The sequence below is a fragment of the Alligator mississippiensis genome, chromosome 2, assembly GCF_030867095.1.
Source record: "Alligator mississippiensis isolate rAllMis1 chromosome 2, rAllMis1, whole genome shotgun sequence".
NCBI classification, from domain to species: domain Eukaryota; kingdom Metazoa; phylum Chordata; order Crocodylia; family Alligatoridae; genus Alligator; species Alligator mississippiensis.
In genome coordinates this window covers 178,705,753-178,777,571 of record NC_081825.1, presented here as the reverse complement: position 1 = coordinate 178,777,571, position 71,819 = coordinate 178,705,753, and the positions used below count along the sequence as shown (strand labels likewise).

Genomic DNA, 71,819 nt, shown 5'->3' with positions numbered 1-71,819 from the left:
ATGAGATTGTATCATTGAAAAGTTATGACTGTTCCCAGAAGGAGTATTTCTAGATCATATTAAGCAACATGTGTTCAGCTATTGTGGGACTGTTCCATGAAGATAACATGAGTTCAAGACTCTGGTACAGTACTGAGTCTGGGACCAACAATGAACAAGCTGTTCACACTACAATAGTAGTAAATGTTATTGTGAAACTACTTGGATCATGTTCTAAATTTGTTACTGCACAGCTCTGGCATGTACTATGTGTCCCTGCTCCAAGTCAAGGCCCTTAGTCTCATTATCATGCCTTTGGACATGACTGGAATGCACAGCTCCAGGATTTGTGGCTGCTGCCCAAAAGTGCATGCTAGCTGGGTGGGCTGGGCCGGACGGATTGCATTGGGCCCATTCTCCATGAGGGTTAGGTGGCTATGTGCAGCCACTGGGCTGTGTCCTGGCAGGCATGGCCCCATGGCTGCACATCGCTGCCTGACTCTCATGTAGAATGGACCCAGCCTGGCCTGGCCAGCTAGCGCGTGCCTTTGGACAGCAGCTGCAGGTCCCGGAGCTGTGCATCCTGGTCCTGTCCAAAGGCATGCTAGTGGGCTGTGCCAGGATGTGCCAGGCTCATTCTGCGCACACACACGGTGGGTCAGGCAGTGCTACCATGGGCACAACCTGGCTGGCATCACAGGAGGTGAGGGGGTGGCATGTGGCGGCCCCCCCTCAAACCCCACATCCCTCCCACACCCACCCACATACCCCACACCATCCCCACATCCCTCCACACCCCCCACATTCCCCCACCTGCCTCCTGCAAACCCTACACCACCCCACACCCACCCATAATTCCCCACATCCCCCCACACCCACCCACACCTCTTCTCACCCCATTCCTGCAAACCTCACACTCCCCCATCACACACCCAGCATGTCCAGCTGCCAGACAGGATGAGACCTGCTGGCAGGAGCTGTGGCATCATGGATAGCTGTCCCCACATCCTGGTTAGTGAAGGGGTCTGGAGGAACTCTAATTTTTTATGACAAGAAAGCCAAAAACAAACATCAAAGCATATAGATATTTAGAATGTATTTTATTATGATGGTAGAGACACTGGTAGGCTTCCAAATTGCTTTAAAATTGTAAATATATCAATAAAACATTGCCCAACTGATCTCTCTCTCTCTCTCTCTCTTGCTAGTGGTCTTTTGTTTTAGTTGTGGAAGAACATGGATTTTGGGGTATTTTAAAGAGGGAATTTGGGATTTATTTATCAGGGAATTTGCAGCATTTAAATAATGAACACCAGGATTCCTGCTAGTGAGGCAGGTGGCAGGACCCAGACAGAGGAGCCTGCTCAGGGCTGGCAGCTGGGGCCCAGCTGGAGGGCAAATGAGGTGGCTGACCTCCTGGTCATTTGGGGCCAGGAGGACATGCTTTGACAGTTCAAAGCAGGCCACCCACCACACTGAGAACATCTTCCAGGCAATAGCTGTCCAGACGGCAGGGCGAGGACACACATGGCAGCAGTGCTGCACAGAGGAAACTGTGCAGCTGTGGCCCACTGGCAGCTGGACCAGAAGTGCAGACTCCTGTGCTGTGGCTGTGCAGTCCCTGTCTGAGTCTGTCGGGTGCACTGCCTTGGGGATGCATATTGTCACAGGTGGCAGCAGGTCATATCCAGGTAGCAGCCCCACTGCCAGACTGCTGCAATAGATAGAAGGTGCAGGGAACTCTAGGTTAGGGCTGCTTCAGCAATCCAGCTGGCACAAGGGGCTTATGTCCCCAGGTACCAATTGGCCAGGCCCCAGAAGCTCCAGAGAGCAAGTAGCCCTGAACTGCTTTCCAGGGAAGCTTTTTATGCTGCTGGGGCCAGCACAGATGCTGGCCTGAAGCTCTAGCTCACCCTGGCTGCAGATCCAGGAGGAGCTGGGAAGGGTCATTTTGCCCCAAGTGGCATAACTTGCTCCATACCAAAGTGCATGTTGAGGCACATGCACTGTGGCAAAAATCCCAGGCACAAATTTATGCTGCTCCTATTTGAGCTGCTGCAAATGCATGCGCCAGCATGTGTGGATGTGCCCTGAGAGCGCAACAGGCATGGCCCCCAAGGGCTGCCATGGTGCCCTCTAGTGGCCACATCAATCCAGTCAGGCCCTTGCTCTTGCCTCCCAAGATCTCACCCCACTTCCTTACCTGCCATGTCTTACTATTGAAAGTAATGAAGGAAGGCTGCCCGCAGAAGCTGGCAGCCTAGGTGCTCTCTTTCCCTTTCTTGATATTAATTTCCTGAGGCACTGCATGCCTTAAGGGATAAATTCATGGCCTCCTTCTACCCCTACAGTCACTCCCATGTCTTGCAGGTGTTACTCCATTACCAGTCAATCCCTTGTTAAGCCTCAGCTTTACTACCTTCAGCCTCAGGGTGACTCTGGATGTTGACTGACAGCTGAGACCCGCTGTTTCTGGCCTGGCCTTTCAAGTCTCAGCCTTCACTGTCTTTCTAGTCTCCAGGCCCCTTGGGCCTATCTTTCCCAGTTTCATCCCCCCTGGTATCTGCCCAGTGCAAGGCTGCTCTTGGCTTAGCCCAGTCCCCCCAAGCATCTTGGGACCAGGCTAAAGCATCTCCCAGTTCTGCCTCCCTCTACATCATTTGGGCTTCAGTCTCATACAACCCAACTGGCTCCCAACCATAGATGGTCACTATGCTGAGTGATCCTATAGTACCCCGGTGGCCTTCAATATGCCCCTTATAGCCACATCAAGCCCTCTGGTTATACAACAAACGTAAAAAACCTATAACAGCCAAACTAAAATGCATGCATACTACCTTCAAAAAGCCATCATTCCATAAACGATGACTCCCAGGGATAAACCTGTTTCACCCTTATGGGTAGCCTCATTGCACTGGGCACTGCTTCCTCATGGTCAGCTTCCTTGTGGGAGCTTCTTTTCCTGCAGCCTGCAGGGCCAAACTGACCATTCAGATTAAAGGATGGTGTTTATGTGCCTAGGAGTTCCCCCTCCTCTTTACCACCTGGCTTCCTCTCCATGGACAGGGGTGTTTAATCTTTTAATCAAGAGTAAGCTGGAACTGATGCCACTCCATACTTTTACAGTGACAGGAGCCCTGGCTCCCTGATGTGGGTTCCTTTTACAATTAAATCAAACTTCAAGTGTTCATACTGCATTTTTTTCAGGGACAACTGGAATCACATCTCTTTCCAAACATCATCTCCTGTCCCCAAGATCAACATCATGGAACTAGTATCCCTTTTACAGAGAGCTATAAGCTGTCACAAAATAGGTACTTCTCTTTTTCTTGTACTCTACCTTTTGACAGGTATTGACTTCTGACTTGCTATCAGACTGCTTCACGAATCCTCAGCTGAAGAGCTCTTAATTACTTGCCCCTAAGAACTCTGGTGGCACCAGCCACTGTTACAGAGCTGCAGAAAGTCATGCCTGTCATGTTGACGTGATAAAACACCTGCAGCACCTGAGAGGGTTGTTGAGAATTTGGGGACAATAGATTTATCCATTCTGAGTAAAATCTATTTCACAATACCTCAGCTCTGGAAAATACTTCTAAATGGCAGTAAATTAAATGATTATTAATTTTGTTATTAATTATTAGTCATTGGCTTGAAATATTTATAGTTAAACTATAAATAATGAAAACAAGATTCCAGTTAGGGTGCCAGCAAGTGTGGTGCTGTAACTAGGGAAATGATCATGTTTAGACATCTTAATGGAAAGAAGTAGCTGTAACAATGAAAAGACGTACCTTACCTTCCACACAGAAAATTAGAGTTACTTAGCAGAAGGTAACCATTAGGCCTGCGTGAAGCAGCTAGTATTCGCTTCGAATTCAGATTTGGCCAATATGGGAGACAGTGATTCGATTCAGTGATTTGAATCACTGTCCCGATTCGATTCGGCCGAATCTGATTTGGAGATTTGGCAGCAACATCCCCCGCCCTTTTCCCAGTCCAGCGATGGCCGCCTTGCCCGCCTCAGCTCCCAGCACTTGGGGAAAAAAAAGCCCCAGCTCAGCATGTGCTGCTGGGCAGGGGGTGATCCCCACTGTCCCATGCTGTATGGGGGCCTGTGCACGAGCCCCTGACTGCCCTCCCCCCCTGCTCCCCGAGACCCCTCATGGGTTCCCCACACAGGCCAGCTCCAGCCCTTTAAGAAAAAAAAACCTGAAGAAACCCTGGGGCTCACCGCTCCTGCTGGCAGGGGGCAATCCACACTGCCCCCCATTGCCCCGCACCACATGGGGGGCTTTGCAGGAGCACCCAAAGCCCTGAGGCTGCACCAGAAGCACTGAGTCCTGGGGCTTTTCTCTGCTTTTTTTTTTTCTGAAAGGGCCAGAGCCCTTGTAGGCAGGGCAGCCATGGGGGGGGGGGCCTGGGGAGCAGGGGGGGGTCTAGGGGTCTCATGCAGAGCACCCCATGCAGCATGGGGCAGTGGGAGGCAGTGGGGATCACCCCCCACCCAGCAGCACCCGGTGAGCACCAGGGCTTTTTTTTAAAGTACCGAGCTGGGGTGGGAGGGGGCAGCCACGAGTGGGCAGAGGTTGGAGGGGCTGGGGGAGTGGGTGGGGGTCAGTAGGGCTGGCAGGGGTCCCCCCATGGTCCCCTCCCTCCTCCCCCAGCCTTCCTCCCCTGCCCCTAATACTTACCAGCTCAGAGTGGCTGCAGCTCCCTGCTGCAGCCACCAAGGACTACCCGAGTCATCAGACCTTTAAGTTGGTCCCCTGATTTGATTCTGATTTGGAGATTTGGTCACCAAATTGGGCCGAATCTGCTTCAAATCAAATCACCACCCGAAGCTTTGCACAGCCCTAGTAACCATGGTGCAGAGCAGGGTTTCAGGACAGAGAGAAAAAGAAGAAATGAGGATAGAGAGAAAAAGAAGGCTTTGTGTTTATATTTTAGAGGGAAAACATAGTTTATTGTGAATATCTGAATACAGTTAAGATGATAATACATGTGAATCAAAGATTAAATTGCAATTGGGAGTCTCAGAGGTGTAGAAACTTTTAGAGGGACATAGAAGAGAAGAAACAGAGAGAGAAAGAGGGGGAGAGAGAGAGAAAGAGAGAGAGAGATTCAGATGAAAGATTTGCTTTCCTATTTCTTGCCTTTGCATAATTTTCCCTTTCCTTTTGTTCCACTTCCTTACTAAAACCTTCCTCCTGGCTATTGTAAAAGTTGGTAACTGGAGAGCGCTTCAGTACCACACTATATCAGTCTCAAGTAGGGTGCAATGCATATGAATGAAAAAAATCATTAATTTAATACATTTAATTTCTTACTATGTTAAAAAATGGATGAAGCACAAAACCTGTTTTTCAAAAATACATTTGTAATTCATTCTACAGCACATTTCTCTTTCCTGGCTGGACAACCGTCTGCCTATGTGTAAATAGCCCTATTGCTGTTGTAGCTGAGCACCTTATTTTTTTTAATGCTTTACTCTCAAAACATCCTGTCAGGTAGGAAATAGTATTCTTAATTTATAACTGAGGAACTGAGGCACAGAAGCCACATCCACACCACTTTCATATGACACTAGAGAGCACAGCCATGATACATGGCACACCCAGTACTCTTCTTAGGTGGCCAGGGTATGGGGATCTTCTCTCTGGGTCAGATCATGGCTCAAAAGCACATCAATGGTAGTCATGATTGCAGACTCATCCAAGGGTGTCAGGATCTCATAGTGGAGTGACAAGTAGCACTCGCAGTAGATTCTTACGTTGAGTGGCAACCTGGGCTTCCCCTTGTTAAAGCAGATGACTGTTCCCCAGCATTGCTATCTTCAGAAAATCCATATCCCTTCTGGCTGGGAGTGATGAGAGAGGCTGCTATCCAATCCCCAACAGCATGCTGTACTCCACTCCAGGGACTCTTCCCTGGGGCTACAAAAATGGGGGTCCCACAGGAAGGACTCCTGGATGCCAGCTGGAGGGAATCACTCCCACCATGCCCCTTCCAGAGTGGGAGGGGGACCCAGGACAGGAAAAGTGGTGCAAGGGATCTGGTGTCTCATAGTCTTGGAGGAGCAGAAAGGTACTGGGGGGGTCCCACTCGGAGGGGCAGTGGTGGGTGAGGGGAGTGAGATTGGGTTTCCTGCAGGATGATACCAAAGCTGTCAAGGATACTGCCCCCCCAGCAGCTCCTCCCCCCCCCCCAACCCTGACAACCTGCTACTGGTAACCTTCTACCCTGCCAGCCCTGTATGTGTGCAGGCCCCCCAAGTGGTTGCAGGCCAGTCCCAAAGGGGCTCAAGAGCACTCACAACCAGGGGGAAACTACAACCCAAATGTCCACCAGGAATGCATCTGGCACTAGGAATGCATCTGGCACCAGAGCCCACTGGCCCCAGCTAATCCACCTACAAGATGGGGGCCCAGGGGATAGCTCTTCCGCTCCCTGTGGCCACTCTCCTGGCCTGGGTCTTGCTGTGGGGGAGTGGTGCAGTTTTTGTGGGGATAGAAAGCCTCCAGGCTCTGTCCTGTGGGGTGCCTTGAGCCCCATGCATGGCTGAGTGTCATAGAGTTGGGGTCCCCAAGTGGGGAGTCTGGGCCCCAGGGGTAGGGGCCAAGGGGTTGCGGATCTCATGAGGGAGAGCTAGGAGTCCAAGTCCCCCTCTGTGGTGATGCCTCCCACCCCACAGCCTCCCTCCTGACTGGTCCAGCAGCCTCCTCCCACCCCTGTCCCTACCCGACAGCTCTCTCAGGCAGACAGTGGGTCTGGGATAACCCACCTATCCATGTCCAACATGGAGAAGCCCCATGTCATTCCAGAGGTAGGGAATTAGCTTTTTTTTCTTTTCTTTTTTTAAACATAAGATGATAGTGATAACAAAGGAAGGAGAAACATATTCGCAATTCTGTGTCTACATTTTTCAGCCAACTGATTGCCTCGGGTGTAGTATTATGCAGATCCAATCGAGTCCTATTAAATGCATGGAGATGGCATTCAATGTTGATGTGATTCAAGGTGAATGTGAGTTTGAAAAGGGGTGCCACAGTTGCAGTTTGGTGAAGTAGTCCAGTCTCATCAATGTAACAGAAATCCACATCTGCCATGTCCTATCCTGATTCAGTTTAGAGAAGACTGAAGATGTCTAGGGAGATCAAAGCCAGCTGCTCTAATGGTGGGATTTGTAATTATAATTTCTGTATTTGTGTATGAGTTAAGCAAATCTTGCATGCAGGCATTTTGGTTGTTAAATGAGTCTTGCTCAAGTTGATTTACTGTTCTCCAAGCAGGACTGTGAGCAAGTGTGTTCTCCTCTTCCCACCCCTCCGGCCCCACTTTGTTAGAATTCCTTTATCGTCTGGCTCACCCTCCCCACTTTCCTGCTATGCCTTGATGGTATGATGAAATCTGGGAGGATGAGTGACTCTTAGATGGCAGGGACCACAGTCTTCAGCATGGCTCCACCTTCCCTACACCCTGCCCCTTCCCTCTCAGGTGGATGGTTGTTATTTTCTGTTGGTCTGGAGTATGAGACACCTAGAGTCTCTGAGTAAGCACAGGTGGACTATTTCCTTGATGGTTCTTCACTGATGATTTCCTGTCTGAGCCCCTTCTTGGTTGAACCACTCATGCTCCGCTTCTCCTGTCTCCTTCTCTCTCTCTTGCTATTCCCTAGGTCATCATCCCTACCCCTTTCTTCTGTAGATTCTAGGTTTCTGATATTATTCCTGAATTACCTCACTTCCTTCTGTCTCTTCTCTTCCAGCCTTATGTCAGGCCTTATAGACTAAGTCCCTTTCAAAGGCAAAGGTGTCTGGAATGTGAACCTGTTAGCTTTAGGTCGAAGGGATAATTCTCCCCCAGCTGGCCCTCATTTACCCAGGGACAATAACTGAAAAGGGATATTCCTCACTCCTCATCTCCTTTGTTTCAAATTCAAAGATAAGTACAAAAAAAAAAAAAAAGAAGCAAAAGAGCTGTTCTAGCTTCATTACAGTTTGAGGGTTCTGTTAGGCTGTCAGCAGCTGGGTTAAACCCTGCTTTCCACTTTTCCCTTCCTCCCAGTCAGCTTCTACTGACTGTGTCCTGGGTCTTCCCCACCTGCCTCTAAGGACTTTCTGGGATGATCCCTATTACCCCACCATCTGCATCTACATAGCTGTCTGAGCATGCAGGGGTGCTCCTGGCTTGGGGCTCGCCTGGGTTGTGATGCTCCATGAGGGTTCAGCTAGAGTGGGTCCTCCACTCTGCTGGTCTTCTTTCCTGGTTCAGCCACCTGATCCTTGCTGCTGGAGATGCCAAACACCATGAGTTTTTTGGTGTCTCCTTTTAAACTATCTGGTCTTCTGTCTGAGCCAATCAGAGCTGGCTCCTTGTGGCATGTGTTCTTTTTCCCCAGGCGCCTGCCTGTTTCCCTGGCTTTCCTCAAACCTTTTTCTCTGGTGTGCTGGGGATGTACCAGTTGTCCAGACCCATTTGGGTAAGTTTCCTGATGGCTCAGCCAGCTCTGTGGGGATATAACAGGGGCTTGGCCCCAGCCCCTGCTACAGGAATGTCTTGTTTTAATCTCAGACCTGGTGGGTTTAAGAAATCTTTGTGTATAGGCAGCTGCAGGATACTTTTTATTTAAGCCCATAATTTAATTATTAGGCATTTTTTTTCTTAGTGTGGGAATCAGTATGTCAGGTCTGTAGCCCACTACCCTGTGCCTCCCCTCCAAGGTTTTGTGTTTGCTGAGTTCAGCTCCTGCAGCTTTTCTCCTAATCCAAAAACCTCCTTCATTCCCATCCTATATGCCCCTTCCAGGTTCTTTTGTTCCTTTCACAAACCCCTCCTGCTCCCTTCAAAGGTTTGCTGGTTTGTGTTGATTGGTAAGAGGTACCAAGTTCTGCGACAATGTTCAAGAGGTTTTCTTTATTAAAAACAAGAAAAGTTTGGTAGGTGTGGCATTTTAAACTGGGGCATGTCTCTTCCTTGCACTGCATTCCCATGTACTCCAGTGTGTCCCCCTGGGAGTGGGGCAGGGGAAGGGAAGGTGAATGCTGTCCAAGCAGCCTGGCTTGTGGCAGCACTGTCCATAGAATCATAGAAAGTTAGGTTTGGAAGGGATCTCAGGGAGGTCATCAAGTCCAACCCCCTGCTCAAAGCAGGGCCAGCCCCAATTAGATAATTCCAGCTAAAGCTTTGTCTACCCAAGTTTTGAAACCCCACAAGGATGGAGCTTCCACCACTTCTATGGGTAACCTGTTCCAGTATTTTATGACCTAGTGTGTTACTCCTAGTGAGAAAATTCTTCCCAAGGGAACCTAAACTTCCCTTGCTGCAACTTGAGTCTGTTGCTCCTTCTTCTGTCATCTGCCACCACTGAGAATAGCCTAGGTCCATTTTGAGCCCCCCTTCAGGTAGTTGAAGACTGCTTTTAAGTCTCCTCTCAGTCTCCTCTTCTTTAGACTAAATAAATCCAATCCCCCAGTCTTTCCTCATAAATCATATCCCCCAGCCCCCTCACCATTTTTGTCACCCTCCGCTGTACTCTCTCCAATTTATCCAAATACTTTTTTTAGTGGGGGTCCCAAAACTGGACACAGTACTCCAAATGTGGCCTTACCAGTGCTTAATAGAGGGGAATAATTACTTCCCTTGACCTAGTGGCAACATACCTACCAATGAAGCCCAGGATGCTGTTAGCTTTTGGGCCAACTAGGACATACTGCTGGCTCATATTCAGCTTATTGTCCACTGTGACCCCCAGGTCCTTTTCTGCAGAGTTGCTGCCCAGCCAGTCATCCCCCAGTCTGTACTGGTGCATGGGATTGTTCCGTCCTAAGTGCAGAACTTAGCACTTGTCCTTGTTGAACATTATGAGATTTCTTTTGGCCCAATCCTCCAATTTCTGAATCCTAGCCCTACCCTCCAGTGTATCTACTATGTCCCCGAGCTTGGTGTTATGTGAAAACTTGCTGATGGTGCACTCTTTGCCATCTTTGAGGTCATTGATGAAGACACTGAACAAAATTGGCTCCAGGACGAACCCCTGGGGCACTCCATTTTATACCGGCTGCCAACTAGACATTGAATTATTCATTACTACACTCTAAGCCTGATGCTCCAGCCAGTTTTCTATCCACATTACAACCCATTCATCCAGCTCATACTTCCTTAACTTGCCTGTGAGAATGTTGTGGTAGACCGTATCAAAAGCTTTGCTAAAATCAAGGTATACCACATCCACTGGTCTCCCTGTATCCACAGAGCCAGTCACCTGGTCATAGAAGGCAATCAAAGTATCAGGTATAACTTGCCCTTGGTGAATCCATGCTGACTGTTCCTAATCACGCTTTTCTCCTCCAAGTGCTTAGAAATGGATTCCTTGAGTATCTGCTCCATGATTTTTCCAGGGAGTGAGGTGAGGCTGACTGGTCTGTAGTTGCTAGGAGCCTCCTTTTCCCCTTTCTTAAATATGGGCACTATGTTTGTCCTTTTCCAGGACTCTCCTGAATCCCATGAGTTTTCAAAGATGATGGCCAATGGCTCTGCAGTCATATCAGTCAGCTTCCTCAGTACCATTGGGTGCATCCCATTTGGCCCCATGGACTTATACACATCCACATTTTCTAAGTAGTCCCTGACCTGTTCTCGCACCACTGAGGGCTGATCACCTTCTCTCCAAACTGTGTTGCCCAGTGCAGTAGTCTGGGATGTGCCCTTGCCTGTGAAGATGGATGAAAGCCAGAGGAGTCTAGGGTGGGAGACCCATGGCCCAGTGCCAGGGCACAGGTACAAGAAGCCCCCAGGCCCTACTCATCCAGGAAGGGCTCCCAGTCATTGAGGGTGAGGAAGTAGTCAGGCAGGGCTTTGCAGATTCAGAATGCCTGCCATTGTCTGAAGCTAGTGCCCCCAACATTAACAGGGGAACTCACCTTCTTCCCAATCCCTGCACCACATATGCTCAAGCTGCCCTGTCTGGCAGTCCAGGGACCTGCAGGTCATGCTGGAAGGTGTGCAGGAGCACCCACAACCTGCACACCCCGCTCCCCCACCACCAAAGGGTGAACATGTGTTTTGTTCACTACCGATCTAACCTAGGCTGCTTCCAGAAAGCTGCATAACTTAGATCAATTTTGCCTTGGGCTTTCTGAACATCTGTACTTAGCCTTAGTGTTTTTGGTATTTCGAAAGCATTTTCAAAGATCATTAATAAAACTACAGTTATGGAAGTACCAGATAATCTTTACCTGTATTATATTTTTTTCAGCCCACTTAGATCCAGATTTGGGGCCTTAATGTTGCAACTAGTTTTCACAAAACTTGAGATACACTAATCGAGGCCCACAATGGAAATCCAGCATTTTAGAAAGTTTTGTGCACTATTAGCCCCTGGGTAAGGTAGCTCCTGCTTTCAAGTATCAATAGAATTACTAAGTATGTTTACATGTGTGCATTTACCACTCAGCAACTGCTGTGCAGTACAGTCATGTGTCTACATGTACACAGCAATACAGCACAGTAAATATGGCAACTTACACCAACTTGAGCGTAAGTTTGATACCTGCTTCTTGCGGGTATCAAATTTACGCCTGATTAGTTACTGTGTAGTAACACACGTGTAGACACCTTACTGCACAGTAATGCGTGTGTGGACTGATGTAGGACTAACTTTAGTCCCAAGGTATAGCTCCTGGCATTTGTATGCAGGCAAGTAAGCCTGCCATCAGAGGTCCTAGGCTTCCTGGCACTCCTAAAAGAGTGCCTCATCCCTGGGCTGGGGTAGGAGTGAGTTCCGACATTCCTCTAGGTTTTTTTCTCTCTTGTTTTCTATGTGAACAATGTAGTGCCATTCAGTATTGGTTGGGACTGTTGGCTTGACTAGGCAGTTTCTACTTAGGAAATTCTATCCCAAGCACAGCTGGCTGTCTGAACCTCCTGTTATTGACACAACACTATTCAAATCCACTTGTGTTATGGAATGAAATTCTTTATAGGTGGAAGCTCAGAGTCATGTATTTATTAATTGAATTTTTTACATCTTTCCACTCCATCCTCAGTACTTGCCTTGATTCTGCTTCTTTCTGATGGACACTCATGCATTAACAGAGATGAAAGTTCTGCAACTTCTTTTCTTTTTGTCAGAGAACACAAGAACAAAGACCACATTCATACATATGACTAAGTGGCAGATTACAAACTGAGAAAAGGACTACTTTGAAACAAAACCTGTGATTAAACCCTGGAACTCCTTATCATGAACTGTCGCTGAGGCTAGAGCTTCTCAGGTTTGAAAATGAATCAGATACTTATTTGGACAGCAAGATTATCCAGAATGATAAAATGTAATGTTAAAAATTAAGAGTACTTGGGTTGAACTCCTGCTTCAGAGTTTACAATAATACCAGATTCTATAGGATTAGGATGATGAGACTGTCAAGGGTATCTATTCCACAGGATTATCCCAGATCTGCTTACTTTAGAGTTTTTTCCACTCTCATCAGAATGATCTGATGTTGATACCAGGAAAAATTGCTATGCAATGTGGATCACATTCCTGATCAAGGATGGTAGTTTCTTCTGTCCCTATGGATATGGTCAGTGAGTTATCTCTCAAGCACCCTTAAATTAAAATGAACTAAAAATAACTAAAATTAATTACTGCCTGGCATGACCAGTGAAACACAGTGAGATGAATTTCAGTTTGTGGATATGTCTGATAGCATGTTGAGATCATCATCATTGGCTATCCCTTGCACTTGAAGATGCTTGTTTTCCATGATTGCCTTATCTGTGTGTCTGAAGATGATTAATGAGGCCTATCCAGGATTAAGAGGCTGTGTTGTAGCTGGGGCATTTTTTCCATGTAAGGTGGGTGGCTCTGGGTTCTTGATTTGGTTTCCGGCACACTGTATCTGCCACTCCTGCTTTTGCATCTCCTGTTATTGTCATAAGGTTTTGAAGTACTAAGATCCTTTCAGCAGACTCTTCCTCCGTTTGTGGCAGTCCTGGGTGACCGCCTGCCACTGATGCTGATGTTGCATTTTTTCAAGTTGGTCTTGAAGACAACCTTGAAGCACTTTCTCTGCCCTACTCTTGAGAGTATACCTTTACGAAGGTGGGTGAATAAAGATAATAAAATAATTATCTTTAAAATAATTAAAAAAGAATTTTAAAATTGGTAAATTATAACACCAATTCTGAAATAATTAGTTCTTAGAATTCTTAATTTCTCTCTTTATTAAAGCATGTTGTGGACAGTTTTAGTGCCAGAGATGATAAGTATCTACTTATAAAGACTGCCTTTATTCAAAGAGGTAAGCTAGCCCATTAAACCTGAACAAGTTAAATGCAGCTGCAAGTACTTTTGTTCCTCTTTTGAACCTTATGCCAAAATGTTGTAATTTATAATTACATATTTCCAGTTTCACAATGAGTTTTATATCTTCTGTAGCTGTATGAATGATCAGACAAGCAGTAGGACAACTGATTGACAGACTATAATCTCCCTTATATCTATTGCTATTTGGTGTTGCTTTTAACACGATCAGGTAAAAAGTGTTCAGACAAAAACGGAATATTAGTTGGTAGCATTCCATTAGGAGCCCAGCTAATATCACAGAACAAGTATGGTCCATATGGGAGGGGACAGAGAAAGTATAAAGGGAGAAGCTGCAGGAAGAACAAGGACTTTTCAAGAGATTTGTTCTTGTGTTTACCTATTTTCACTTTTTCCCCCAAAGATAAAGGGTTCTTAGCCCTATGCTAGTGCAAAATTTGGTATCATCCTCCCTAGTGCAGATTTGTAAATTGATGTGGAGTGTAGAAGAGTACATAAGAGCTATTTGCTCTACATACAATCTTTAATGCAATAAAATTATTGTCTATAATAAACTTTCAGAAATTTCTTGTATATGGTGAAACCAAGAGCACCTGCTATTATTTTGTAACTGTGGGTTTTCATGATGTTGTTAAATCTATAAAAGTCTACTGAAAATTTCCCTGCTCGGGGCTGAAACTTCCAGGCAAATATTTCTCTCGTAGGTAAATCATAATCATTGGGAGAAAAGGTAAGGAAACACTTTCTGCAGAATGTATACCCCACAGAGCTTTCTGTACTTTGTTAAGACCTCTTTCCTGATGGCATATTATGTTACCTTAGCAAAGCTTTTGGTTTACATGTAAAAATAGTATTCAACAAGACATCTTCAAATATACAGTGATAGTCAGTTAACTTTATAAGAATTCTAAATAACAACAATATAACCAGTCAACATTTAAAATATTATTTTTAAAGGAAAAGACTGAGCAGGCATTTTATTGAGTAATGTGTCTAAGGAGCTAGAAGTAATTGAGAAAGGAGGAGGTTCTGCGAAGGGTGCGTCTGAGAAAGTTGGAGTCAATAGGCTGGTGGAAACTTTTTGCTGGGTGTGTGGTGTGTCAGAATATTAAATGCCATAAATCAAATAGTGAAGAAAGGATAAAACTGGTCCAGTTTCCATCTGAACAGTTTGACAGCAGACCTGGGAACAGAAAATCTGAGTGCAAATTGTGTAGCTAGAAGTGAAGATGCCACCACAGTCTGGTCCCTCAAAAGAGAAGTCAGAGCCTGTTCCAGATTTTACCCAACATTTTACTTGGGAGGAGATTGCAGTCCATACTGGCTGGGGCCATGGGACCTCAGGGAAGGGCCGGTGGCTGGTAATTGACAGGAAAGTCTACGATATCAGCAAGTTCTACCTGGTGCACCCTGGAGGCAAGCGGGTAATCAGCCATTATGCAGGGCAAGATGCTACGGTAAGACCTGAAAAGGGGGAGCAGCACAAGTGTATGATGTCCTATCAGCCACAATACAAAGTAGGATGGCATGATGAGACCTGAGGGAGGGTACCTATGCTTGGCTGGATGACAGAGTGACATAGTTAACAAAAGAGGAAGAGAGCAATAGAGAAGTCAATGTCCAGAGAGATAGAGTATTATTTAAGGTAAAGGACCTAGGGAAGACACAATATCCTAAGGGAGATTATGAAGGTAGAGGTATTATTTTGAACCAGTGGGCACAGTTGGAGAATTCCCAGAGGCAGAGAGAAATTTCAAAGGTATGCATCAGGTGGAAGGCTAGGAAAGTGGAATAATGATCTAAAGATCAGCAGGAAGGATATTTGAGAATGGGCCTGAGGAAAAAAATTGCTGATAATCATGAAGAATTCTCCACACTAAATTTGCTGGGAATTTCTGCAAGAATCTTTGGGTCTTGTTTTCTGTGAATGAACTTACAGGATTGTTCAGAGAAAAGCTTAAGAAAAGCTCACAGCTTATTTGCAGAATGTTGTATTTGCTGCAGTAGTTGTGCGTATTCACCCTAGAAATGCAGTCTGTATTAGAGCATGGGCTCGAGACCTGAAAGAGCCAGATGTAACTCCCTACCCTGACAGGTATTGTCTGTGACCCTCAGCAAATCTCATAGCTTCTCTGTGCCTCAGATATCCATTGGTGAAATCGTGTAAGTTTCTATGAAACTTACAAAGTTTATAAGGAATGCCTAGAAATGGCTTACTCCAACTTTTAGCTTATACAGTACAGTCGCATCATACGTGCATTTAACTTGCACGAATTCAACTATATGCGGAGTGGGGCGGGGCTTGAGTTTGCAGCGGCGGCAGGAGGTTTTGGCAGTGTGGTGGTGGCCAGGCGGCACACAGCCATCCCCACCACCACCCCGCGCTGTGCCACTGCCGCTGGCTGCACAGCTCTAAGCACGGCTCCGCGGTGGCGGCAGCAGGTTTTGGAGGCAGAGGCAGTCACTGCTAGTCAAATCACTGGCAGGTAATATGCAATTTAACTATACGCGATTTTTGCCTTACGCACTGAGTTCAGAACCTAACCCCTGCTTAAGATGCGACATGCCTGTAGGTCCATCTGAGAGCTACATCCTCTTTCCCTTATTTCCAGCTTTAGCTTAATTTTTAATTAACTGTCTCCTTTCCACTATCAACTAAGCTATATCTGGAACTTTGCTATGTACTGTTGTTTTTTTCTTCTACAATAGCAACACAAACCTATCTTTTCTTCTCTGTATTCACTAATGAACCCATAGTCTATGCTGTGGTCACCCCCTGCTAGTTGGTTCTAACCTACTGTAAGGAAATTAAGGATGCCTCTTCATCTTTTGTTCCATGAAGATTAGCACCTCAGTACCCAGGCCTCTGTGGGGAGTAAAAATATCATTAATCCTGCTTATACGTAGGTCTGAGGAACATATGATCATTTCCCTGTCACCTTAGACCAACAACTTCCTGGCACTTGGCAGGGGAAAGAGGGAAGGAATAACAAGAGGCCCACTGAAAGGTAGGGAAGAAGCAGTAACAACTTGGTTATAGGGAGATATGACTGGTTGTGGCTGTGTGAGAAGAGCAGAAGGAAGGCATATGGATTGCCTTAAAATTTTCCATCAGGCAAGAAACTGTCTAATGTGTCAGGGTTTTCCATTAGTCAACCCCTCCAGTTTCTCTTTGCCTGCCTGTAGCTCCCCAAAACCTCTCCAGTTCTGCTTTGCTGTAAAATCCAGGAATGACTTAGGTACTTTTTAGTTGCCCTTCATGTAAGACTGTATTCTGTATTTATACTTACTGAGATGCATTATGGTTAAAAACAAACAACTGGTATATATCAGAGCTGATTTTCCCATGTTTGACATACATTAAAATAGGCTCTGATAGTTGTTTACATATGCACTGTGACTACCAGTTAACTCTGATTAGTCCCAAATGTCCTGGGGGAAAATTATTATTTAAAAGTAACAGGTTCTTCACTTGTACTAAAGGTGGGACAATGGGTTTGTATATCTGTAAGATCCCAGAATAAAAGACTTATTTTCCCTTGGGGAAATCAGTCTTGTGTTTATGGCCTGAGGGTGTGAATGGCTATAATACTTAAAAGATGTTTAATATACACTTTAAAACCCAAGGTACCTATACACGTGCTTGGGGGTGAGGAGGAGCTGTTTTAATTAGAGCAGTTCCCTGACAGCCACTTTAATTAAAATGGCTCATCACCATGTGTATTAAGCCCCCTGCATTTTAAAGCATCTGTGTGGTGGCTTTAGTTAAAGTGCCCCTGCAGCCAATTTAAAACATGAGGGAAGGGCAGGGGAGCTTAATACATGCAATGGTGAGGCACTGCTGGAGTGTTCTAATTAGAACATGAACCAGCACATCTATAGGTAGTTGAGAAGCCTAAATGTTCAGGCCACTTCATTTCATAGGTTTCATAGACATTAGGGGCTGGAAGGGACCTCATGAGATCATCGAGCCCAGCCCCCTGCCATAGGCAGGAAGTCAGCTGGGATCAAGTGACCCCAGCAAGAAATACATCCATATGTTTTTTTTAAAGTGTCCAGAGCAGGTGCTTGCATCACTTCTGGGGGGAGTTTGTTCCAGACCTTGGACACTCACACTATAAAGAACTATTTTCTTATGTCTAGTCTAAACTGGCCTTCCTGGAGTTTATGGCCGTTAGACCTTGTTATCCCTTGGGGAGCCCTGGTGAACAGCTGTTCTCCCAGGTCCTGATGTACCCCTCTTATGTAATTGTAGGCTGCTACCAAGTCCTCCCTGAGCCTTCTCTTTCCCAGACTGAAGAGTTCCAAGTCCCTCAGCCGCTCCACATGTGGTCTGCCCTCCAGGCCTTGGATCATATGAGTGGCTCTCCTCTGTACTCTCTCAAGCTTCTCCACATCCCTTCTGAAGTAGGAGGCCCAATACTGGATGCCGTACTCCAGTTACGGTCTAACCAGGGCTGAGTAAAGTGGGAGGATGACTTCCCTGGTTTTGCTTAAGATGCATCGGTGGATGCACGCCAGAGTTGGTTTGCTTTACCAGCCACAGCATCCCATTGGTGGCTCATATTCATCTTGTGGTCAATCAAGACCCCAAGTCCCATCTGGTCATGGTGCTAACAAGCGTAGCACTGCTGAGCCTGTAAGTATGTTGAAGGTTCTTCCTACCAAGGTGCAGCACCTTACACTTCTCTAAATTGAAGGCCATCAGGTTTTGGTCAGCCCAGCTTGAGAGTGTGTCCAAGTCAACTTGTATCCCCAGCCTGTCCTGCGGTGCGACCGCCCTCTCCCATAATTTGGTATCATCTGCGAACTTTGCTGGTTCACATCTGACTCCTGAATCCAGAATGTTAATGAAGATGTTAAAGAGTATCAGGCCAAGTACAAAGCCCTGAGGGACTCCACTGGTCACCCTGCACCACGTTGATTTGCTCCTGTCAACTAGTACTCTTTGGGTCCAACCCCGTAGCTAGTTACCTAGCCATCGGACCATAAGATGATCAAGGCCACAGTTCCCCTTTAGACTGTTTTTAAAATTCCTGGAACATTTCAAAAACACACTGGGAAAATGGAGTGCTATTTTAAGCTGGTCCCCCTTGATCCAATACAATGTTATGTGCAGATACAGTGCATTTGTGCCTTGTGTCTGGTCATTCCTCCAGGCATCCCACACTGCACTACTCTTAACCCATACACCCCAGTGCTTAGAACTCATAAGCAGTCTACATGTGGACACTTCCTTCTAGAAACAATTATGAATTGGTTTCCAGTCAGTGACTTTCTTAGAATGATTCAAGTGGTACGTGTGTCTGCACCCTAAATATTCATCTTTTAGTCTGTAGTGGATCCGGTCGGTAACTGTTTCCTTTTACTGGCTCATTTCAGTAGGTTAAGATAGATGTCTCCTCTTTGTTCTTCCCAGTACTTCAGTTCTTAATATTGCATTTATCTTCTACATAGTACAATGCAGTGGTTAGACAGTAGTGCCTTGAGGCATGGCAAAAACAGATACATTCATTTTTTCTCCTGCTTTTAATTGCCTAATAAGAATAAAACCCAGTAAAACTGCGTTTGTAGAGTACATCTCTGCAATGCAGTAAAAAATAATAAATATACCCTGTTGAACCTCAGAAATTATTATGGTCTGGTAATATTTGAACTGGAAGCCTTAGGAAACAGTGAAATTCTCCAAAAGAATGCCAACTCCACCCACAATGCACCTGTTTCTGTGGAGGGAAGGTTCATCATTTGCACAGTCTTGCGAGTGTCAGGGCTGGAGGTGACTAATCCTTTGATATCACAGATAAACAGCTCGATATATTTTGATATGGCCTCTTAGAAGGAACTGAGGTGGAGCGAGGTCTTTTTTCTTTGAACCCATGCTGTGCCCTGGAAATGAAATAAAATGTAAGACACATTAGAGAGTATGATTCACTGCCTCATGGTCCCAGCATGAGTTTTCTAACTGGTGTCCTCATCTGCTCGAGACTGTCAGGTTCAGAATCACTACTGGTAAAACAATTGGCCTAAACAGTGGTGGTATTTTTTACTACTTCCTTTATGCATTCACTCTCTTCCTTTTGCCTTCAAGTAAAGCATAGGAACAGCTGTACTGTACCCTTTTCTCAGCACTGTCAAGGTTACAACGTAAACTTCAGCAGAAAGTGTATCACTTCCATCTAGGGCTGTGCGAGGCTTGGGACAGAGCTTTGGATCCGGAGAAGCTTTGGATGCTTTGGGGTCCGAAGCAGCATATCTGTGTCGAAGCGCTGGCCTCGTTCGGCTTCCCGAAGTGGTTCGGAGCCTCTTGGTGATCTGGCCATAGGGTACAATGGGGAAACAATAAAATATCTATAACTTTGGGGGGGTTTTGTCCGATTTGGATGAAATTTTCAGGAGTGGTAGACTCTGCATAGAGATCATGAATCCTGCCAAGTTTCAAGGAGATCAGTGCAGGGGTTTGGGGGAAACTGCACCGCAAATTCTTGAAAGCAAACTTCATGTCACTTCTAGGCATTACAACATAGGAGGGTGAAAACTGCAGAGGTGGTATCCTACACAGAGGCCACAAAGTCTGCAAAGTTTCAAGAAGATCGGTGCAGGCGTTTGGGGGGAACTGCACCCCAAATTCTTGAAAGCAAAACTCCTGGCACATCTATGTGTTACAACACAGGGGGGTTAAGACTGCAGGGGTGGTAGCTCTTGCTGAGGCCACAAAGCCTGCCAAGTTTCAAGAAGATTGGTACAGGGGTTTGGGGGGAACTGCCCCTCAAGCTGCGGACAAGAAAAACTGCCATGGGTGCTTGTGGGACTGACTGTGTCTGTCTTGGGGCGGGGAGGGGAGACACTACTTCAGGCCTGGCTGCTAAGCTCCCGTGTTACCAATCAATCAGTCATGATTCATTCAGGGACCAGGGACTCAGGGACCAGCTCAATACACAGGACCTAGCTACTACGTAACGACTTAACGAGCATCAATTAGCACCTACAAAACCAGGCTAAGGAGAGGCAAGACTCAATACAGACAATCAACTGCCCCACAGTGGCATTAACAGCCTCTCTGTGTGGCATTCAGCAGAGTTGGAAAGGAGCAGAAAGCAAAGTGGCGGATAGGGCATGAAGCACAGGAAGAAAGCAGGAAGCAGAGCAGGAGATTAAGCAGGGAGCACAGGTCTAGAAGCAGCAAGCAAAGCAGTAGATCAGACAGGAGATGGGGATCAAAATGGGACGCAGGGAGGATGTGGGCCTAGTTTTGTGTCAAGTCTATCAAAAAGATTGGCTGTCATTGAACTACAGAACCTACTCACTCTGGTGGTCTTATGCAATGAGCGTATTTAGACCCATAATTCATTATATACGAGGTAAATTTGCTCTTATGCAATCAGCATAGATGCCCCCAACCCAAGCAGGTAAGTCTGTGAGGGGAGAGGAAAGGGCCGTGGCCCCACTCACCCCAGCCGGGGCTGCAGTGGCCCTGGGAGCGGCCGGCACCAGCTGCCTGCAGCCACTGGGCTGCACCATGCTCCGCCTGTCCTCCTGCACCTGGGCTCACCCCAGCTCCTGGGCTGTGCCATGCTGTGGTGCAGGCAGCTGGTGTCGGCTGCTTCCGGGGCCGCTCCAGCATGGGCTGCGGTGAGTGCGGACAAGTGGAGCCCCGGGCAGCGCAGGGCGCAGCACTCACCCCATCCCTGGTTCCAGCAGCCCCCGAAGCAGCTGACACCAGCTGCCTGCACCAGGGCACAGTGCAGCCCAGGAGCAGAGGTGAGTGGGGATGGGCAGAGCACGGTGCAGCCCAGCGGCTCCAGGCAGCTGGTGCCAGCCACTTCTGGGGCCTCTGCAGCCAGGGCTGGGGTGAATGCCACTCTGTTCCCTCTGCTTTGCTGCCTTGTGCAGCTCCAGGAGTGGCACCCCTCCCCTTGCCCCTTCCCTAATCCCAGCCTCACTTCGTCCCTCCCTCCCTGCCATGGGAACCTATCCCTATTTGTTACATTGTAAAGTGGGTTCGCTTTATGCAAATTCTATTTATGCACCATTCTCCGGGAACAGCATAAATCGAGGGAAACCTGTAAATTGGAAGTGTTCAGAGCAAGGTAATTCACCAACTAAGAAACCTTCCTCATAGTATAAGACTAAAACATCCAAGTTATTTAACTGAACTAGAAGAAGATTCAGGAGTGACTTGATCACAATGCACAAGTGCCAACCTGTAGAGAATTTTTCTGCTGACTGAGGGCTTTTAGGACATTAATGTTTCATTCACCAGAAGCTGAGGCTAGATAAGTCAGTCTGACAATAGGTACATATTTTCCCAGTGAGGGTACTTACTGACTGAACTAATTTAAAAGTGTTTTTGTGGATTCTTGGTCTTCTGAGACTTGTATATCAATACTGGGGGGCTCTTCAAAAGATAGGCTGAAGCTGAGCTAGCAGTTACGGGTAGGTGCAGGAATTGCTGGAGGTATCCTATGGTCACTGGTATGAAAGTGATCAAACTAGGAGACTTAAGGGCTCCTTCTCACCTGTGAAAAGTATTCCCTGAAAGGGAGCAGTCTTGTAGACTGAGCTGGCACAACATCATAAGAAAAAAGAGAGGCACAGAGGGTTGTCAAATCATCATAGATGCAATGTTTTACAGAAAGAAAGATTCCCTGAATTTTTTTTGAAGGAGGCAAAGGGCTGGGAGTAGGTTTGGCATTGACTACTTGGATGGCTGTGCAAAACAAAATAGAATGCTACAGGTGCATTTTGAAAGAGGGTGAAAGAAATGAAGATATTGAATAGGGGAGGACATTGGCGGCATGTAGGGGGTGCACGCAGGAGCATGTGCTCTCCCTGAGATCGGCCGTGCACCCCCTGGAAGTGCCAGCCATGAAATCGGAAGTGCTAGTGGAAGTGCAGTTCTGGTTTTACCGCTGGCTTGGTGATTGGCCGCTGGGGACCCCCCACCCCAGTGGTGATCTGGTGCCCCTCAGACTCAGGCACCAGTCACCCATGGGGGAGGAGTTTGGGATGAGCTGGAGGAAGAGGAATACAAAATCCAGAAGGACAGAAGCTGCAGTTGTAGCAAGAAAAAGCAACCCAAACATTGGCCAGAGTCTTTCAGCAAAGGTCAGGATGAATTTTGGAGATAGTGTAGTTGAAGGGTGGAAAAAGCCAGTTGTCTACTAAGGCAGACAAGGTTCTTTGCGTGAATATGGTATCTTTTATTAGACCAACTTAAATAGTTAGGAAAAAAATTATAGCAAGCTTTCAGATTCAAAAACCCTTCATCAGGCTGAGGAAGTCTGATAAATATGGTAACCAATAAATATGGTAATCACAGTGATTACATTTCTAAGGATAGGTGAGGGAAAGACCTTCATTTTGGTAGCCCTGCAGAAATATCATTATGTTAGGGTCACATAAGTGTACAGAGCACTTTACAGGCAGCTTAAAAAACAAGGTTCCTGTTCCCTAGATACTATGCTTTATGGAAGTAATTCTTAAATTTTTTGACTAAAAGCACCCCTCGTTCAGCTTGAGGCACCCCTCATTAGACTTGAGGTATCTCTTGGAAAATTCCAATTCTTACTTTTCACTCATTTCTTGACAACAGAAAAAGAATAGAGCAATTATTTCCTTACTAAGAACTAACAAAGACCATAACAGATCAAGATGTTTTTAACACTATGGATTCCTATTTGAAATCTCTAGGTTTAGTCATGAATCCAGTTCACATACCTAACAATGTTAATATTGCATGGCAGTCCTTGGAACACTTGAAATGATCTCAAGGCACCCTAGTATACCATAGCACCCTGAGTGAGAATCAGTGATTTAAGGCTTGATCCAACTCCCAATGAAAAAACACTCAGGATCACATGCTGTTCTTTCTTAGCTGTCGAGGTGTCCAGATTTGGTCATCTACATGGTTTTCTAAGGACTAAAAATGCCATTTATGTACAGCTTGGAATTAATCTCCTGGCCACTTAGCCCAGCATGCAGGGAAGGTTACATGTGTGCTCAAACTTGGCATAATTACTGGCAACAAAATGGGAGAGATTATTTTCCTTTAAATAGCTATGTGACTGAAGTATTCATTTGGGAAGCTGTAGGTCCTGTGTTCACCTCCCCCACCTCATCCATAGGTGTTAAGAAATTAAATTTCTATGGTTTCCCAGACTAATTACCACACCAAAGCCATTTTCCAGACCCTTTTCCAGTGCTTCTTTCAAAGCTGCTCTACTGGATAGTCATGAGTGGAAGATATGTACAAGATTTGTGGGGTCTGGATGAAAGGTATAAGCCAAAGGGTATGTAGGTCAGTGAGGTAGATGCTGAGCTGAAGGAAGAGATCCCTGGGTTTTAGAAGGGTGCTGGCTTGCATTAAGGCAGAAAGTTATCCTGTCTTATATTCATTTTTTCAATGGCTATATTGGTGTCTCAGCTTTAGAAAGAGCATTGGAGAAAGCACTGGCAAGTAGCTGACCCAAGTGATTGGAATCCTATGTTAGGAATTCAGAGGCACCCAGGCTCAAACCCCTGCTGTGCAAGAAGGGAAAGACCTAGGATCCAGGACTCACAGGTGACTGCATTACCCCTTGAGGTGTGCAATAAGAATGAGGTGACCTGTCAATATATCCCTGTCATCTGTTCACCTGGTAGAGCAGGAGTGGGCAAAATGCTCTACCAAGGCCCAATGCAGCCCTCCAGGCCATTCCATCTGGCCTGTGGGACCCCTAAAAAATTTAGAAAATTAATATTTATCTGCCCCAGCTGCCTGTCATGTGGCCCTCGGTGGCTTGCCAAAACTCAGTAAGCGACCTGCCGCCCAAAATAATTGCCCGCCCCTGTGGTAGAGGGTGTAAAGCAGAATAATGATTATGTGTCTTTCCTCCCACATTCCTAATCTGTAGAAGAAATGGCTCTCTGTTTATCTAAGTTTCTGTGTGTGACAGACAGAGAAAGAATGGTTGGATATGGGTTTGGAGTATTTACTGGAGGAAAGGTTGCTATTGAGTTTGTCACTTAGTTGTGAGAAGGAGTAGCTCTATGGCAATTTTTATCTGTTGCAGGAACAGAAAAATAGTAGGACACGTCTCTCTCATCACTAGGGCCAAACATGAACATGGACTGGAATAGCAGAACAAAATAAGTTCGTCCTCTAAGGATCGAATCAGATAACAGCCAGCACTAACACACAGACACATAATTATATTCATAACAAGAAATTCAACTATCAGAACTTCAGTAGGTGTCATGGCAAAGTCACAAGTCAGGCCCTCGCTTCTTCAATGATGTTCTCTTTCTCTGTCTCGGGACTTCCCTCCACCACACACTTTGAGTCCTGGACCTGTAAAAAGAAAAATCCTCAAAACAATAAATTAACCTATATTACAATATTTACATGGAACCGCACACGATAGGGCAGTCAGCAAGATTTGTCGCCGCTTCCCGCTTTGCACAGCACACAATACAGGTGCTCGGGCACGGCTCCTCTTTGGACGATTTTTCTCTCGCACGCTCGTGGATACAACCAACGCGGAAGTAGATGGCAAACACCGCGGGGTTTTATCCACGTTCAGCAAGATGAAAACATCGATGACAATGTCGAGGAGTCGTCGTCTAGCTTGTCTGGATACTGAAAACCCAGTTCATAGGCCAGTTGCCATTGGCCCACGTCCCCCAGGATTCGGAGCTGTCGTATGGTGAGCCCAGAATGGTTTATGAGGAACCCAAACATGATTCGCTCTTCGGGCGTTCTCTGCGGCAACGGTTGATGATCAGATTCGCTATGGCTTGCGCCCTGAGCCTCGATCGGGTATACAGTAGATCGATGCTCCCAGTCGCTGGGTGTTTTCGACTTCATCAGGATGCACAATCGCGAAAGCTGACGCAAAAGGTTGCTTGCAAGTTGACCAACCATTGGGTTGAGGAAAATCCGGAGGACGATGGTGTTCTTTCCTCCATAGACCTCAACACAGGCTGTCACGCTGTTTAGATTTATTGGAACAGTCCCAGGATTTCACAGATGGCGGTGAGGCCATGGCCCTCTCTGCTGGGATGATGTCAGTCCCAGTACACATGCTCTGGGGTTCCAGGAGCAGTATGAGATCCCGATGATGGCCAGCAAAAGTTGCTCCACGCTGGCTTTTTCCGGCCGGCCATCATGCCATGCGTGAGATTCCTGACTGACTTGTCCTGCCGCAAGCGCCGGAAGCAGAATGGGCCAATGAACGTTGAATGTCACTGTGTTGATGTCGATGGCATGCCCTCCACTCCACGAGGCCCGCCGGATCAGGAAACTTGCCTCTTCCAAGTCCAGCAAGTCGGACCCAAATTCCACAACTAGGTGCCCCAACCACACGTCTAGGGTCTCTTCAGGCTTGATCTTTGACTCCTTGTATAGTTCCTGCAACTCAGTTCGAGTATGAGCACGATAGGTGGTGGTACAAGCTGCACTCGGTGGATCAGTTGCCTGGCAGGTCGTCGTCACAGGGCGAACTGCTGCTAGAGCCATTACTGATTCTGGTAGGAGGGGCGGATGCTCTCCTCCGCTCAATGCTCCCTCCCTGTGGCAAGAAGGCGGGGCCGCCAGAGGCAACATCACTTTAGTGGGCAGAACCACTGGACGGGTTCTTGCTTGTTCTTTTGAAGCTCCGCCCATCTTTTCCGGCTCCTCCGCGTGGCTCCCTTCTTGCTCGGCGCCATCTTGAAATAGCGTCTCAGGATCCTCTCTCACAGCCGCATCTTTAGCCGCCTGAACGGCTGCGAGCAGCTGGGCTTTTAAACTTGCATTTTCCCACATTAGAGTTGTCATAGTATGGAACATCACACTCAACATTTTTCCCCTGACGCACTTTGGGGCTGCCCCTTCAGCTGCGGCATGTCCCTCCATCTCCAAACTCTCACGGAGATCGGACAGGAGCTCATGGTTGCTCAAGCTAGACAACACTGCCTGGGAACTGAATTGATCCTTCTTCTCCTGCACATATCACAGGCAGCGGGTATACTTTGGGTCGAGGGTCGGGTCTACTGCGCCCACCGGTTTCACTCGGACTGAGGATACGGTGCCCCCTTCCTCTTGGGATCTAAATAGGACCCGCTCTCCACCCATCACACACCCGAAAGCTCCGGGGTTAAGATGTGCTTCCTTCTCTTCTACCTTCAGCGAAAAGTAGCCGCTGATGGGCCTTTCACCCGTTCCGCCCGCCTGATGATAAGCAATATGCGCCTCTAGTTCTTCGGTGTCTGTTACGTGCCATTTTCCACTGCACCAAGGGCAGTTTCTCACTAACTCTAACTCCATCGTGTCTTCCCCCGCATCCTGTTCGTGACGCCATGTCGGGACCGAGGGCGGTCTAAGGCTATGGCCAGTAGCCCAGACCGTCAGGTGGGGTTTTTCCACGACGGAGTAGAGTTAGGCACGGAAGCGTATTGGTTGTATAAAGAAAGCTTTACTTACACTGCCGACGGTCACAGTGCAGGAAGGAAACTTGCTTGAGTTACAGTTGCACACAAACAAACAGAAGTGAGATCGCTTCCAAACCAAACCGAGATGAGTCGTCGATGTACGACTCCACACGCTCAACACGGGGGATACGTCAATCTTTCCACTATGACGGGGAGTGGTTAGAAGCTGATCAGGCCTCTATGTCCTCCTCCAAGACACACGTGGAGTTTGCTAGGCTCCACAGCACGCTTAGAGTTCCCCACGTGATGGTTGTGGAGTCCTCCAACTTGGGCAGAAACTGCTGTAACCTTTTATACGGCTAGCGAGCCAATTGCTAGCCGCCACGTAGGAATAGTTTAGAATTGACCAATAGTGGGACACTAATTTGCATACGTGTGGCGGGAACTCTTTTGCACCGGGGTTTTCTCTCTGCAGCTGAGAAATCCACTGTGCAAAGAAAGCTCCATGTGGCGGGAAAATTCCAATGTGCCGAGGCACTAAAAATCATTGGGTTATGACAAGCAGCAGTACAGGGAGTCTCCTTTCCTGCCCCAGAGGAGAAGTCTACCAACACATGCTCTTCAAAAACCCTGGCAAAGAATGATCACTGTAGAGCAATGGTATTGACCTCAGAAAGAAGTCTCCACAACTCACAATGCAATGGAGACTCTTGGTTGATGGTCATTTTCTGCCTCAGTTACTGCAAATCTATGTCCTATTAATTGTCTTGTTCAGGTTGAGGATCTGTTAGTATCTTTGAGGAGAGGCTTTCAGTGTAATGAAGCAGATGACACCTAACAGCAATGGCCAAACAGAGCAGTGGAACTGGGGAATAACTGTAACATGGACATTAAAGGAGTTGGGGTGTATGGAAATCAATTATTAATCTGAAGCACTGAGCAACCTGAGATTTGGCCTGCGTCTTCCCTTTTTCACTATCGATGCTTGTGTCTTTCTTAGGATGCCTTTGCCGCTTTCCACCCGAATAAAGCGCTGGTGAAAACATATTTAAAACCACTGCAAGTCGGGGAGTTGGCACCAGATCAATCTACCTCTGAGCCCAGTAAAAATGTAAGTGTTCGGAGAACCAGCTGTGGGATGGGATGTGGGCTTCTATGCAGGAAAATGGAAAAATTAATGGACTGGCAGCTGTGTTCTCCAACATACTGTGCATCCAGCATTATATCACAGATGGGAGTGCTGAGGAGCCCACCCCAGGGAGGTAATGCATGGACAGATCTCAGGATCACAGAAATCTCCCCTAGGGTTGTGGGCATGTTACAGGGTCCCATTCCCCCCCGCCCCCCTGTTACTGGGATCTCACTCAGAACCCCTCACAGGCATATTCTCTAGGATGAAACAGTTACTGTGTATAGCAATAGCTGTCAATCATTGTACATCCCTTTTTGCTACAGAAACCCCTATTGGAGAAAAGGGATACCAAAGTGTTTCCCCTTTGTCTGGAGGCTATTTCTTAACTCCAGAGGTCGCTGTGCTGCCTAGAGAGTGCAGTAATGTTGTGTCTCTCCCCAGAAACTGCTGGTGGAGGACTTCCGTGAGCTGCGAGCCACTGTTGAGAAGATGGGTCTCCTGCAGCCTAATTACTTCTTTTTCTTCCTGATTTTCCTGCACATCCTGGTACTGGATGCTGCTTCCTGGCTCACTGTGTGGTACTTTGGTGCATCCTTAGTGCCTTTCCTTGTTGGTGCGGCCCTGTTCGCTACTGCACAGGTAAACTACCTGTCCCAGAACAATAGCTCAGGTGTTTTCTTTTTTCAACATGCATGAGGCTAGTTACAAGGTTTTATAGCAGCTATTCCCCTGAAATTTCTTCTGCTGAGAGTCTGTCACCTGGCTGGTAGTAAGCAGACACTTCTGTCTTTGGCTAGACACCATTAACACCAGTGATACTTGTGAACTTAAGAAATAATACAAATTACTCACTGTAGTAGTAAGACTACTGTGAAGAGAAGTCCAAAAAATCATTTTCTATATGGTCAGGTTTCCCCTGTGTGATCTAGGGCCTTGCTATACATTTAAATTAAATGTGGATAGAAACCAACCATAAAGTTGTTACGTATTTTCAAGCATTAATCTTGCAGTCGGTTGGCTTTTTTTTAAAGCTGAAAGGACATTTTTATGGTGATATAATTACTTTGCTACATGTGGATGTTTTAAATTTATTGTGCAATTAACCAGTGAATTGCACAATATATATACCATGTGGCAGGGGTCTTAGGTCTAGTGTTCTAGCCCAGGGGTGGGCAAAATATGGCCTGCAGGCCAGATCCAGCCTGCCAACTGACTGGATCTAGCTTGTGGCTGCCCCTGCAGTGCTCCATATGGGACCAAGCCCCATCCACTCCAGCTGGGGCAGCCCATGCCATATTATTGCTGGCTTGGTCCCTGGTGCAGCTTCTGCTGGGGTTGTTCCCAGTGTGACTGCAGCTGGCCAGGTGCTGCTCTGCTCCCCTCTCCTTCAGCAAGAGCTGGCTGGTTGAACCTTCCCCCTGCTCACCCACCCAGAGCAGTACAGCAGGGGCAGGAGTGGGAAGGGGAGCTGCCACTGCAGGCAAGGGGAGCAAAGCAGCACCAGCCAGCTTCAGCTGCTTCAGGACCAGCCCCACTGGCAGCTGCACCCATTAGCTGGGACCTGGGCCAGCATTGCTGTTCTGCTTCCCTTGCTTGCAGCTGCAGCTGCTGCTTCTGCCCCTGCCCCTGCTGCACCGCTCTGGGTAGGCAGGGGGGAGGGAAGCTTCAGACGGGTGGATCCTACCCCAGCATGTGGAGTTCTGGCTCCAGCTCCCAGCTGTTTTGCACCTGTTCTGCCTGCCTGGTGCAACAAGCAGCCACCTGCAGGTGGGCGGAGCTGATGTAAGGTGGCCAGGAACTGGACCTGGATTCCACCACACTGGGGCAGAAGCCACCAGGCTGAAGCTTTCCCCCCCACCCAGAGTGGCAAAGCAGGGGCAGGGGCAGGAGCGCAGCTGAAGCTGGAGACAAAGGAAGCAGAACAGCCCTGGTGGCTCAGACCCTAGCCAGCATGTGCGGTTTCTGGTGGGGCTGTTCCTGGTGTGGCTGCAGCCGACTGGGTGCTGCTCTGCTCCCCTCATCTCCAGCGGTGGCTCCTCCTCCATCTCATGCCACTGCTGTGCCACTGTAGGTGGAGGGGAAGATTCAGCCGGGTGGCTCCCACTGAAGGTGAGAGGAACAGAGCAGCACCTGGCTGGCTGCAGCCACACTGGGAACAGCTCTGCAAGAAGCTTCATGCTAGCCAAGGCCTGGACTAGGCCTGGGGCCAGCAGGTGTTGACTGGCTGCCCTGGGCAGGGCTCAGTCCTGTGCAGAGTGCTGCGGGGGCAGCCACAGATGGGCTGAGCTCTGATCTACATGCCCACTGCCTTCCCCTCCCTCCCCTCATCCCTGAAATGACTCCCAGGCAGCCCCTCCCCATATACATATACCGCCTCCACACAGCTCCATATACCCCCCACCCTGCCACCCTCACCATAGGGCAGGGCATGCAGGGACCAAATCACACCTCCCCTGACCCTGAACACTGTTTCCCACCCACTGAAAGCCCCATAGGGAATTTTGGTGTGTTGTTGGAGGGGAGGGTTTTGGGGGGGGGGGAAGAGGTGGGAGTGCTGACCTCGCTTGTGACAGCTCATCAAAACTTCCTATGTGGCCCTTGGGCCCAAATAATTGCCCACCTTGGCTCTAGCTTTCTTAACAGCATCTAGTTCTGGGAAGAGGTACAGCACCAATGTGTGGGGAAACTCACACCGTCGCTTATATTTCCATTCTGTTCTTTTGCAGACACAATTGAACTGGTTCCAACATGATGTTGGGCACTTTTCTGTCTTCAGAAATACAAAATGGAGCCGGAGGTTTCATCTAGCCTTAGCTGCTCTGAAAGTAAGTGCTACTTCTCAGGAAGCTGTTTGATACTGAACATGATTGCTTAACAAATGAGATAAGCTCCAGATTGAGGTAACATTTTTGTGAGGGTGTGTGCTCTAAATGTAGCAAGGAGGGGGATGTGCCATATCTCTTGAACAAATGGATAAATCATGGATAAATGTCTTGATAACATGGTACTGTAGTTTGACTTCTTTAGTCTATGACCTTTCCACAGGGGTTTTCACCCAGCTGGTGGAATCACCTGCACAATCAACACCATGCCAAACCCAACTGCTTTCGAAAAGACCCTGATCTTGGTTTCCACCCTGTCTTATTCAGCTTTGGGAAGATACTCTCCACAGAGGTGAGTGTTGGCAATGTTTGGAAGTAACACAGGATAACAAAAAGATCTATTTGAATGGGAATATATATGGGGCTGGGAGGACTCCAAGACTGGGAAATATATCATCTTAGGCCACTGGCACTTGTTAAATTTATCATGGGATAGGATCTGATCTCAACAAGCACATATCCTACCATGCTACACATGCAAGGTGCCAGGCATAGGGTTTAAAGTCCCTGGCAGGGCAATCCCTTTGGCTTCCCCCACTGGGAGCCTCTGATCCCCTGCACCCAGTTGGAGACTTGGGGCTGCCTTCTGGGTTGGTGCTGCCAATCAGATGATCATCCTTATCAGCCCTGGAGTAGTCCCCAGCCAATTGGAGATGTGAAATGGCTCCAGGCTGGGAGAGCCAGCACTGTCTAGAGCTAATTTCAACAATCAGCTGATTGTTGGACATTGGGTCAACACAGCCCTATATATGGACATGTCACACATTCAATTTAGGGTGCCATGCAAACATCCATAAAAATTTTGTACATTATATGTGGAACATTTTTATGGCTAATTTGCCATTTTATGGTGCCTTAAATTGGGTGCATATGCAGCAGCATTGTAATTTGTAGTGCAATTAATACCTTAATTGTGCCATACATATAACATGTGCCAGGGCCCCTCATGTGATCAATATTACACTGGAAGGGAGTAGGTTTTGTGTCTTGGAATGGCTTTTCTGCATCTAAAATTCATTGGATAAAATGGATGAACAGCAGGGACATAGTTTCTGCCTCAGTGCCCCTTCCCTGCTGGAGCAGTCTCCATCTCACTGAGCCACCTACCCTCTAATTTGTTTTTTGTCTCCTGGATGCCTACTGGGACAACTTTAAGGGCAGTCCTGGTCTGTGTTCTCTAGAACTAGTATTCTAGGGCTTGCACCAGAGCATTTTGCTAGAAGGGGGAAAGGGAAGGGCTAAAATCTTAAGGCCAGTTTCCATTCAACTTACTAAGCACATAAGTAAACTTATATACCTAGGTGTGATTCTATTCCATGCTGTTTACCATCATCTAACCCTTAACACTGAGTCACAACAAAAAAAAGCAGTAAGGTGGAGTAGGAACCTTTGTGTATTCACAGTTTCTCAGGAATTCAAGCAGGGTGGAATAGGTTGAAACTTAGGAAATAAACAGAAGTCACCAAAGGAAGCAGATCAGTTGTGTCAGGATATGTCCCAACATAGCTTTGTTGGGATCCACTTTGTTGGGTGATCCACTTTGTTGGGTGAGACAGACATTGCCTGTTGTTCTGTGAAATCAGGCCCCAGCAAATAGCATAATACTGGTGAAGCTGAGAATACTTTAGAATACTTTCCTTCAAGAGAACGATTAAACAATAAACTCAGACACAAATATGAAAATGTTCTGTACCTGTCACCTCCAGCTTTTTGAGATGTTTGGGCTCCTCTTACTCAGTTGCCTTTCCGTGACCTCTGCATGTGTGTGCAGAGTCACAAGGGATGAAATAAAATCCATATCTCCTCCCTTCTAATTCTCTATTTTTGGGATTTTAAAAAATCCTTCCTCTCAGGATGAATGCAGGAGAAACTGCTGAGAGATTGATTTCTGGTATTGTTTAAATAGGGTTGGGAAATGCCTGATAAAGCTTTTTAGTAATCCAGCTCACCTATTATGCCTTCCTCTCCTTTTTTAGTTGGGGAAAAAGAAGAAAAAGTTCATGCCTTATAACCATCAGCACAAGTATTTTGGCTGTGAGTATCTCCAAGCTTCCTGGCAGTGCCATGAGGCTTTCACCCAACAGTAGCTACAACTTCTCATCCCTGTCTTTATGTCCCTTAAAGGACAGAAAAAGGATAGCCTGTTCCACATTGTAGTCTGGTGGATGATCATGGTGTTTAGGAAACTAGCCACCAATTGTCAGGATTGCCAGCTGGTGTGTGTCTGTTGAAAATAAAAGATATCACATCTCCTTGAAGAACCTTGCCTGCCTGTTGAAAATGATGCATGTGGTAACAGCTAAAGTGCAGCAGGCATAAAATGGGGGGATATACAAGGAAAGAAGATCAGCTGAGGAAAGAAAGAGTTGAGATAGGAAGAAGCATGGAAGCATGGAGTAAGATAAACAATATAGAAACCTGGAGCAAAGTGATGAAATCACCCTTGTCTTTATGCCACACTGAAAATCCCACATCAGAAAGATCTCTTCCTTTTATTTTTCTAGATTTCTGCACAGTTTGTGACCCAGTAAGATTGTTAATGTGTTTCTGTTTTGTTTTGCTTTGTTTTCCTCAGTTTTGGCTCCATTCGCAATAATTCCCTTTTTCCAGCTTGCTTTAATCTATTTTGCAACCAAGCACAAAAAGTGGTTTGTAAGTATTCTTAGCATTACCCAGAAACCTTTGCAAAATATAATCACAGTTTTCCCTGTCCCCAATGTATCAATTCTGTCATCAAAGCACTGAGATAGAATATATTCAGTATTCACTTGCAGAGTTTCCTCAGCATCTTAACCCAGTTTAATTCTTTCAAAAGGGGATTGGACTAATTCTTGGAGGAAATATCCCTCAGTAGGTGTTGAATATGGTAGGTGGAAGTGCAGCTTCTGGACCAGAACTGCCGAAACCTCTGAATGCTGGAAACTGCTGTTGGAGAGGAACAAGGAGTGAAAAATTCTGGCCATGCCCTGTTCACCCATCTCCTTTGCATCTGCTCTTTGCAACTGTATGAGACAGGGTACTGGGCTTGATGGACCCATGGACCAACCCAGTAAACATGAACGCCGCGTGCCCTCGCAGGCTGGGGGTCACAGTGACTGCCTGCAGGTGTCGGCAATGGTGTCAGCGGCAGGGGCGTGACAGTGGCGAGTGGGGAGCTCCCTCAGGCTGCTGCAGCAATGTCAGCAGTGCAGGCAGGTTTTGCAGGGAGCTCCCATGGGTGGCCGCAGTGATGTCGGCGGTGGGGGCGGGAGGTGGCGAACACTGACTGGTAGTCAGCGTCCACCTGCAGATGCCATCAGCAGTGTCAGGAATGAGAGGGGGAAGGGGGCAGGTGCTACTAGCAGTATCAGCAGCATTTTTTGCAGGGGGTGCACCGCCAAGCTCAGGGGGTGCATATGCACCCGCGCACACCCACTATGCATTGCCAATGCCAGTAAATGGCAGTTCTTATGTATTTTTAGTCTTCAGGTATTTGCCCCTCAGCCAAGTGAATGGTGAAGGATGGGAGCTACCATGTGCGGGATGACTTGAAATCACAAAAGTATTTGCTTTGCCATGTGAAATTTCTGGGCAAAATTTATGTTGATTTAGATAGGTGGAGTAATAGACATGGGGCATAACAGAAAAAAGACTTGCTTAGGATGGTTTAATTTGGGGTGATCCTGCCTTGAGAAAAGGATCAGTCCTTTCCAGCTCTCCTTTTCTATGATTTTATAACTCTATGATTTATTTTTGTTGCTCCATTTTGGCTGGAGCACAGAGTGGTAGGGGAGTGTAGTACTATAAGCAGCCTTTTGTGTGAAGCCTTCTTTGCATCTCTATGACAGGAGCTGTTCTTGACAGTGACTTATAACATTCGAATCTTTCTCATGTACGTGCCCCTAATGGGATTAAAGACCTTCATGGTGTACTACTTGTTTGCCAGGTAATATTCACTGGGCTCACTGTCTCTCTGGCCCTTGTCCATTCCCTGCTTTTTGCCAGTATTTGCAGATTTCAGCACAGGCAGGAATAATAAAAATATAGTTACATTGCCAATTTCTAAGTAACTGTAGTCAAGCAGGAAAAAGAAGGGTATCATTATGGGAAACGCTGTGAGATCCTCTGCTAAAAAAGTACAATGATGCTAAAATACTGGGATGCAGAAGTGATGGGATGGAAAATACAGAAATAATATCTTGTGAGTTTGGGTGGGAGACTTGTTACCAGGACATTACCAAGTTGGCCTTTAAGAACTTTTACAGGAAAATCATTAGTTTCCCCAGGCAACATAGTAGGTCTCTTTAAAGTAGATTGTGGATAATGACTGTGTTTATGTATGTATATATTTGTGTGCTCAGATACATAGAGGCTTCCTGGTTTATCTGGATTTCACAAATGAACCACATCCCAATGCACATTGATTATGATCGGAACTTGGACTGGGTATCTACCCAGGTAAGATCTTGTCCACTGCTGGAAGCTTGGGGTCTGGGGTTGTGAAGCTGAAGGACTCCTTTTCTAGGAGTTATAACCCTAAATTGGGTTGGGGGTTTCTTCTTGTGACACAGATGGAAAATTATAAATGGCACTCAGGTGTACAGCCGAGTCCTGACAAAAGGCTTTTAAAGAACTGCTTGGAAAATAGATCTTCTGTTGGCAAAACAAATCAGATTTCTTTTTCTTTTTTTTCACTGATAAAAAGTTTGGTGCAAAATTTCCTTGACTTATGTTAAATATAGCCCTTCAAGTTATAATCACTCTTGAGATTAAGGAGAAGAAATTAAGGAGAAGAACAGAGATAGATCTATAATGGAATATTATGATAAAATATTTTTAGGAGAAGATATGAGATGCTTAAATGGACATAACTGTACACTAGGGCACTCTAATTACATTTGTTTCTAAGTAAATATAGTTATACTATGGGATATAGTTATACTATGTACAGAAAAGCCCAGTTAGTTCTGTTCTCATGGAAAGATTTGAAAGAAGCCAGAAAAATGGTTTGTGATTTCTCAATGTTCATTTCTCCTATCCATTCAAATGGGAGATATGGTAAAGTATCTTCAGGGAAGCTTAGGCACTGGTTTATGTGGATCTCAAAAGAAAAACTATTTTGTTATTTCCAGTTGAATCAAGAATTTTTCACATCAATTGCTTGAAGTTGCAGCAAAGTAGGTTTAGCTTAGATAGCAGGAAAAACACCGTCACCATTAGAATAGTGAGTCAGTGGAATAAACTACATAGGGAAATGGTGGAAACTCCATCATTGGCATTTTCAAGAGGTTGAACAAGCATTTGCCAGGGAGGAGAATTAGTTATATCTTGAGTTCTCTGTAAAGAGCAACAGTTGGAGGACCAGGAGCCTCGCAATTCCCATCCCCACAGGTTGCTGGATATTGGAGAGACAGTGTTCAGCAATGGGAGAATGAAGCAGAGCTCCACAACTGTTTTAGTTATGAAAGATGATTAGAGCAGCTGGGATAAATTTAAGGAATGGATATAGGAAGTGAAGTTCTGTTTATCAAGTTAGAGGGTGTGATGCGTAGAGTTATGCTTGCTGTCCCTACATTGCAAAGCAGTGGAGAATGTTTGTTTTTCCCATGGTTCTGGGCTTTGTCTGTTGCTCTGTGGACTAGATGACTGACATATGGCCTGCCCATGGGCTGAACTGATCCAATGGACCCATGAAACTCAGATTCAGCATGTGTCCCAGAGCAGTCAGAGTGGATGGCATGTGCAGCACAGATGCCAAAACAGTTCAAATGGGTTTTGCAGGTGGTGCAGTGCAGTGTAGGCAGGTGCTATTAGAGCAGCTGGAGTGGGCACACTACTGGTGGCACTCACTGTTGCTGGACTGCACTACACATGGCACCCATTCCAGCTGCTCTGGGGCCTGTGCTGTATATGGTGTGCCCAGCAGCTGGTCTGGGACTATGCCTCACATGGTACCTTCTCCAGCCACCCTGGGGCCTGCACTCCATGTGGTACCTGTGGACACCACATATATTTTGGGTCCCAGACTGGCTGGAGCAGACACACTTCCTGGTGTTCATCCTGGAATGGCAGAATGGGTGCTGTGTGCAGTGCACATCCTGGGCCTCGCCCTCAGGTGAACCAGTTCAAACTCAGCGACAGCACTGGGGGCCAGATGATGGGGCCCTGCAGACCAGATGTGGCCTGTGGGTCATACGCTTGACAATCCTGGATTAGATGAGTTCTGAGGTCCCTTCAAGCCCTATTTCTCTATAATTCTACATAAGGCAATACTTATCCCACATTCCAGGATACTACTCACATTCAGACCTCATTTCATCTTTAGGTAAATGATACCCATGATTCTCAGCAAAGGTAACTGCTTAGGCTAGACAAAAATGAGAATTTTTTTTTTTGCATACTTATGAAAAACAGAACATACTTTTCTTTCCATTTTTCTTTTTCAGCTTGAAGCAACATGCAATGTGCATCAGTCCTTGTTCAATGACTGGTTCACTGGGCACCTAGACTTCCAAATTGAGCACCAGTGAGTATGGGTATGGGGAGAAGAGTGAGAATATCAGGGGATCCCTCTGAGTATAAGAAAGAGGAAGTCCTTCCAGGCTTCATATGAGGCACTGTAACCATACAGGTACCAATCAGTTTGGTAACATGAAGAGAGAGGGGATCCTTATGGGACAGGGAGGCAGAAGGGAGCAAAATCCAGTGGGCATTTTTACTTGTGCTCTGGGATGCTGCACCAGGTGCTTTAATTAGCAAGCTGCGCTAATTAAAAGGCCTGCATGTCACATGTATCATCATCCCTGCATGTCCCCGTGCTGAAAAAATGGCAGCAGGATGCTTTGAACTAAAGCTCATTGAACATGTTTTATTTCAAAGTAGTGCCTTGTCACCATTTTTCCAGTGCAGGATGCATGGGGATACTGATACATGTGACACAGAAGGCTGCCAATTTCTGTGCTCTAACAGACTCGATTAATTGAGTCTGCTCTAACATCCTGGATTTCCAGCGTGTCAGAGTAGGCTCCACGCACATATGTAGGAGCCCTTTGTGACCTGCCTTTCTTTCTCTTATCACAGCCTTTTCCCCACAATGCCTCGACATAACTTGTGGAAGGCAGCCCCCTTGGTGAAATCTCTCTGCGCCAAGCATGGCATTGAGTACAAAACCAAGACCTTGCTCACTGCCCTTGCAGACATTTTGTGGTAAGTGACAATTAAGAGAATGGGTTTGCACACTAGTGTACAGCTAGGCAGGGATACAGCCTACAGTAGAGGAGAAGTTTGAGAAAAGATTAGAGATATGGGTCTGCAGAAATATGTAAGGTAAATATGGGGTTCAATAGCTCAGGGTATTAGAGCATGAAGAGTATTGGAGTATATTGGAGTTTTTCACCAGATGCTGTCTAGTCACATACTTCTCTTATATGCAACCCTTCCAAAATATGAACAAATATCTGAAACTGCCCAGAACTATAAAAGGAAAAGGAATATCAGATTTATCCATATACACTTTAAGAGGAAGGCCTGTGTGAGTAGCAAGGTCAGAGAATTAACCTTTGTGAAACTCTGTAAATTCTGAGATCTAGTTCAGTAAATGCTCATGCAAATGAACATCAAGGTATTTAACTACATTCTCAGCCCAAATCCAGGCAAAATGAAGCATTTTTAATGGAGCCTATTTGTCCCTTTTCATATATTCACTCAAAAATACCATGAATGTCACAGTCATAAATGAATGACAGTTCCCAGAGCCAATGGCACACACAAGAAACCTAACAGTAGAGGTATGAGGACCAAATACAAAGTAGTACAACATAAGGATGAGAAAATTGAAAAGGAGTACATTCTTTAATCTTTTGTTGATCTGCATAGGAGGATGAATTAAAAGAAAGACAGAAGACTGATTAGTTTGTTTTCATTGTTTCTTTGATTTGATAAAAAAAATTAATAAATTATAACTTGCCGCAAAAAAGGCTTTTTTTCCCCCCATGGGAACTGTTTTGGTTTTAACCTATACAACCACCTGTAATGAAAATATTCTATTATGGATTCTTTCCTGCCTATCAAAATTATTTTCATTATTATTTATACCATGTGAAAGGCCCCACTTCTGCAAGCAGGCATGTGTTTAGCTTCAATACTGCCAATAGATCCAGTAACAAATTTAAGCAAATAAGTAAGAGGATGAGACCCCAAGGTATGAGGAGTCTGGGAATCTTTCTTATAATAATGTAGCCATAGCTGGATGAAGAATGTAAGTGACTTTAACTGCTATGCAGACAGAAAATAACCATTCATATTCCTCCACACTCTCTTGCTCCATTTTCCCCCAATTATATGGGCTCCTTCTATCTGTCTTCTCTTGTCTGTCCAAGTAGTCTACTGCACCTCTGTCTATCTGGTGACTCCTCACATCCAAGTCCCTTCTCATTCCATCTCTGCCGTCAACTCCCTCAACCCCCTTGGCTCAGTGTCATGACATGTTTTTTTCAGGGAATCTATGACCCCCCATCAAAGAAGACTTTCCTACTTCTTGTCTCTTAAACTCCTTTTTCTTTTCAGTGCTTCTTCATTTTCTCATGTTGACAACCTTTAGATGCCTCTCTTGCTCCTGATTTTCAGTCCATCCCTCCCACCTCACTCTCTTTCCAAGGCTGCTTCTTTCAAAAGGATAGTTTGCCATCTCTCACTCCACTTTCTCCATTGAGACCACTTAGCAGATTACCACCTTTTCATCTTTTCACTGCCTATGATGAACTGAGCTTATTACTCTTGTCTTTACAGCACCTTGAAAGATTCTGGGGAACACTGGCTTGAGGCCTATCTGCATGGATAAGAAACATACAACACAAAATTTCTCCATGTAAGCTACCATAAAAAACTACACAGCAGACCACTGGATCTCAGGGATAGCCTTGTGCTTTGCTAGGGAGCAAGGGAGATGCTTTATTTCAGTATGAATGTGGACTTTCAAGATATTTCTCCTAGCTCTGAAACTGATACTTCATCTGCTGCTTTCTGTGGCTGTGTTTAGGGACATGATGAATCAGTAGGCTATTTGAGCTGAGCCTTGTAGAAAAGGGGCTTTATAAATAATAAGAAAAGACTCTCTTTATCTCTCTACTAATATGTTACTTGCTGTGAATACAAGAGAGAGACCAGCCTGACTCTTTCCGTGAGTGACAGAGTTTTAAGGAAGTTTAAGGCAAGAATTCTTCTGGGTGCTAGCTTTTATTAGACTAACTTCATGGGTCGGATAGACACAGACAAACTTTCTGGTATCAGCTGAGGAAGACCTGAAGAAGTGCACTGTGGTATTCAAAGGCTTGTCACGTCTCTCTCAACCATGTCATTGGTCCAATAAAAGATAGAACCCTCAAGAAGTCTTGCCTCTTACACATGGACCATCACAACAACATCATTTCAGAACAAGGAAGCTTAAGTATTTCTGAATTGCTTTACCTTGGGAAATAATGTGCAGGAGAAAACTAACTGTACTGAAAAAGAAGAAATGATGGTGGTAGAAAAATGGAAAAGGAAATATTCAAGGAGTTCATCTATTTGTTGTAAATTAAACACAGGAAAAATGGGGGAAATAAACTCACACAGAGGGATAAAGAAGCTAAATCACTAGGAACGTGTACAGTGTCCATTATTTTACTGTAGTTATCCTAATGTATTTAGAGATTGTCTCTTAACAAATCATGTGTGATAGTCTTTTTTTATTTTCTGATGAGACTCATCATAAATATTTTAGTGAACATTATACTATTGGAAAAATAGGAAGATATGCAGAGGATACCTAGAAGTGGTCATGTCTACATGAGATGCTGACTGTACAATAGACCATGACTATTGTGCAGTACTGTTGGAGGTCAGGAAGCGTGATGCAACCAGTGCACAGCCGTCACAAGCTAGTGAACAGTCAGTGTCACAAAAGAGCCCTTCCTTGGTGTGACTGTGCAGCAACTCCAGTTACCGCACAGTCATGTAGTACTTATTTATAGAAGTACTAAATGACTGCTCAGTAATGACTGCACAGTTAGTGTCTCATGTAGACATGGCCGGTAAGTCCTTTATATGTAAATGTAAATGTAACCAACTTTAAAAAGTAAGTATTATGGATTGTTGTTGTTTAACATTTCCTGAACAACATGTATGATCTTTCAGATTCAGATATGTTATGCATGTTCAGATGATTTCTCTGTCACAGGAAAAATAGTGTGGAATTATACCTGTATGGCTGTTAGCAGATGATCCATTTACTGCACAATTAGTGTGTTAATCATGCAATAAATTGTTACATGCCATACATTCAAATAATTTATGGCACCATCAAATTCTAAGCAGTCACAAATGCTCTTAGTTGAAATATTGTAAGTAGTCGATGCTAGCTATTAATATTAAGTTATGAAATTGTGAATGTAGACTAGAAGAAAGTGGGTTGGGTGGATGTTTTCTCAGTGCATGCTTGGATTCATACAAATGTAACTCACTCATGGTTTTCCTATTGAAAAGAAAAAGAAAAGGGTAAATAAATACATTAATGGGTTGTTAAAAGAGAATAATTCATGTGACTCCTAGTTTTTGTGAAACTATTTGCAAACCTCTGAGCTGTTTCTGAGCTGTTGATGAGCACCAGATGTTGATGAGGACCGCGAGGACACTAGTACACTGATCCTGCCCCCACCTCTGCCGGTGACCATGCATGGATGCAGCTGCCCCACCATGCCCAAGCATTAGCTTCATAATACATAGTTTCATAGTTGGTAGGGTCGGAAGGGACCTGATCAGAAGATCATCAAGTCTGAACCCCTGCCATGGCAGGAAAGAATGCTGGGGTCAAACAACCCTGGAAAGGTGTTTATCTAGCCTTCTTTTGAAGTCCCCCAGGGTAGGAGCGAGCACCACTTCCCTTGGAAGTTGGTTCCAGATCCTAGCCGCCCTGACTGTGAAGTAGCGCCTCCTGATATCTAGCCTGAATCTACTCTCCATCAACGTATGGCCATTATTCCTTGTTACTCCCGGTAGTGCTTGGGGCAACAGGGTCTCTCCCATTGCCTGCTGGTCCCCCTTGGCCAGTTTATAGATGGCCACCAGATCCTCTCTCATCTTTCTCTTGTGGAGGCTGAACAGGTTCAGGTCCCGTAGCCTTCCGTCGTACGGCCTGCCTTGCTGCTCCCCAATCATGCGAGTGGCCCTCCTCTGCCCTCTCGTTGCTGTCCACATCCCTCCTGAAGTGCAGCGCCCAGAACTGGATGCAGTACTCCAACTGCGGCCTGACCAATATCTCATAGAGGGGGAGGATCACCTCCTTGGCCCTGCTTGTGATGCATCTGTGGATGCATGACAAGGTGTGGTTAGCCTTCCTGACCGCGTCCTCATATTGGTGGCCCATGTTCATCTTGGAGTCAATAATGACTCCATTATCCTTTTCTGCCTCTGTGCTGATGAGAAGGGAGTTCCCCAGCCTGTAGGTATGCTGCTGGTACTTCCTCCCCAGGTGCAGTACCTTGCACTTGTCCATATTGAAACCCATCCTGTTCTCATCTGCCTACTCCTTTAATATGTCCAGATCTAATTGAAGCCTGTCCCTCTCCTCTAGTGTGCCCACTTCTCCCCACATCTTAGTATCATCCGTGAATTTGAACAAGGTGCTTTTCAACCCCTTGTCCAAGTCGCTGATGAAGATGTTGAACAGTGTGGACCTGAGGACCGAGCCCTGGGGGACCCCACTGCCCACATCTCTCCAGGTCGAAAATGAGCTGTCCACCACCACTCTCTGGGTGCGGCCCTCCAGCCAATTATCAACCTATCTGACCGTGTAGGCATCGACATCACCTATGAACATGAGCCACCAATGCCAGACTGCAGCCAGCAAGACCAACCATACCTTGTCATGCATCCAAAGGTGCATCTCAAGCCAGTCCAGAGAGGGGATACTCCCCCTCTATGTGACTTTGGTCAGGCTGCAGTTGGAGTACTTCGTCCAGTACTGGGCACTGCACTTCAAAAGGGATGTGGCCAGCCTGGAAAGGGTTCAGAGGAGGGCCACCTGCTTGGTGAGAGGGCAGCAGGACAGGCCCTACAAGGAGAGACTGAAGGACCTGAACCTGTTCAGCCTCAGCAAGAGGAGGATGAGGGGAGACCTGGTGGCTGCCTACAAGCTCATCAGGGGGGATCAACAGCAAATAGGCAGAGCTCTTTTCTCCCCAGCACCACCTGGGGTGACGAGGAACAATGGTCATAAACTGATGGAGAATAGGTTTAGGTTGGAGATCAGGAGGCAATATTTGACAGTTAGGGTGGCCAAAATCTGGAACCAACTTCCCAGGGAGGTGGTCCTCGCCCCTACCTTGGGCAAATTCAAGAGGAGGTTGGACGATCACCTGTCTGGGGTCTTGTGAACCCAGCATTCATTCCTGCCTGTGGCAGGGGATCAGGCTAAATGATCTGTTCAGGTCCCTCCTGACCCTAGCTACTATGAAACTATGAAACTACTATGAAACACCTAATTTCTTAATGAGAATGGGGTGAGAGACAGTGTCGAAGGCCTTTCCAAATTCCAGAAAGACTATGTGCACCGCGACACCAGCGTCTAAGGATTTTGTGACCCGGTTGTAGAAGGGCCACCAGGTTGGTCTGACAGGACCTGCCTCTAATGAACCCATGTTGGTTGCCCCTAAGTATAATCTTCCCTGCTGGTCGCTCACAGATGTGCACCTGGATAACTTTCTCAAAGAGCTTCCCCACGGAAGAGTTGCTAATTGCCCTCTTTCAAATATTAAGGAAGGCTTTCCCACGCCTCCCGCAGTATTGCAGCAGGCTCGCCAGGATTGCTGCACATTGTGATTGGGGATAACACAAGCATTGGACAAGTATTCAACCTCCCATAACAGTCCACCCTGCAACTCTTTCCAGTAATAACATCACTCCATAAAAAAAACCCCAAGCAAAGGATCTCTATGCTGGCTGAGGGGGCTGGTGTGGTCATCACCTTTCCCAACCCACCACACTCACCACCAAACCACACAGAATCCCATGCATGCCAATCTGCCTATGAAAGAAAATATGCCACACATATAGACAAAAATTCAAAGCTTTATTTAAAAATGCGGTGCATTTACATGATTTTTTAAAATCAAAACAGGCATAAAAAAAAAAGTATTTAAATAATAAATAAATTAAAGAACACTTAAAAACAAAAAAGAGAATAGAAAAATAGTAGAAAAAAGTCAGGATTTTCCTCCCCAGAACCTGTACAGCATTGTTTAAAACACTATTATATTATGATATTATTATACACTATCTATATACTATCTGTACACTAACTATACACTGTTTCCTATAATCCTATAATTCTATACAATATCTATCTATCTATCTATCTATCTATCTATCTATCTATCTATACACTATTTAAATATAGATTATTTTCTATAGGACACTACACGGTATACTAAATAACTTGCTTCTTCCTTATTCATGCATTTTCCATATTGGTCCTCTGTGATTTCCAACCGTGAAAGTTTTCCATTGGGTGGGGAGGAGGAGAAACAAGAAGAGGAGGGGGTTTTTGACCATGTGGCAGGACAGTGTAGGTGCCTGCCACTTTAAAGGCCTGAAGCTAGCAGCTGACAGGTGCTTGATGGGGGCAGCCATTTTGGACCTAGAGCTGCCCATATAAACAGGGCAGTTTTGCTGCTGGAGGTAAGGCAACAACATTGTTTAGCTGTAGAGCTGCTGGTATCATCTGGAGGTAAGGGAAGAGCTGTAGGGGATGGTCAGGAGGCTCCTGGTCCTGGGCATGACCTAAAACTGCACCCTGCCAGGAGTGGGTGGCCTGGTGGGGCTCTCAGTGGCGTGGGCACCCCCAGGAAATGCCAGGCCAGTTATCACCCCAGTGAAAGGTGGGTAGGGGCACCTTAACCCTAGCCCTCACCTTTGCATGGGTTTGTGTTCCATTGGAGGTAGTTGTGGGGGTGCAAGCCCTGAGGAGGATAGTGGGGGCCAGGTATGGCTGAGGCTGTCTGAGCCCTGTGGGGGTGCAAGACCCCGAGAGGGAAGTTTGGGGCCAGGTACAGCTGTGGCCACCTGAGCCCTGTGGGGGTTTGAGACCCCAAGGGGGAGGGTGGGGCCAGGTATGGCTGACACTGCCTGAGCCCTGTGGGGGTGTGTGACCCCAAGAGGGAGAGTTGGGGGCCAGGTACGGCTGAGGCCACCTGAGCCCTGTGGGGGTTCAAGACCCTGAGAGGGAAGGATGGAGCCAGGTATGGCTGTGGCCACCTGAGCCCTGTGAGGGTGCGAGACCCTGAGAGGGAAAGTTGGGGCCAGGCACGGCTATGGCCACCTTAGCCCACCAGGAGCAAACCACCCCCCCCCCACCTGGAGCCCCAGGGAAGGGGGCCAAGATTTGTAGTCCCAGGTGAGGGGTGGTGTGCTAGCCCCAAGGGAGGGGCAGAGTTGTGGAGCCCCAGTGAGGGGGTAGCCCCAGTGAAGGGGGTTGAGATCAGTAGCCCCAGGTGAAGGGCGGTGTGCTAGCCCCCAGTAAGGGGCAGAGATCTGGAGCCCTAAGTGGAGGGGGGTGATGTGGAGTGGAGCCCCAAGCAAGGGGAATAGGCCCAGGTAAGTCTCCGAACGCCTGAGGCCGGGGTTTGGGCCAGGGTCTGAGTGAATGGAGGCTCAGCCCCAGAGTGGGAGAGGTGAGTCCTGGCCCCAGTAAGTCCTCCACTGCTGGGAGGCAGAGCGTGGGTCAAATGTAACATCTGTAGTAGCACCATGACCTACTGCCCAAGTGGGGGGGAGTGAGTCTCCCCTGTGAGACCCTGGGGCACCAATCATGAGGTACCTTAGCTCCCCACATCCAAGAAGGGGGATCCAGAGAGAGTGTGAGCTAGTGAGGCCGAAAGTAGAGTGCCCCCTCGACTGGCCCATGCTGGGGCCAGGACTAAGAAGGTCAAAAGGTCCAGGTGCCTACCGCAAGGGGTACCCAGAGTCGTGGGCCTGGGACTCTGCCTGGCCTTTGAGGTGAGGCCAGGGCCTGTGTATGGCTGAAGGTCCTGAGTAGGGACCATGCCCGAGAGGGGAGCCAGCTATGTGGCATTTGGCAGCCCAGATGAAGGCAGCGTAGGCTGCTGGAGTGGGGGGACCAAAGGAGGGTCCTATGAGGAGGATTCTGGAGCCCAGCATGGGGCTGGTGTGCTTGTTACATCTGGATGCTATCTGTGAGGCTTGGGCTGCAGTGTAGGGGAGGAACAGAGTCGCAGATAGCATCCCCTGGCATCGGGGTAAGAAATGGGCAGCCTCCCACCTTATTTAACAACTTATTAATTGCCAATAAGTCGTGGCAGGCGAGACAGGTGGGCAGTGTGCCTGGAGGTAGGTGGGAGGCCGGCGATAGCTGGTCTGAGAGAAGCCCACTTTACCACAGACCACAGTCCAAAAACTGTCCTCTTGCCCCCCAGCCTCTCTGCTCCCCTGCACAAGGTCACTGGGACATTTCTGGTATTACCTATATATCACCCAGAATGCTGCATAACCTTGGGAATGGGTCTGGCAGGCAGCGTCCGCCTGGGCTATTCATTGTGGTTCTGGAATGGTAATGTCAATTATAAGAAATTGGAAGGTTTGAAATATTGAAGTCTTAGGGTACCACACACCAAACAAAGTTGAAAACTTACCATTCTGGTGATGTCATCACTGTGCTCAGCAGTTATGAGCACCACAGTGGGGACAGTGGGAGGGGGATATGAGTGGGGGGGTACATGGTTATGGGGGGGTGGTACATGGGCTTGGGGCGGGGGGAGCTGCACATACACTACAGGTGGCAGAGGTAGAGGCAAAACTACCAGGTGGTAGTATATAAAAGTCATAGCACTGGGTTGCTCCTCAGCTGTGGAGCAGGGGGAGGGAGGGAGGAACAGGCAAAAAAAAAAACAACAAAAAAACCCATAAAATAAAATCACAGTGTCACCTACTGGAGGAAGGCCTGAACTACAAAAATAGCATAGTGCCACCTGGTGACGAAAGAAATTAATTACAAGTCTTTGAGTCGCTTACTGTTTGGACACCACAAATCCACAGATAGGGCCCAGTAAGTGGCAGCGGCACTAAATAAAACATGTTAGAGCAGGTCTAGTTTAAAGTTGCGAAAAGACTTTTAAAGTGGAGGGAATTCCCACTCAGGCAAACAAAAAAGAAGTTGCGGCAGTGTAAATGGGAAATCTCGTGCCATGTACAAACACCCACGAGGAGCAAATCTGCTCCCAAATTGCTGCACATGTGGATGCTTGGCCAGGGTGAGTTTACTGTGAAGTAAAATACTGTACAATGTAACACTAATTACACATGTAGATATGCCCAGTGTCTTTTCCAGTTCAATCATGTCTATTCCTTGGGCTACTATGGCAACATCCTCAGCATACATTTATCAATTAGATGTTGTATGCAGGAAGTCTGAAGTATATGCAGTGAAAAGTAACATTGCTAGCACTGACCCTTGAGGGACTCCATTCTTCAGAGTTTGTATTCTGCTTTTTTCTCCTTGGCTGGTAGTGAGTTTGAATGGTCTGCTGGAAATCATGCTCATGATGAAAGTGCATAACTTGCAGTCAGGTGTCATAGAGTGCAATTTATACTTGAGGGCTTGATGCCATACCGTGTCAATAGGTGGTTGCAAGGTCAATAAAAACTGTACCTGTTTTCGGTCTCATTTCAAATCCATTTTCTATGTCACATGTAAGTAATGTAACATCTTCACTGGTACACCAATTTTTCCAAAGCCAACTTGTTCTTTTGGGAGCTTTGGATCAATAATGTTCTCTGTTCTATTCAGAATTATGCACTCCATTATGATTTTTATATGTAATGCAGAGTAGTGAGACATGTTGGTAGCTCTTTGGATTCTCTGGTGGTTTATTGGTTTTCAGGATAGCATTGACATCGGCTTGTCTCCAGATTTTTAGAAGTGTTGCTTTCCAGACATTTACATACAAAGTTCTTAAGCCTTCCCCATGAGCGTACCCAAACTTATGTAGGAGTCACATTAGACCATTCTCTCACCTATAAACATAACATGCAGAAGGTCAGCAGTAAAGTCACTGCACAGGTTGCTTAAAGATATTTAGCCAGTAGGACATAGAGTTCCAACTTCAAAGTGCTCAGAATCACTGTACTTGCAATAATATATGACCCAGCAGAATATTGTGCTCCTGTCTGGTCCAGAAGCTGTCACACTAAAAATTGTACAGTAAAGCATCTTGTGTAGACTCACCCTATGAAGCGCTGTAGTTTCCTTATTCATGCAGCTGGACCTTAAGACAGTGTTCTCCAGAATCCTTCAGAGAGATGCAGGGGCAGAGGAGGAGAGAGTCCAGTTAGAATAATAGAGAAGTAGAACTGGAAAGGCCCCCCCCCATCCACAGCAATCACAAAATGGGATAAAATTCCTTCATGACCCCAAATATGGTGATTGTTTTGAGCAGGAAAACAAAGATTGTGGAGGGTGGCAATATGCTTAGTGATTGCATTGAAGAAAGTGGTGAGAGAGATGGCAACCTATCTTTGTGAAAAAAGCAACCCTGGAAAGGGAGGTGGGGTGAGAGAAGGATTGAGAACCAGAAGCAAGGAAACCTCAGAGTTGGGAAAATGAGAAACTGAGGATGGAGTGGAAAGAAAAATGGGGTTTAAGGGCCAGGGGCATGTCAAGACATGCATTTGATCTGGGCTCAGTTTACATTGGAGTAAAATTCTGTGGATTAAGCACTCCTGGTCAGGCATTTACATGTGCAGAGGCTAAGCAGCAGATTTGCTTCTCTTACCAAACTTCTTGCAGCTCTGCAGTGGGCCCCTGACACCACCCGGGGGAGCTCCAGGCCCCGGGTGTAGCTGCCAGCAGTCCACTTCAAAAGCCAGCCACTCTGTGCTCCCTGGCCAGCCACTTCCCAGCCCAGGAAGAGTGAAAGCAGCACAGGCGCAGCACACAGCAGCTTTCTCCTTGCCCACTCTGCCTCTCCACTCTATGGCTGCACCAGCCCTTGCCCCTGGCAGTGACGACCAGCACCCTGGGTTCCTGCAGGCTACTGTGCTGGCTCTGCTGGCCTGCTGCACCAACCACCACCTGGCCCTTAGTCATCTCTCCCTGCTCCACTCCCCTCTGTGCAACAACCACCTGCCTGGCCACAGCACACCATCCCAGGGCTGCCGCTGCACAGCTGCCACCATACGGTCACAACATGTAATGGCAGAGTCCTTCAGGTTAGGTAATCTTTCCTTCCCTCACTTCAAAATTCCGCCACAATTTAAGGAAGTATGGATATGCTGGGTGATAGATAAAGGTGGCCTGTGCACATTTAAAAAAATAGTGGGAAACTTGGATGGAAAGAAGATGCAGACTTGAAGAACAACAACATAACTTAAAAATGTAGAATTTCACAAGCAATGAGTTTAGCTATTAAGGGCTGAGAAATCATGCCACCAAATTATCCAAGAAAGTAGAAAGAAAACTAAGAAGTTAGAAGAAACTACAAAATCCATAAAAGCATTGGAAGCTACAGGCTTTATTGGCAGGACAGCAGGCAGTGCAGAAATAGCAAAACTAATTTGGGCCATATTAATAGAAAGAACCTGGGATAATTGAGATGACTGCTAAAATGGACAGACCTAAACCAGCTTCTGCCCTTGAACCCCTGGCTAGAAGCCACAACACCACAACCACCCTCCTTAGGAGAGCCAGATTTTAGAAAAGCCCAAACTGAATCCTAGAGTGGTGCCTAGAACAGTTTGGTGAAATAAAAGGGGCAGAGTTGTATGTATTGTAAATGACACAATAAATCTCATCTGTACCAGTTGAGGGAGATGCAGGAGGGATTAGAAAGCTGGCAGACAGGCTGACAACAGGTTTTTGTGAATTTTATTAGGCCTCCCTTAAACCCCCCCCAAAAAAACCAAAAAGAAAAACAAACAAACAAACAATGGCCTCAAGCAGGGCTGTGTGACTGATCATACCAATTTTCCATCTTTCTTGCGGTCATCAAAATGCGCATCCATGACTATCTACCACATGGCATCAGCACTGAGTACAGGATGAACAGGAACCTTTTCAATATCTCGTGCCTCTGTGCCAAAATCAGTATTACTTTGGCCTCAGTTGTGGAACTTCAGTACACTGATAATCAGGGATCCGGATTTTCCATTTCCCACAGAAAACTGGAGAAAACCGCAGAAAAAACCCTGTTTTTAATCAGAGAAAACGGGGATTTCCCTTTTTAGCAGAGAAATCCACGGATTCTCCACTTTTGCAAGAAGCTCTTGCAGGCTGGCATAGCTCCAACCTGCAAGAGCAGATTGCAGAAAGGGCAGGGAAACCCCCAGCCCTATGCAGAGGGGGCAGGGTGGGGCCTGAGCCTCTGAGTCAGCCAAGGCTGGGCTCAGGCTCAGACTCACCCTTTGCCCCTGGATCCTAGAGGTAAGTGGGGCTGTGGGGCAGGGCTGGGGAAGATGGTTGGGGACTCAGGGAGTGGGGGGGTGCTGCTAGCCCTAGGCGGCACACCACAGCCAGAAGCAGGGCCAGGGGGTGAGGGCAGGGGTTCAGGGCCAGGGGGTGGGGGCAGGGGTGTCCTTCTGCAGGGCACAGTGTGGTGTTGCCCACAATGTGCCCCACAGGGAAGCGGCAGTGGCCACCGCATGCGAGCCCCCCCCTGCACCTCCAGCCACCATCCCTCGCTGCCACTGCAGAGCTGGCCACGGAGCTGTGCAGCTGGCCACATGCCAGCCTCCCCTTCCCTCTCCCCCTCCCCTGGGCAGCTGGCCAGGTGGCATGTATGCAGCCTGCACATGGCAGGCACTGCCACACTGCACCCCGCATTGCTTGCCCGCAAAGCCCCTCACAGAGGGGCACCCCTACCCTCAACCCCTGGCCCTGCACCCCTGCCCTCAACCCTGGCCCTGCTTCTGGCTGCGGTGTGCTGCCTGGGGCCTAGGGCCGGCTCCCTGAGCCCCCAACTCTCTTCCCCAGCCCTGCCCCACAGTCCTCAAACCCCACTTACCTGTAGGATCCAGGGGCAAAGGGCATGGCTACGCAGTGGCAGCGCTTGCCCGCAAAGTCTCCCCCAATCCCCAGCCAGCACGGAGCCGCCACCATACCACACCGCTGCGGAGCCGTGATGCTGGTCACAGGGAAGAAGCAGCAGTGCAGCGGTGGCCACTGCATGCAAGCCTCCCTTTTCATCCCCTGGCCAGGTGGCACATATATGGCCCACAGACGGTGGTTGCCACCGCACTGCTGCAGCCTGCGCCACTTGCCCACAAAGCCATGCGTGTGGCCATGGGATGGTAGCGCAGGATGCAGTGGCAGAGTTTCGGTGGCAGCCTCCACGTGCAAACTCCCTGTCAGGCTGGCCAGTGTGTGTGTGGCCCACAGAGTGGCACCCCTGCCCTTACCCCCTGGCCCTGCTCCTGGGAAGGGGCACAGGGGCACAACATCTGAAGTTCCATGGCATAAAGTGGGAAGATCATGGCACAAATGCCAGTGTCCTCACTAATGCTAACACCGCCAGTATGGAAGCATTGACTATTCAACATAAGATGCAGTGGACAGGGCACTGTGTCTGCACGCCTGATGTACATTTATGAAAACAATTGCTATACTCCCAACTCAGCCAAGGACAAAGGACACATGGGGGCCAGAAGGAGCACTTCAAGGACACCCTCAAAGTGAACATTAAGAAGTATGACATTGACACCAGAAATTTGGAAAAACTAGCCTGGGACTTTGAGGAAAACCATATCACCCTGGAGGCAGAAAAATGACAGAAATGGAAGGAAAGGAAGCAAGACCGAGAAAACCATGGTCCAACCCTCCCTTTAATCATCACTTGTAGCATTTGCAAGAGAGTCTGTGAATCTAGGATTGACCTTCTTAGCCATCAGTGGATTAATTTACAACCTTTTACTTGACCTGTGGGAGTGATCATTTTCAACTGTGAGGGATTGCCACTGCCCCTGGGAACTTGAGAAATCCAGTTTTCCAGTTTTCTGTGTCTCTGTTAAAATTACATTTCTAAGAGATAAGATTTTTAATTTCTTTCTCTCACTATCTTTGAAGGCTATTTACCGTGTTCTGTTTTTTTTTTATTTTGCTAAGTTAGTTCTAAGATTTGCAAAGGTTCACTCTGAAACCTTTTTGTGGCCTTTTGCTTTAGCCACACTTCTGGAATTGAGCATAAGTTCTTTAAAAGTAGCCATTGCTGAAAAAAAGGTTAACAAGGACATGATTATTTCAATAGAATACTAGCCAATTACATACAACTCAATTATTATTATCAAAAGGCAAGATATCAGTTGTTACTTTTAGCTGCTTTTACACATTTTTCCAGAAAGCAAGTATTCATTCTTGGCTGAATCCAAAGATTATTATTTTACTGTCTCAGGCTATAATCACAACTTGCTTATTGTTATGTGTCAGCTCTGTGTTCCTGAGGGAACCCTGGCACCCAGCTTGCTGGACTTACAAATGACTTTTTCTACTCTTCAACCCCCCCCCCCCCCCCAATCTAACCAGAACTAAGCAGAAAAAACAGTTTAATAGGTATCTTGGGCCATACATTCCCAGGTCCCAGAATGGGAGGCCTATTTAAATTTGATTGACTAAAACTCGGTTGCTGGGTTAGGGAATGTTGAGGCAAGAGACCAAGTCAGAGTGTAAGGAGTGACCTAGAAACTACTATGCAAAGCCTAAGCAAAAGTCTCTGTTATGTGACGAATGCCCATCTGCAATGATAAGGAGGAGACAGTGTTAGATAAAGGAGGCTTGAAAACAAAAGCAGAATCAGAGTACTGGGTCAAAGAGCTCATTAAAATACTAAAAATCACGCCCCTAGGTGGGGAAAAGGTATGCTAATGAAACATACATGTATGTTAATGAGATACATAGCTACAACACAGGTATAGAGACATGCTCAGTAAAGAACTCCTTGCGTCACTCCTTTATAGCCAATTAGCAAACAAGGATGCTTATGAAGGTCTATAACCCCTGTATAAAAGTGGCTTAGAATTGAAAATCTGGTGTGCTTGTTATGTGAAATTATTCCGCTTGCACCTTTTATTGCTAGCAATAAATCTTCTTTATACTTTCACCCCTGGTATCTTTATTGGCCTTTGCATACCAGGCACGAACCCAGACTTGGGCTGGGGCTCAACAGTTTTTGGCGACCCAGATGGGATTGCCTTAGATAAGCTTTGCCCGGACTAACTGACGACCAGCTGATTTGCTCTTCCTTATCAAATGTCAGGCGCACCCCGGGATCTCTTTTCCGGGTGAGACTTTTGCTTCAGGGGGAGCTGGATCGCTGAGGTGGCAGTAGCCTAACGGTGCAACGCCACAGAGTGAAAGTACCAGTAACAGGCACCTGGGTGAGAGGGTAGAAAGGGCATAAGGCCTACCGTCAGTACGCCTGCCTGGGATTATCTCTGTAAGTATTCTGTCTGGCCCGAGTCCAAGACCAGTGATTTTTCCCCTGTGAGGACGAGGACTAAGAGCAGATCCCTGGATCCCAGGTAAGTCGGACGGTCAGAACCGGGAAGACAGCCCTGAGATGGGTACTATTAACAGTAAGGTTAGGAAATGTACCCCCCTCTCTTGTGTATTGGGACATTAGGCAGAGTTTGGTGGGGATCCTATGACTAAGAAGAAAGCTAAATTCTTCTGTGAAACTGCGTGGCCACGCTATCAGCTAGATGATCAAGAACATTGGCCTCGGGAGGGAAGTGTTAATTATAATACCATCTTACAATTGATTTTGTTCTGCCAGCAGAATGGTAAATGGGAGGAATTGATGTATGCACAAGCGTTTATGTCTCTTTGTAGAGATAAAAAGATTTTGGAGGAATGTGGATTGGGGGAGTGGGTTGGGATCTGTGAGATGGCTGTGGCTCGACCAACTGCAAATCCTGTCCTGGACTGTCCGGAGCCGGAGGCTCCCCCCCCCCCTCTGCTGCCTTTACCTTATTCTCTTCCTCCTCCTCCTCCTGATTCATCTGATTCCTCATTGGCATCTGCTCTTCCCGCTTCTTCCCCCCCCAAGGCGGAGGTTGAGAATACTCCCCGACCCAGGGATCTGGAACAGCTCCAACCATGGCCGTCAGGTGCTTGGCAATCTCCAGAATCCCCGACTTCTCCTGATATAACCCTGGGAGGTGGATGGAGAGTACAGTTAGGAGCAGACTCTGGGGTTAAGGGAAAACATCACAGGGAATCTGATCCTGGCCATGGGAAGGGAAATGGGGTATTTCCCCTAAGAGAACAAGTGGTACCCGGGCCTCTCGAAGATGACGGTGAGCCAACCTACCGTCGAACCTTTGTGCACATTCCTTTCACTACATCAGATTTGTATAATTGGCGGAACAATAACCCCAGCTTGAGAGAGAATCCTGAAAAGGTACGAAACCTGTTTAAAACGATTTTCAAAACCCATAACCTAACCTGGGCAGATGTTCAGTCTCTTTTAGATATCCTGTTGACACCAGAGGAAAGGAGAATGGTAGTGAACAAAGCTCGTGAGTACGTGGAAAAGGAAATTACCGCAGGGAACCTGCAAGGAAATAGAGACGATCATGTCCCCATCCAGGAGCCAGATTGGAAACCAGACCAAGATATGACCTCCATCCGTGCCTATCGAGAATATATCCTCCGAGGATTGAGAGATGCTGTGAAAAAACCTCAGAATCTCAGTAAGGTGTATGAGGTTTGACAGGAGACTAATGAGAACCCGAGTGCCTTTTTGGAAAGAATTTACACTACTTTCAGGCAATACACTCGTGAGGACCCGGAGGATGCATCGAACGCTCGCATGGTAAATATGATCTTTATAGGTCAGAGCGCACCAGACATTGGAAAGAAATTGCAGAAGACAGACGGAGCAACAGGTATGCCTATTTCCCAACTAGTAGACATTGCTTACCAAGTATTTACTAACTGAGAAAGTGTTCAGGCAAAGCAACAGGACAAGAAAGAGGAGAGAAAGATGAAAATGCAGGCAGCCCTAGTGGCAGCTGCAATCACGGGAAAACCTAGAAATGAGGGATCCCGGAGACAGCCTTAGAGACGGGGTCCATTAGAGAAAGATCAATGTGCCTATTGCAAACAAAAAGGACATTGGAAACGGGAATGCCCCTATCGGAAAGTTGGAGAAGGTGAAAAAGAAAAAGAGGAGAGCAGTGGATTGTTCGCTTTTGGAAGGGATTCAGATTGAAGGGGACCGGAGGCCCGGGAGGGAAAGATAACCCAGATCCCAGTGTCCCCTGACGAGCCTCTGGTTAAAATGCAACTAGGGGACAGAGATGAATTGGTAGAATTTCTCACTGATACAGGTGCTGCCCATTCTGTCTTAACTCAAAAACTGAAACCTTTAAGTAAAAAGACTATGCCAGTGGTAGGGGTTACAGGGAAGGCAGTAACACGACCCTTCCTATAGCCAATGACCTGTAATCTTGGGCAGGCCGAAGTCACCCATCAATTCTTGTACATGCCGACTGCCCCGTTCCCCTTTTAGGGAGAGACCTCCTCTGTAAACTGCAAGCTACGTTGTCATTCCAGGATGGGCAAATGTTTTTAACAGTGCCTCCTGAAAAGGGGTGGCATTTGCAGGCTTGCCTTCTCGGCCTTTTCCGAGAGGAAAGTACACCGGATATTCCTCAAACCCTGCTCGATGCTGTTGTTCCATGGGTATGGGCAGGTCACTGACCCAGGAAGGCTAAAAATGCTGACCCTGTGAAGATTCAACTTTTGCCAGGGGCCCAGCCTCCATGTGTGAAACAATATCCAATGCAGATGGAAGCCAGGAAAGGACTGAAGCCGTTAGTTGAACGGTTCCTGGAGTGTGGCCTTCTCCGTGAATGTAAATCAGCTTTTAACACACCCATCTTGCCTGTGAAGAAGCCTAAGAGTAATGAATATCGTTTCGTCCAAGACTTGAGAGCTGTAAATAAAGTGGTTGTGAGTATATACCCGGCCGTGTCTAGTCCGTACACCTTGCTATCTGCTTTGAACCCAGATCATAACTGGTTTACGGTTATTGATTTAAAAGATGCTTTCTTCTGTATACCGGTAGAGAGGGGATCTCAGGAAATATTTGCATTTGAATGGGAAGACCCAGATACTAGCATTAAGACTCAGTTGTGCTGGACTGTCTTACCCCAAGGGTTTAAAAACAGCCCAATCCTGTTCGGCACTGCATTAAGCAAGGATTTACGTAGGCTAAAACTGCCACTGTCCTGTGCTCTTTTGCAATATGTGGATGACTTGCTTTTAACAGCCACCACTGAAGCAAGCTGCCTGGAAGGAACAATTTGCCTTCTTAATTTTCTGGGACAGGAAGGATACCGGGTATCCAGAAGTAAAATGCAGCCCATGTCCCAGAAGGTAACGTACTTGGGATTTGAATTACAGCCTGGTCAGAAAGCCCTGTTGCCTGAAAGAAAAGAAGCTATATGCCAGCTAGCACCCCCAATAACAAAGAAACAACTATGAGGATTCTTAGGTACAGTAGGTTTTTGCAGGATTTGGATTCCAAATTTTGGGGTTATTGCAAAACCTCTGTATGGAGCTACACAAGGTGATGAAAAGGTGCTCGAATGGACTGAAGAGTGTGAGCAAGCATTCTGCCAGTTAAAGCAGGCTCTCATTGAAGCACCCGCCTTAGGACTACCGGACATGAGTAAGCCTTTTTCCCTTTTTGTGCAGGACCAAGGGGGGGTAGCCGTGGGAGTCTTAGCACAGAAATTGGGTAGCTGGCAACGAAGAGTGGCATATCTTTCAAAAAATTTAGACTTTGTGTCATGCGGATGGCCTGCTTGTCTCCGGGCTGTTGCTGCCACCTGTCTGCTAATACAAGAAGCTGAAAAGTTAACCCTAGGCCATGAAATTACTGTATATGTGCCTCACGCAGTGCTTACAGTCCTGGAGCAGAAAGGAGGGAACTGGTTAACCCCGGGACGAATGGCTCGATATCAGGCCATCCTCCTAGATAAGCCTGAAATAAAATTGGCCATTTCTTACACTGTAAATCCAGCAACACTGTTGCCATCTATGGCCGACATACCAGATCTTGTGCATGATTGCCTGCAAACATTGGAAGCTGTTTATTCTTCAAGACCAAATTTGAGAGACAGACCTCTGGAGTTCTACACCGATGGCAGCTCAAGTATGGAGAATGGAATTCGAAAATCCGGATATGCTATCATGACTACACAGAACATGATAGAAGCAGGACCTTTAAACCCATCTGTTTCAGCTCAAAAGGCTGAACTCATTGCTATGACTCGGGCTTTGCAATTGGCGGCCAACAAAACTGTCAATATTTATACTGACTTTAAATATGTTTTCCTTGTTTTACATGCTCACTGAGCGCTATGGAAAGAGCGGGGTCTACTTGATTCTAAAGGAGCAGGCATTAAGCATAGCAAGCAAATAAAAGCTCTCTTCAAGGCAGTCTGGGAACCAAAGGAGATAGCGTTAATGCATTGTAAAGCACATCAAAAAGAAAACAACCCCTCCACAAAAGGTAATCGATTTGCTGACGCTACAGCAAAGAAAGCAGCTAAAAGACCTCAGACAGACTTGCTGCCCGAAGTAAGTAATCTGTTACCTCTCCTCCCAGACTTATACCAGCCTGTGACACCACAGTATGGGGAAAGAGACAAACAATTGATAAAAGAGTTTCAAGCAAAGAAGGGGGAGCACAGGTGGCTAGTAGCAAAGGATGGCCGCATTATCATCCCAGCTGCCTGGGTTCATGTGGTAGTGAAGAGCGCTCATCATGGCACCCACTATGGACCCAGGGCGCTGGTAAGGTGGATCAGTCACTATGTAACTGGAGTGGGATTAAGAGAGGCTGCCAAGAAGGTATCAGAGACATGTGAGGTCTGCCAGAGAAATAACCCAAAAGGAGGGAGAAAAGAAACTTCAGGACATCAGAGAATAGGCAATGGGCCAGGAGAAGAATGGCAGGTGGATTTTAGTGAGTTACCCTGGCAACAGGGGATAAGATATCTCCTTGTCTTTGTGGACACTTTCTCTAATTGGGTTGAGTGCTTCCCATGTCGGACTGCCCAAGCCCGAGAGGTGGTCAAGGCACTCCTACGAGAAATCATACCTCGCTTCAGACTTCCAAAAGGAATAGGGTCAGACAACCACATTTCATTGCACAAATTACTCAGAAGGTTTCTGAGTTCCTGGGAATCAGCTGGCATTTACACACCTCTTGGAGACCCCAGTCCAGTGGAAAGGTGGAACGTATGAATCAGACCTTAAAAAGACACCTTGCAAAGATTTGCCAACAAGCTCGACTCAAATGGCCAGAGGCCCTACCCTTGGCCCTGTTACGAGTAAGGGTCGCACCACATTCTAAATTGGGATTAAGCCCATTTGAGATAATGTATGGTAAGCCTTACCCTCTGAGTCTGCCCATGGGTACTGAACAACAGTTACATGTTTTAGGGGAGGGAATGATTAGAGAATATGTATGGTCCTTGGTTTCTGTTTTGTCTTCCATCCATCAGCAGGTACAGGACATGCTGCAGACACAGGACCAGTCTCCTGCCCCGGAAAATCGATTATTACCTGGGAGTTACGCCCTTGTGAAAGATTGGAACGAGGAACCACTTCGAGCCAGATGGAAGGGCCCATATAGGGTACTTTTAACGACCCCGACGGCAGCAAAGCTCGAAGGAATCAAGACTTGGATACATTCCAGTCGTCTAAAGCCGGTGGCTGGACCGGAACAAGAAGGAACCCCTGCAGACTCCGGGACCGGAGGAAGAGAACAGTGGAAGGTGGAGCCAATAAGAGACTTAAAATTCCTATTCAAAAGAAAGGAACTTTAAATAATTTGTCAATCTTTGATCAAGTTTTACAAGCCTTATTATGAAATTGTTCAAGGTTTTATTGTGGGACGCCCTGATCTGTCCACTCCTACTCATAGGAGGGGAAAATCTTTTACAACAAAAATTTGACCCTCAGGAAAATGTCTGGATTTATCTGGCCCGGGAAAATTTAAATAGAACGGACTTCTGTTTAGCGGGAGGGATCAATGCTCACCTGGTTTTTACCTCATGTTTAATCGCAGTACCAACCCCTTTGAAAATTTTACAAAATTATACTATGCTGAAAGATGGAGATAAAGAAAGTACATATCAGGATATATATAAGTGGGGGACTGTTGTAAGAGAGAAAAGCAGAAATATGTTTTCCGTACGAGTTCAGGCAACAGCTAATGCTTCCGAATGTTTCCTAATTGCTTTAAATTGAACCAAGGTAAAAAAATCCTCTGTAGTAAGTCCAGTCAAATATCCTATGCACACACACATACCGTCCTTCCCCAAGGATGGTTTCTAGCCTGCGGGAGAATGATATATTCATACCTCCCAGCGAATGCTACTGGGGGACCATGCACCATTGCTCGGGTAACTGCAGCTCTTCCAAGGAAATCTGACCTACACACGCTGAACAAACCCCTTTCGGTGGGAGGTTTAAACGAGCATACACTATTCTCCCTGCTGATTGTGACGAGAATGATTCTCCTGGACTATTGTCTAAGGCTGAATACGTAGCATTAGCTGCACCTATGGTGGGGGTTCCGAGTCTTGCTGTAAGTAATAGCAGAAACCTTAATGCAGTGGCCTGTGTTTTAGCAAAAGGACTAAATGCTACATCCCGAGCACTCTCAGCCCTGAATGCTGAACAAAAACAATTAAGGGACGCTGTCTTAGAGAATAAAGCTGCTATTGATTATCTCTCGTTACAACACAATCTTGGGTGTGAAACTGTAAAAGGAATGTGCTGTTTCAACCTCACTGATAATTCTGTGCTAATCGAAGACAAAATTGGTGCCTTACAACGATTGGCACAGACGTTGAAAGAATCATCTGGCTTAGACTTTTCCTGGTTAACTTCCTGGCTTCCCAATTTTGGATGGTTGAAACAGTTATTTAGTATGGTTGTTCTATTTTGTTTTATAGGGATTATGGTTTGTTTCTGTATCCAATGTATACCTGTTTTCATCACATCTATCTTCAGGCCTAAGGTGAATCAAATGATTTTGCAAACAAAGAAAGCTGAGGATACTAGATTTGTGTTAAGTCAAATTGAATGGAGCAATCATAATAATAATAATAATTAAAAATGCTCCAGAGGAGGGAATGTAAGGATGTCAGAATGTAAGTCAGAGTGTAAGGAGTGACCTAGAAACTACTATGCAAAGCCTAAGCAAAAGTCTCTGTTATGTGACGAATGCCCATCTGCAATGATAAGGAGGAGACAGTGTTAGATAAAGGAGGCTTGAAAACAAAAGCAGAATCAGAGTACTGGGTCAAAGAGCTCATTAAAATACTAAAAATCACGCCCCTAGGTGGGGAAAAGGTATGCTAATGAAATATACATGTATGTTAATGAGATACATAGCTACAACACAGGTATAGAGACATGCTCAGTAAAGAACTCCTTGCGTCACTCCTTTATAGCCAATTAGCAAACAAGGATGCTTATGAAGGTCTATAACCCCTGTATAAAAGTGGCTTAGAATTGAAAATCTGGTGTGCTTGTTATGTGAAATTATTCCGCTTGCACCTTTTATTGCTAGCAATAAATCTTCTTTATACTTTCACCCCTGGTATCTTTATTGGCCTTTGCATACCGGGCATGAACCCAGACTTGGGCTGGGGATCAACAAGAGGGGGTATGGGTGACATTTCAACAATGGTTAAGGGTTCATCACAATGTCCAGCCCATTGGAGCCCTGACCACAAATGCTGTCATACTTTTCCTGGGATGACTGGTGAAAGTCCTCCCCACAAAGTTTATGAACACTTCAAGTAATCCCCTTAAGTATGTTAAAAGACTACAGTGAGATCTGAAAGTCATGCTAAGCTAAGGCTTATTCACAACAGGTAAAATACAAAACACTGATGCTGACTTCACAGTGCAAGCATAGCTAGGCCATCTGAGAAGAAACAATGTGGTATCCCTTCCAGTATATCTTCTATATTTATAATAATTTCAAGCTGGCTCTTAGGTGTCTGGTTACTCCTTAAAACTTTGTTTTTCCTAGTTCTTGATCAGTTTCTTAAGATGTTCCAAACCAGATAACCCCTTGTAACTGAAAAACATAATTCATTTAAATTGAAACTATTTATATAACAAGATTTTCCCTGTCAATTGTCGCTTGGGACCCTCTTGATTTACACAATTAAAAAAATGCTTTAAAGAGGCTGGACTGAGAGTATAAGAAAGCTGTAAAGCAGCAAACTGTGCTTCAAGAGGGAGAAATCTCTCTGACACCATTCGCTGTTGTTCTCAAGAAGCTGTGATAAACAACAATCATCTCTTTTGGTTGCCTGTTTAACCTTCAACAATCATGCTAGGAACTGTGCCTGTCAACAAACCACCCATGTGATTCGAATCACTGTCCCTGATTCAGTTCAGACAAATCTGAAGATTTGATGCTGATTCAGAGAATCAGCAATTTAGACATAGACAGAGCTTTATAAGTTTTTTCTATATACCTTGAAGTAGCAGGCGCAACTCGTGATCGCTGTGATCTTGGGGCAGATGAAGCATCCCACAGGAGTGCGTGTCCCACCCTGCGTGCCTGGCAGTGAACCTGGAAGTGGACAGGAAATACTTCTGGTCCACTTCTGGTTTGCCAGGGAGCACGCTGAGGGCCCCCCCATTCCCTCTAGCTTGGCAATCAGCCACAGGGGGAGCCCAGGTGCCCACCAGACCAAGGAGGCACCAGTCGTCAAGGCAGGGGGAAGCGGGGGAGCCCCACATTGCGCTCCTTGGCAGACCTGGAAGTGGACCAGAAGTGCTTCTGGTCCACTTCCAGGTCTGCGGGTGAGTGTGCTGGGGAGCCCCCCGTGCCTCTGTGGGACACTACATCCACCCCACCATCGCAGCATTCAGAAGCCCCTGCTCCCTAGAGTTATATAGAAAAAACATTTAACGCTGTCTCTATTTCCGAATTGCTGAATCTCTCCGAATCGATTCGGGGGGTTCCGATTCAATTCAGAGAGATTAAAGGGTCCTCTGATTTGATCTAGAGATTCAGCTACCGAATTAGGTGAAATCTCCGCTGAATCAAATCAGGGATTGGAGTTTCACATAGCCCTACTGATCATGTCTACGGCCTGCGCTCAAGCAATATAAATGACCTGTTGATCAGTCTGTTTCCACAAAAATGTATGATTTGGTAGCATGAAAGAAGGAAGCTTTGGCTCCCAAAATCAAGCTAATTCAACACCAAATAGAAGAAACAGTAATATCAATTGATCTATCTATATAAATATAGAGATTTATAGATATAAATAGATTTAGATATAGATATTACTTTTGATCTGAGCCTTCAAAAGGCAGAGAAGTAGCCTCTCTCTCTCTCTCTCTATATATATATATATAGTTATAGATATAAATATAAAATCAATATATATGTAGATAGATATATCAAGGGAAACTATCCTAGTGACCAAATCTAGAAGATTTCATAGATTTAATAGATTTCATAGACATTAGGGTTGGAAGGGGCCTTGCAAGATCATCAAGTCCAGCCCTTGACCCAAGGAGCCAGAAGTCATCTGGGGTCAGATCACCCCAGCAAGATAAGCATCCAAGCATTTCTTAAATGTATCTAGAGTAGGTGCTTGCACCACTTCTGCTGGAAGTCTATTCCAGACTCTGCAGACTCAGACAGTTGTGACAGGCTAGCTGGCAGTGACCTAGCCCAGGGGTTCTGAAAGGGCAAAAGATGATTGGAGGACTTGGGATTCCCTTTCTTCACCAATCTGGTAATGATTTGGCCCAGGGGTTTTGAAGGGGTAAAAGATGATTGGAGGACTTGGGGTTCCCTTTCCTCACCAATCAGGCCCCAGAGATTCACCCCTCATGTCCCCTGATTGGCCCCTTGGGTCATCTGGAGGGGATTAAAAGGGGCAGCACGGCTGACTCAGGGGACAAACCAGCGAGGGACTATGAGGGAGGAGCTTCAAAGAGCTGGCAAGAGCTGAGCCAGTGGGGCGGAAGCAGTTGCCCCAGAAGAGCCTGAAGGAGCAGGACCTGCAGGCAGCAGTTGGACCCTCAGCAGCACAGCGTGTGGCCAGCAGGAGAGGCTTCCTGCTGGGCTCCAGGATCCCCTACGAGAGGCTGTGGCCAGCAGGACAGGCTTCCTATTGGGCTCCAGGATCCCCTACAAGAGGCTGTGGCCAGCAGGAGGATATGAGCAGCGACCTGAGGGGTTCCCAGCTCAGCTTCCAGATCCTCCAATGAGAGACCAGGCAGCTTGATGTGAGGCTGGGGCTTCAGGAAGGTCAAGACCCCTAGCAGATTGGAGCAGTACCAGCACTGGTGGCTGTTTGGCAGTGTTCCTGTCTACCATGTGGGTGATCTGAGTTCAAGTCCCAATTTTGGTGACTTGGGGTGAGTGAGCTAACAAGGAGGAATTCCTCTTGCAGTAGAAAGAAGCCATTGTGTTTTCCACCTTTCTATCCCTCCAGGCACTTAGGCCCTATATTTCTTTGTCCTTTGACATTCTGTATTTGGTGCCTTTTTATATTTCCCCAACCAGTATTGTTTGCTCTGCTGTTTGCGTTTTATATTTTGTTAACCCTGTCTTTTGTCAATGATTTAAAGTGTCTAACCTTTGTTGAATCCTGCCCCCTTGGGGCATTGTAGTGTCCACTATACCACCTGATTATGCTTGTTATGTTCCCAGTTGTCGCTGCTGTGCACTGCAGCGAGGGGTCCGGGGCCTTAGGGGCCCGGCAGGCGGGTACTTGTGACGCTTGGAGTGGAATTAGGCACGGACGCTTATCGGTTGCAAAGCAAGATTGTTTACTTACACCGTCAAGGTGGTGAATGACGGAGGTCAGAGATACTTAGTTACAGCTTAGAGTTCATGAGGTCGGTCTGCAGATATATACGGGCCAGCAGTCGGCAGGTTATGGCTTATTGAGCATGCAGGTGAAGGATACGCCTAGGAGGTCACGGCGGGGAAAATTGATGAATGATCAGCTCATCAATTTACTCTGTGACGTGTGTTCAGAGGTGTCCGATTTTACGGAAGTGCAAGCGGGTTTTGTTTGTGTAAGAACGAATTGTTTCACGCCACGTCATAAATGTAATTAGAATCGCCAATTATATAGCGGTCTCTGCTAGGTTGTTATTGCAGGGCTACTCCCTTTTTACTTTGACCAATTATAATGATTTATGTAAAGCACAGAAGGTTAAAGTTTCATTTCTGTTAGTGGCGCAGCTATAAATCTCTTTTTGCTGACACGCAGAGCAAAAGGTTGTTACTGGCCAAGATTTTCGTTAACCCTTAGTTAACTTTGTGCGGAATGAGAATGCAATGCTTTGAATGGTATCTCTTGCTAGTGGCATGGGCACTGCTTAATTGGGTTGTGACATGCCCCCTTGCCCATGGCACAGCAAGTTACATCATATACACATACGGACCGTTTTGCTCATCGTTATTAGTGTTTGGCAAGCGGGTGTATACATAAGCAGATAGCTTCACAAATCGCTCTTTAACAAACTGTAAAATGTAACAACCTATACATACAATAATGGCTATTATGATCAATGGTAAACACAAGGTAATCAAAGACGCTGACACTTGAATTAACTTAAACGGAGTAAACTGTTACCCTTGATTTTATGTAATCTTCTCTAAATTCGATTTTTCTAAGGTAACTGAGAGTGAGGTATCAGATTAATGCCCCCTATACGGAGGGTTTCTAAAATTGTGGCTTATTATACTTGAGTTAAATTGTAGTTCTTAGAACACTGATTTTTCCGTGCCGTCATTAGCAGCCTTTCTTCATTTCTTTGCCAAACGCATCAACCTTGTCATGCATCACCATCTGCTTCTCCCCTCAACGATTTGACACCAAACACTTCCTGTCCTCCATCCACCTTCAACATCCCCTCTTTTTTCTCTCTCATTTTTCTGTCTACCCCCGACCTTTCTGCGACATCCCCCAAACCTTCAGATTACCAATGCTGTTCTTTCTCAGTAATTCAGAGCTTGCATAAGCTGGTTACAGTCAGCATGTTAGACAACTTGGTCTGCTCCGTTAAGCGAGTTATCCTTCTCACTCAAAACATTATGACTTGGCTTCACTGCGTAAAGTTTTGAATAGGCTTCAAAACAAAACAAAACAAGTATGTACAAGATCATTAACAGGAAAAGAGGAACCATAAAATGAGCCGTTAGTTATGTCTTTAGCCTGCAATGACAGAAGGTTCAGGACCGAGTTGGAGGTTTTGAAGTCAGCTCCATTCGCCGAGGAACCTGTTAGTAACAGCAGGAATAGAGCGACGACCCTGCTTGCGACATATGAGCAGGCGGCCATTGTGGCGTTGACCCAGGTGTGCTGCAGGTTGGTGCTTTCTCTCTCTCTCTCTCTCTGGGCCGGGTCCCTTGTCACTGCGCGTCTCAGGTTCTGGGCCTGTTAAAGCAAAGAAAACTAAAAAAACAATAAAATTGTCTTTTGTACATCTACGAGCATAATGTCGTAGTGGTTGGAATAGTTCATAGATGCCCCCTTCGAGTAGTTGCTTGTTGGGGCAGGCTGCGGTGTTATCCAGAATGCGCTGCTAGGCGTGGGTGCCTCCAGGGCCCGGACCGGTTGGCGGGATCGGTCGAGGTTGGTAGCCTAGTATGTGTGCCAGTTGTCGTTGTCCCGCATCTCCTAGGACGTGTAGCCGTTGCTTGGTAAGCGTGAAGTGGTTTAGGAAGAACCCAAACATGGCTCTTTCCTCCAGCGTCCTCTGGGGTGGCAGTCTTGATTCCTTTCGTGAGTCGAATTGGGAATGTCTTGGCCCTTGGTGCCTGACCGGGTATGCAGTAAGGTGGCTTGATATGCCGGCTGGGTTTGTAGCTACTGACTTCACAAGGGCTTGTAGTCGTGGAAGTTGACTTAAAAGATTCTCTGCTGGCTGAGTAACGAGCAGGTTGAGGAGAAGGAGAAGGGTGATGATGTCTTCTTCTCCGTAAATCTCCACGCACGCTTCGATGGCGTCAAGGGTGATGGTGGTGGTTGCACCCTGTGGGTTGGTTACTTGCTTGGTTGTCGCTACAGGGTGAGCGGCTGCTGTAGTTGTTACTGTGTCTGGTGGGAGGATCGGATATAAATTCCCGCTCGTTGCCCCCTCCCTGTGGTACGGAGGTGGGGCCGTTGGGAGCAACATCATTTTAGGGGGCCGGCTTGCTGGGTGGAGTCCCGCCTGTTCTTTCATGGCTCCGCCCTTCTTTTCCGGGTCCTCCGGGCAGCTCATTTTTTTCTCGGTGCCATTTTCTGGTGGTGACAGAGGGTTTTGGCATGCTGCCATCTCCGCAGCAGCTTTGCTGACCGTAGCTAACTGGGTTTTTAAGTTTGCATTTTCACGCAGCAGGAGTGACAGTACGTTAATCATCTTCCCTTTGTCCCACTCGGAGCTTGCCCACTCCTTTCCGACTCCCTCTTCTCCTCTGAGCGAGAAGTAGCCACTGACGCACCCTGTCTCCGCTCTGCTCACTTGGTGATAAGCGATGTGGGTCCATAATTCATCCGCGTTATCTACGCGGCGCCCCCCACTGCACCAGGGGCAGTTCTTAATTAATTCCGCCTTCATCACATTTCCCCTTGATCCTGTTTGTGACGCCATTGCAAAGCAAGATTGTTTACTTACGCCGTCAAGGTGGTGAATGATGGAGGTCAGAGATACTTAGTTAGTTACAGCTTAGAGTTCATGAAGTTGGTCTGCAGATATATATGGGCCGGCGGTCGGCAGGTTATGGCTTATCGAGCATACAGGTGAAGGATACGCCTAGGAGGTCGCAGCGGGGAAAATTGATGAATGATCAGCTCATCAATTTACTTTGTGACATGTGTTCAGAGGTGTCCGATTTTACGGACGTGCAAGCGGGTTTTGTTTGTGTAAGAACCAATTGTTTCACGCCACGTCATAAATGTAATTAGAATCGCCAATTATATAGCGGTCTCTGCTAGGTTGTTATTGAAGGGCTACTCCCTTTTTACTTTGACCAATTATAATGATTTATGTAAAGCACAGAAGGTTAAAGTTTCATTTCTGTTAGTGGCACAGCTATAAATCTCTTTTTGCTGACACGCAGAGCAAAAGGTTGTTACTGGCCAAGATTTTCGTTAACCCTTAGTTAACTTCGTGCAGAATGAGAATGCAATGCTTTGAATGGTATCTCTTGCTAGTGGCATGGGCACTGCTTAATTGGGTTGTGACACCAGTATTGTTCCCTCATTAAAAGGTATATGGTTAAGTCCCCACTGGTGGTCTGGCTCTGCTCTATAGGGGGAGGAGAGTCCCTACACCTCCCACAGGGTTGTGCACCTGCTTTGATCCCTTCAATTGGAGAGCGGGGTACCTTTTGGAGTACCGCCAGGGTTACACAGTAAAGAAGTTTTTCCTTATGTCCAGTCTAAAACGGTCATCCAGCAGTTTGTGACCATTAGACCGTGTCTTCCCTTGGGGTGGCCTGGTGAACAGACATTATCCAAGTTCCTGATGCCCACCCCTTATATATTTGTAGGCTGCCACCAAGTCACCCTGAGCCTTTGCTTCCCTAGGCTGAAGAGTCCCATGCCTCTCAGCCTCTCCTCATAAGGCCTATTCTCTTGCCCTCTGATCATGTGTGTGGCTCTCCTCTGGACTCTCTCAATCTTCACCGCATCCTTCTTGAATTGTGGAGCCCAGAATTGGACACAGTATTCCAGCTGTGGCCTCACCAATGTTGAGTAAAGTGAGATGATGACTTCCTGGGTCTTGCTTGAGATGCATCAGTAGATGCAAGCCAGAGTTTTGTTTGCTTTGCCGGCTGCGGCATTGCATTGGTGACTCATGTACATCTTGTGGTCAATTGTGACCCCCAAGTCTCTTTCAGTCGTGGTGCTAGTGAGTGGACTACTGCCGAGCCTGTAAGTATGATATGCGTTTTTTCTTCCAGTGTCAAGCACCTTGCATTTCTCCATGTTGAATGTCATCAGGTTTTGACCTTGTGAGTCTGTCTAGGTCGGCCTGAATTGCCAGCTTATACTCTAGCATGACCTTACTTCCCCATAATTTGGTGTCATCTGCATATTTAGCTAGTCCACTTTAGACACCCAAATCCAGATCATTTATGAATATATTAAAGACTACCAGTCCAAGTACTGAGCCCTGGGGGATGCCACTGGTCACGAGCCATGTTGACTCAGTTCCATTGACTATCACTCTCTGGGTCCAACCATGGAGTCAGTCCTCCAGCCATTGGACCATAACATTGTTGAGGTTGCAGTTCCCCAATGTTACCATGAGGACATCATGGGAGATGAAGTCAAAGACTTTTTTGAAAACTAAGTATATGACATCAACCTCTTTGCCTTTGTCCAGATGATGCGTCACCTGGTCATAGAAGGAAATGAGGTTGATCAGGCAAGACCTACCCGCAACAAAGCCATGTTGGCTCTCTCTCAGAATGTTGCCTTCCCTTAGTCTGTTATTGATGGTTTCTTTGATGATTTTTTCCAAGATCTTTCCAGGGGTTGAAGTCAAATTGATTGGCCTGTAGTTCCCTGGATCTTCCTTCCTTCCTTTCTTGAAAATAGGTACTACATTGGCCCTCTTCCAACCTTTAGGAACCTCTCCCAAGCACCACGAGTTCTCAAATATCCTCCCCATTGGTCGTGCTATAATGTCAGCCAACTCTTCTAGCATTCTTGGGTGCATTGCATCTGAGCCTGCTGACTTGTGGATGTCCAGCCTCTCAAGCTGTTCCTTCACAAGATCTTTTCCAATTACAGTTGTTTGGTTTCTCTTATGCGGTTTCCATCAGGGCAGTCAGTGCACTGGATGAGATGCATTACATTTCTGTAGGTGCAGGTGTAAGATCCAGGAATGGTGATGGGTCTCTTGTGGAGTGTAGATATTGTGGGAGTGGTGGAGATATGTTGGCAGGTTTTACATTTCTTGTCCTGGTTGTCTCACAAGACAACCACTCTCTTTCCAATCTCTCAGTTCTAACAATAGAATAACAGAAAGTTAGGATTGAAAGGGACCTCAGGAGGTCATCTAGTTCAACTCCCTGCTCAGAGCAGTACTAGCCCCAACTAGATAATCCCAGCCAAAGCTTTTTCTAGCCAGGTTTTGAAACCCCCCAAGGATAGAGCTTCCACCACCTCTCTGGGTAACTTGTTCCAGTGTTTCACTACCCTCCTACTGAGAAAATTCTTCCTAAAATCTAACCTAAACTTCCCTTGCTGCAACTTGAGACCATTGCTCCTTGTTCTGTCATCTGCCACCACTGAGAACAATCTAGCTCCATCCTCTTAATCCTCAAAGGGAATTTACAACAGTTTTTGTAGATGAGCCTATGAATTTCATTTCATAATTCTACTGGATACAAAAAATCATGGACTAAACATAGGCATTGGATTTATGGGATGTTATAACCTTCCTGTCATCTGATAACCCCAGGTAACCTGTTTTCATTTTACTAGCTACATTCAAGCAGTACATTTCCCCCACGCACTCCGATCTGTCTCACAACTATTGTCTCCCATTCTCTCTGTACCTCATTGCCATGCATTTGCATTTTCACAGACATGTATTTTGCATATTCCACCCAGGTTTTTATTCTACCCATGAGAGCGCACAAAACACCACCAGACTTTCCCCGTGCCTGAAGAAGGATGTTTGTGCCTGAAAGCTTGCAAACAGCAATTGTTCTTTTTAGTTGGTCTAATAAAAGATACCATATCTTCCCAAAGACCCTTGTCTGTCTAGGTTCGTGTATGCAGTCCTGATCAGGGGTGATGTGTAGGGGCTACACGCAGATGCATGTGCACCCCCTGAGCGTGGTGGTGCACACCCTACAAAAAAGTGCAGCTGACACTGTCGGCAGTGTCTGTAGGGAGTTGCTGCTCACCCCTCCCGCTACTGCCGGCGGCATCTGCAGGTGGCCAGCGATCCCTGCTGGCTGCTGTCACCACTGCCAGTGGCATCTGTGGGTGGCTGCCAACCCCTGGTCGGTGCTCGCCACCCCCTCCCCTGCTGCCAACAGTGCTGTTGGCATCTGCAGGAGCTCCCACTTACTGCCACCACGCTCCTGCCACCACTGTACCATCCCAGCCACCGGGGGCAGGCGTCATTCATGGTCCTGATGTCCAGGGTGTTGCCACTTCCCCAGGCACCTTCTGGGCAAACATAAACAGTTGTCCCTCAGAACCACTCCTAAACCAACATAAATGCCCACCCCACCCAGTATTCTGGGTGCACTCACTCCTCCAGTGACCCTTCCCAGGTTAACAAAAACTATTCTCAGAGCTTTCCATACATGCAAACATCCATTCCCCTCCTCAACAGGGGCTCCTCCTCCCAGGCAGAAGTTCTTCTATCTGGATTTGTATTCCTCTTGTGTCCCTGGAGGGCTCCATCTTTTTCCACTGGCAGAGCCAGGGCCTCTCCTTTGCTCTGGAGAAAAGTTTATAAACTGGTCAGCCCTTCCTCTTTGATTAGCATTTTATATGCTAGGGCATATAAAAAGATGCCCTAGCAAGCAGCTCAGGGCTACTTGCTCTCTGGAGCTTCTGGGGCCCAGACAATTAATACTTGGGGACACTACTCCTTGTGCCAGCTGGACTGCTGCAGCAGCATCCCAAATCCATTTTTTGAAATATCCCCAAATCCATGTTCCTCCACATTTAAAACAAAAAAACTACTCTGCACAAACACACGTATATTGAGAGAGAGAGAGATAAGTTGGGTAATGCTTTATTGGTATATTTACAATGTTAAAGCAATATGGAAGCCTACCAGTGTCTCTATCATCATGAAAAAATAAATTCTAACTACCTATGTGTTGATTTGTGCTTTTGGTTTTCTTCACACATGGTGGGTGTGTGATGGGGGCATGTGGTGTTTGCAGGAAGGTTGTGGGAAGGGGTGTGGGAGAAAATGGTGGGTGGATGTGGATGGATGTGGGTTGGTCTGTGGGTAGGAGTGGGGCAATTGCTGGGGGCACTGTGGGTGTGGAGGGATCTTGTGTGGGGGCTGCTCAGTAGGGGTGGGTCCCCTGGCCCCCACAGGGTGCAGCCCCACCCGCACCCAAGGTCCCAGCTTCCCCCTGGAGAGCCACAGCCCCTATTCCCCACAGGGCCACAGCCCCCCTGCCCAGGGTCCCAGCTCCACCCTGGAGGACCACAGCCCCTATCCCCCATAGGGCCCTAGCCTCCCCTGCCCAGGGCCCATAACTAACCTTTAACAGCAGCAGTGGGGGGGGGGGGCATGCGCCGAGCCCAGCCTGGTTCTGCCAGCCCTGGGGCTGCTCTTGCCGCCCAGCTGAGCTGGTCTTGTGGCAGCAGGACCCAGTGCGGCACACGGGAACCGCGTGCCAGGCCCAGCTGGGTTCTAGAGCACCTCTGCAGGCCAGCTGGGCTGGGCCCAGATCCCTGAGGCTTGTTAGTCTGGCTTTGCACTGGGGCGGGTCGCACGGCTCCGGGAGGCACGCACAGGAGCCATGCCTCTTGGAGCCCTGTGACCTGCTCCAGTGCAAGGCCGAACTAGCAAGCCACATGGGGCTGGGCCAGGTCCTCACCCCCCAGCAGGTACAGGGGGCAGAGGTGGAAGCCGGCCCTGGGGCCCGGCCCACGCTGACAGGAGCCGGCATTGGGCTCTTCCTATAGCAGCAGGACCTGGCTCAGCATGCGGCAACCGTGTGAAGCTGAGCTGGGTCCTGCTGGCCCTGGGGCTGCTTGTGCCACCTGGCAGCCAGGCAGCATAAGCAGCCCCAAGGCCAGCAGGACTCAGCTCAGTTCCACATGGTTTCTGCACTCCAGGCGGGCCAGAGAAACACAAGCTGCCTGGGGCCAGCAAGATGCAGCTCGGCTCCTCACTGTCCCCATGCGTCAGGCCAGGCCAGGCAGCACGAGCTGCATGGTCCCTGGGCAGCTCATGCTCCCCGGCCCAGCCTGGCATGCTGGGACTGTGTGGAGCCAAGCTGCATCCTGTTGGCCCCAGGAAGCTCGTGTTCCCCGGCCCACCTGGAGTGCAGAAACCTTGCGGAGCTGAGCCGGCTCCTGCTGGCCTTGG

At 46.9% G+C, this 71,819-nt stretch overlaps 1 protein-coding gene across 1 annotated transcript; it reads left to right on the top strand.

Moving 5' to 3' along the window:
- Window positions 1-14,477: 14,477 nt before the first annotated feature.
- On the top strand, window positions 14,478-40,322 carry LOC102564392 (acyl-CoA (8-3)-desaturase). The gene is made up of 12 exons (XM_006274892.4): window positions 14,478-14,763; window positions 27,696-27,806; window positions 28,269-28,466; window positions 30,554-30,652; window positions 30,873-31,001; window positions 32,686-32,743; window positions 33,285-33,361; window positions 34,537-34,634; window positions 35,050-35,146; window positions 37,135-37,214; window positions 37,769-37,894; window positions 39,476-40,322. The coding sequence occupies exons 1-12, from the start codon at window positions 14,536-14,538 to the stop codon at window positions 39,525-39,527; spliced, it is 1,353 nt and encodes a 450-aa protein (XP_006274954.1). The 5' UTR covers window positions 14,478-14,535; the 3' UTR covers window positions 39,528-40,322.
- The last annotated feature ends 31,497 nt before the right edge of the window (window positions 40,323-71,819 follow it).

Bases quoted from the DNA above. Each gene is read 5' to 3' on its own strand.
- LOC102564392 (XM_006274892.4), top strand. From the start codon at position 14,536: ATGCCACCACAGTCTGGTCCCTCAAAAGAGAAGTCAGAGCCTGTTCCA. The intron at 27,807-28,268 runs GTAAGTGTTCGG...GTCTCTCCCCAG, and splicing joins CCTCTGAGCCCAGTAAAAAT to AAACTGCTGGTGGAGGACTT. The intron at 35,147-37,134 runs GTAAGATCTTGT...TTTCTTTTTCAG, and splicing joins TGGACTGGGTATCTACCCAG to CTTGAAGCAACATGCAATGT.